Source organism: Erigeron canadensis, chromosome 1, assembly GCF_010389155.1.
Source record: "Erigeron canadensis isolate Cc75 chromosome 1, C_canadensis_v1, whole genome shotgun sequence".
NCBI classification, from domain to species: domain Eukaryota; kingdom Viridiplantae; phylum Streptophyta; class Magnoliopsida; order Asterales; family Asteraceae; genus Erigeron; species Erigeron canadensis.
In genome coordinates, this window is record NC_057761.1 from 27871715 (window position 1) to 27943803 (window position 72089).

At 32.9% G+C, this 72089-nt stretch overlaps 6 protein-coding genes across 6 annotated transcripts; 2 read left to right on the forward strand and 4 right to left on the reverse strand.

Moving 5' to 3' along the window:
- The first annotated feature begins 6374 nt into the window (after positions 1 to 6374).
- LOC122586017 (quinone oxidoreductase-like protein 2 homolog) lies at positions 6375 to 9712 on the forward strand. The gene is made up of 6 exons (XM_043758134.1): positions 6375 to 6721; positions 6822 to 6928; positions 7645 to 7738; positions 7820 to 8078; positions 8448 to 8591; positions 9433 to 9712. The coding sequence occupies exons 1-5, from the start codon at positions 6375 to 6377 to the stop codon at positions 8589 to 8591; spliced, it is 951 nt and encodes a 316-aa protein (XP_043614069.1). The 3' UTR covers positions 9433 to 9712.
- Positions 9713 to 15242: 5530 nt separating this feature from the next.
- Positions 15243 to 17790, forward strand: LOC122610171 (quinone oxidoreductase-like protein 2 homolog). The gene is made up of 6 exons (XM_043783167.1): positions 15243 to 15704; positions 15791 to 15899; positions 16305 to 16396; positions 16654 to 16912; positions 17143 to 17286; positions 17400 to 17790. The coding sequence occupies exons 1-6, from the start codon at positions 15340 to 15342 to the stop codon at positions 17496 to 17498; spliced, it is 1068 nt and encodes a 355-aa protein (XP_043639102.1). The 5' UTR covers positions 15243 to 15339; the 3' UTR covers positions 17499 to 17790.
- A 7124-nt stretch (positions 17791 to 24914) lies between these two features.
- Positions 24915 to 27985, reverse strand: LOC122588921 (GDSL lipase-like). The gene is made up of 6 exons (XM_043761142.1): positions 27730 to 27985; positions 27481 to 27602; positions 26948 to 27178; positions 25451 to 25703; positions 25115 to 25345; positions 24915 to 24990 (listed from the first exon to the last, which is right to left on the reverse strand). Exons 1-6 carry the CDS (start codon positions 27983 to 27985, stop codon positions 24977 to 24979), a joined length of 1107 nt encoding a protein of 368 aa, XP_043617077.1. The 3' UTR covers positions 24915 to 24976.
- A 5475-nt stretch (positions 27986 to 33460) lies between these two features.
- Positions 33461 to 45208, reverse strand: LOC122588931. The gene is made up of 12 exons (XM_043761153.1): positions 44558 to 45208; positions 44297 to 44373; positions 44021 to 44189; positions 43493 to 43581; positions 42450 to 42614; positions 42277 to 42354; positions 41756 to 41859; positions 41264 to 41366; positions 37372 to 38157; positions 36553 to 36814; positions 35101 to 35224; positions 33461 to 33972 (listed from the first exon to the last, which is right to left on the reverse strand). The coding sequence occupies exons 1-12, from the start codon at positions 45117 to 45119 to the stop codon at positions 33879 to 33881; spliced, it is 2613 nt and encodes an 870-aa protein (XP_043617088.1). The 5' UTR covers positions 45120 to 45208; the 3' UTR covers positions 33461 to 33878.
- A 6750-nt stretch (positions 45209 to 51958) lies between these two features.
- LOC122603448 (ABC transporter I family member 6, chloroplastic) lies at positions 51959 to 57771 on the reverse strand. Its single transcript, XM_043776159.1, has 7 exons — positions 57434 to 57771; positions 56289 to 56339; positions 55779 to 56000; positions 55374 to 55496; positions 55073 to 55249; positions 53133 to 53233; positions 51959 to 52246 (listed from the first exon to the last, which is right to left on the reverse strand). The coding sequence occupies exons 1-6, from the start codon at positions 57722 to 57724 to the stop codon at positions 53147 to 53149; spliced, it is 951 nt and encodes a 316-aa protein (XP_043632094.1). The 5' UTR covers positions 57725 to 57771; the 3' UTR covers positions 51959 to 52246; positions 53133 to 53146.
- Positions 57772 to 61954: 4183 nt separating this feature from the next.
- On the reverse strand, positions 61955 to 66367 carry LOC122604873 (serine/threonine-protein kinase AtPK2/AtPK19-like). The gene is made up of 7 exons (XM_043777738.1): positions 66273 to 66367; positions 64528 to 65358; positions 63923 to 64005; positions 63678 to 63798; positions 63397 to 63570; positions 63161 to 63268; positions 61955 to 62398 (listed from the first exon to the last, which is right to left on the reverse strand). Exons 2-7 carry the CDS (start codon positions 65143 to 65145, stop codon positions 62102 to 62104), a joined length of 1401 nt encoding a protein of 466 aa, XP_043633673.1. The 5' UTR covers positions 65146 to 65358; positions 66273 to 66367; the 3' UTR covers positions 61955 to 62101.
- Positions 66368 to 72089: the final 5722 nt, after the last annotated feature.

A 72089-nucleotide genomic window follows, 5' to 3' on the forward strand; every position in this document is an offset into this window, starting at 1 on the left:
GCTGAGCTTGTTGGAGAAAAGGCAACTCAAGAACAAAGCAGAAAAAGGCTGGGAATATGTATTGCAGAATCTGATCAAGTTCAAGGAAAATGTTGAAGAAAGATTGAACTTCGATCCAGAAGACAAGCAGCTAATTTCATCTGTTGCCAAGAGAAGGAAAACTGGCGAAGGGCCATCTGTTTAAGTTTTCCTTCTATCTATCTTCTTGTAATTTTATTTACTTTCTTGTAATTGTTGTAAAATTATTGTATATACAAGTTGCCGGATTTGTAACCCACAAGATAGATAGCTGATAAGATCTACAAACAATTAAAATTGAACCTAAGGCATTTGATGATCTATAAAAATGCCTTGGAAAATTAATAGATGTTATCAAATTCAAGTATTTCAAACTTATACTTGTACAGAAACAAGTTTGAAAATACTTGGCAATATTTCAGGACAATTAGGGGGAATTTGTTAGGTCCAGTTTCGCTGAAAACTGGAGCTCTCCAATTGCATCTGGATAACAGAAGAATTGTCTGAAATATTTGAAGTCCAGTTGCAATGTACAGTTTATGCAACTAATGACTTCCTCCAGTTGAGATCTGAAGAACAACATCTGAAGACATTCCAGTTGAAGTCTAAGACAACAAGTGGAAGAAAGAGAATGGCAATGGCAGCGAAGCCCAGTTGACATTCTAATCAGATTGATCAACTGGAGATCCTTCAGTGTAAATGCCCTTACAAAGTTTCACATCGATTACGAGGAGGAACTTTTACACTACATCATTTTACCCGGACAATAATCTTGTCTGTGGATAAAAGTGCAAAGATGTAGATTGGTTGAATAAAGTAACCTTTTGTCTTACTTTATTTAGCACACACACAAAGAATTATTTACTAATACTTTTGTGTGCTGTTATTTGTACATTGAAGTTGAGATCCCAATGCTCAACCTTCGACTATAAATAGAGGTCCTTGCACAAGCATTTTAATTTGCAAACACTCATACTTGCAATATCTTTGGTGAACTTGTGCAATATTCTCTCAATCGCTAAAAGGAACACTTCACAACTTTAAGTGTTTCGATTGTAGAAGAGAATTTCCAAGTCTAGATCAATTGTATTTCATAGGTTGTTAGGATATTTACATTCATGTATTATCTTGGTTCCGCAACAACCTTGTATTTTATTTAACAATCAATAAATAAAATACACTTGAAAATTACATATTGTCTCACCAATTTATATTACTTGTACTTTACTTATTGCATTGTATTTACTTATTTACTCTTATCACCTTAAGAAGTATAACTCCAGTTAACCTAGTACACTGTTCACTGCAACTGGTCACGTCTAGATACAGTGAACGTGTTGCAAAGTAAACTCACCATCGACATAGAGGTGTCTTCAATACTCATCTATTATATAGTTGGGACTTACAATCAAATAGTACAATTACAGATACACTAACACTCTAGAAAACAACATTAAACTAATCTAGAGTCTACCTAGAGCTTTAACTGCAAAGATTGTAAAGAGGTTGAAAAAATTTGTGCCAATTACAGTGACCTGAGACACGAGAAAAAACCTAATCAACAAAGGCTGAGCCACCAGTTTTCACTTTGTGGTTGTATCATAAAATCTAATGTGGTTAGTGACTCATAACATGTGTGCTTACATTCAACTTAGTATATAGTAAATGTAACTATGTAAGTATTATATATGTAAGTGGGAAGCAGTGGTATTCGGCAAACCCATTGACCGAGTCGCCGGGTAGTAACACCACCGCCCGTGTTACGCCGAAGGAGAGAAGATGTGGATTTCGGCAAACTTTACCAAAGAGTCCGGGGATGAAATAGGAGTTGTGGGGGCCACTAATGAATAAAAACATGGGTGTTCCTTCTTTTCCTTTTCTTTTTTTTTTCTATTTTTAATATGCATGGCAATGAAAGTTATATATATTAATTTATATATACCATTTTTCTAATATTTTGAAGTAATCACAAAATGTTTTTCTGTTATATTACTATTTTAGACTTTAAATATATTTATTTTAAATACTTATAGTATCTACTTAAAATACTTATACTAGTGTCTCTATCTTTTCTTCTTTAAAAGATTTTTTTTTCTTTATCGTTTAAATTTTAGTCTTTATAATTTGATACTATACAAATTTTGAAACTATATTTTTATTTATGTTAATTACAATTCAGCAGCCCCTGTATTTTTATTTATTTTATTGTTGATTGTATTTATATTTATCTAGATGTTTCAATTTATATAATTTTTGATTTTATAAATTAAAAAAATGACATAAAAATATGAGGTGGAAATAGTGTTTATAAGTTTGGTGAGGTTTGGTGAAAGTGATGTTAATATTTTGGTGAAGTTTGGTAAAATTTGAAGAAAAAATGAAGTGGAGGATTTTTATTGGAGTGATAAGGTGAAAAATTAATAAAAGTTTGGTTATAGAATGACCACTCTCACCCCTTATAGATTTGATTTAATTAATCTAGCTAGATATGATATTTATTATAGGATTTGAAATTTTTTGAAGTATAACCCATGCATTTCATGGGCTAATAAAATTTATAATGATTGACTAATTAATCATTAATAAATCAATGAAAATCCGACACATGTAATATTGTGTATACTAAAAAATGTCATTAAACGAAGTATAAAAAATTATAAGTTAAAAAAAATACATATAGTTATAACAAAAAGGATTTAATTCACATGATACAATACAAACATTGATGATAATAATTTAAAATCTTGAATTGTAAAGCCTTACGTACCATTATACTTCAAAATATCAAAAAAACTTTAAAACTGATTTCACGGTTGCTCAAATATAGCTTTAAAAAAATGTATGAGAAAAACAACTTTATATGTTAGTTAAAAATGATGATTTAAAAATGATGATCAGCTTTTATTAAAATATATATATATTCTAAGAGTGCTAATCTATTATTTAAGACCCGTCTGTTTAAATGCCTTATAACAATGTACGCCAGTATAAGTTATAATATGTACACATATATTTAGGCGAGAATCGTAATAAAATTTGAAAGTAAAACAAAAGTTTCAAACTTAATTACACATTTTAATATCTTAATTTCCAGCCTAAACATAAAGCTTGAAAATATTATTAAAATGTAGATGGAAAATATTTATTAAAATGGAAAAGTTATTAATAAAGATGTCAATGTGTGAATATTGATAATATAAAAACTATCGATATTATTGTGTGAAATTTATTGCTAAAGATGTTAGTATGTGAATATTGATAAAATGAAATGTATTGTTGAATGTAGATGGTAAACAAAAAGGCTTGTAAAACATCAAAAATTATTTTATATTAGCTAATCTCTATATATACCTTACATCGATGATTAATTGTATCACCAATTTGTTGCAGATAGACCCTATAACAACACATCATTAAGATATATGACGTCAAATATTACGCACAAAACTCCATTCAATTGTAACTAAATAGCTAGCTTAAAACTTGATTTGTTCTAAGAACTTCTTAGGATTGAAATTTGCTATCAGTCAACATCTTTATTCATTTTTTACGTATTAGATATGACACATAACTTGTTTCATCAAGTTTATAAGTAATTGGACTGAAATAACCCCTCGAATATATCCAAACAAAGAGTCGGTAGATTCAATACCATCCATGACCGTCGGCAATTTGTGTCATGTTTCCATCAAATGTGACAGATGGTTTTTGAATGAACCCCGAGCTCTAAGAAATCTATTAGCATCTACCTCGGCACTTGTTCACAAAGTGAACTTACAAAATAAATTATTTACTGTAAAAGTCAAAGAAAGATAACCGACATCCTCGATTCGTCTTTGGTATATAGAGGTTAAGGTTAAACAAAAACATATCAAGTTAATCAACAGTTAAAATGCACGAAAGATTTCTAGAAATTAAACTTGTAATTTGCTATCAACTTACATACCAAAAACACGAAACCAACTAAAAATAATGACACGTTTTATTTGAAAGCATTTCTAAATTTTTTTTTTATTAGATTCAGGTAAACCTATTTCCTCATATTTTGTATTTTTAAAAAAAAAAAAAAGAAATCCGCATGTTCTAGTTATATCTCTACCAAATTTTTATCTTTGGATTCATAATTAAGTTAAATAATATATAAATGAAAAATAAATGTGGAGATGAAAGTGTTAAATTTCTATGTAAATTATATGATAAATTGTACTACAAAGGAATCATGTATTGTGAATTATGAATAACCAAAAGTTTTGGCGCATTAACTGATTACTAAAAACTCTCAAAAATATTTGAATGACAATAACATTAAAAAATTTAAATTCTCATGTCTAGCTATATTAATTATTGGATGAACAATTGCAAGATATATATTTTAAGACAACAATAGTATTTCTATTGTGACTTTTCAAATAATAAACAAAATTCCTTGTGGTTCAACTGGCAAAGAAGTTCATATGTTAACATGGAGGTCATGGGTGGGGTTCTATCCATACCTCCAACATTTATATAAAAATTTTAATAAAGCATCATTGTAAATCTTGATTGCTTACGTGGACTTTGACTAAGCGAAGTAGACGTCCACGTGGATGCTCATGTGTCACTTGGATCATTCTGGTGATGCCACATCAAAAAATGCTAACATGGCAGGTTCGGAGAGTGCCACGTGAGCACTTTTTGATAGCCTTTTATATATATACTAGCTAATTAACCCGGGTTTAACCCGAGTATTTTAATAAAAGTTTTATAAATAATGTTTATTAAAAAATAATTAAAGGTTTTTTTTTGTTTCATGGAAATTTAATATGAAGAATAATGAATCAATGAACACTATAAATTAAATATTAAATTTACGATAATCTAATTATATGACTTATTGATATATATTAGTTGTATATAGTTATATTTTTTTTCCCTTTAAACTTAGGAAACAATATAATATATTCAATTTATCTATTTAATGAGATATATCTTTAATTTCTTAAATTAATTATAATATATAATGTTTAAGGTTAAATAAATTATAGAAAGAATAATTTTTTAAAATCACTTGTAGGAAAGGACATGAGCTTGCCACATAAGAAAAAAAGTTCTAGAAACAATTCTCTTTTATTAATATAAGATATATATATATATATATAGATTTAAAAAGGATATATTTGACTAATTATATAAAGTATAAGTATTAATATTGTCATTTAAGAAAGATAAAATAATTAAGTTTGATCTAATGGTTTTAAATCAAAGTTGAAACTCATCTAAGGATTCTCATTTGTTTAGTAATTAATTTAGTACTATATTTTATATATATATATATATATATATATATATTGGTAGATTTAGAGATAATAAAATATCACCTAAAAGAACTCCGACCATTTTGCAAAAATAAAAGGTCGAATCTAGCTCCTCGCCAACATGAGGGCTGACATATAAGATAAAATAATGACGAACTCTAGAATGTGACTATTATTATACTTGAATGGTCTTAATTATACTAGTAGGCTAGTAGATACATGGGAAAGTCCTTACAATTTATTAGGGTGGCTGATATCCTAACCAGATTTTTGGTAATTCAACCAGACTATTTGTAGCGATTATCGTTGTAAATAGTTGTGTTTTGTCCATATCCAACTATTTGTATTGATTACTGACAGGGCCCGTTATTATTTTGCTAGATTTACCATTACAGACAGAGAACCGCACTATTTACAGTGACTATCGTTGCAAATATTAGATGTGGTCGAGATATCAAAAAATAATGGTTGAGATACGGTAGACGTTTATTAGTTTATTACTAGAAGAATTGATAAATTGATGTGATTAATTATACTGGATTAAAAAATAAACACATCATATCCTAGAGTACATCTTGTCACTTTGTGGCTACAAGTACCACAACTTTGGTTGATAAAATAATTATATTGCGGGGAAGTGAATAGGGGTTGTCCCATGCTTAGATAACGAACACCTCACATTTTGTTTTTTCTTAATTATAAAAGGATAAAGATTCTTTAAAGTTATATCAACTTTATTGGTAAAGTTGTAAGAATCTTAGCAATTAAATTAAAATCAAAGGTCAAGATTTAAATTTGATTTTTAAATCTTAACCATTGATTTCAATCTAATGGTTAAGAATTGTCTAACTTCACATATGAAGTTGCCACAACTTTGAAGGATCTTTATCCATTATAAAATTCTTAGTCCTGTGATTTATTTAAAATACAAAAATATATTAAAATAAGTTTAAATAGGAACAATCTCATATTCACTTTTTCCCATATATATTTATAACAAGAAAGTTGTGTTTTGTAGTGCCCAATTGTATTGACATTTTTGTATACTCACCTTTTCTTAAAATGGAAGCTTTGGTATGCAAGAAGCTTGGAGATCCAACAATCCCACCAAATTCATCAGAAAATGGTCCTTTTAGTTATATAACAACATACCCAATTCCAAAACTTGATACTCCAACTTCAGTCAGAGTTAGAATCAAATGCACATGCTTAAACTTTGCCACAGGACTTCATGTTCAAGGCAAATATCAAGAAAAATACCCCGTGCCTTTCATCCCTGGCTCGGACTACTCAGGTGTTGTTGAATCGGTCGGTCCAAATGTTACAAAGTTTAAAGTGGGAGATCGTGTTTCTTCATTTGCGTATGTTGGTTCTTTCGCGCAGTTTATTGTTGCTGAAGAGCGTGAATTGTGAGTCTACCTTTTCAGTTCGGTTATGTTTTATAGTTATGACTACCGTTTTAAGTTAAAAATTTTTAAGTTTTTACATTTAATGACAATAATGATGAAGGTATGGAGTTCCAAATGGGTGTGATCTAGCAGCCGCAGCTTGCATTCCAGCTGCCTATGGAACATCATATGAGGCATTAATTCAGAGAGCCAACCTTAAATCGGGTCAGGTATTAGTATCATTGACATATTTAAAATATCGGGTTGATCATTTACATTAAAACATGAAATTTCGAAATTTATATATATACTAAAAACCAACTGATTTTTTACAAGTTTCTATGCACATGATACAACTACACATGCATGCAACTTTGAACTCTTTACCTTTTAACCCCCTAAAGATTTTACCTTTTACATTTAAGCCCATCACCTTTTACTACTTTACATTTTAACTCCCTAAAGTTTTCTCTTTACTTTTTAATCCCTAAAGTTTTTTCCTTTTACAGTTTAGCCCATCAACTTTTACGTCTTTACCATTTAACCCCCTAAAGTTTTTATCTTTTACATTTTAGCCTATCAATAAAATGCTTTATTGTTACAATGTCAAATAAATATTTGTTGGTGACTTTATCAAATTTGTACCAAAACATTGTCATCTGAAAAGATAATCTACTTGAGTCTCGCCGCAAGGTGTGTAATATAATCTGCGGCAACGTATTTAAGCTTAATGAATCATTGTCCACGACGTTACTATAAAAGCTCCGCGGCAACGCGCGGGTGTTTATTTCTAGTGCGTTTCTAAATGGTAGTTTGGTTGTCTCAAAAAGTTGCTAAGTTTCATTTTTAGTAAATGTATGATCCAGTTCTTTGTATATGGTCTTAAGTGATAGTTAAGGGATAATCGTGATGTTGATCTTGGAACCATATAAGTGTGTTGATCAAAGTGTTGTTAGTACTTGGTGCAGTTGGAGGTGTTGGTCTTGCAGCTGTTCAAATTGGAAAGATTTGTGCCGCTACTGTCATTGCCGTGGCTAGGTGTGTGCTTTGTGTATGTTTATTGTATACTTCCTCTAATTTTTTTTCACTATATGCCTATTGACTTTATTAAAATCATAGAGGAACTAAGAAAGTTGAGTTTTTAAAGAAAGAGGGTGTTGATCATATTGTTGACTCGAGTAAAGAAGGTGTTATTGAAAGCGTGAAGAAGTTCTTGAAAATAAGAAAACTCAAAGGGGTTGATGTTTTTTATGATCCCGTTGGAGGCAAGATTGCAAAAGAAAGCTTGAAGTTGTTGAATTGGGGGGCACAAATTTTGGTTATAGGATTCGCAAGTGGTGAGGTCCCTGTTATCCCTGTTAATATCGCCCTTGTTAAGGTAAAGCTTATGTCCTTTTTAAAACACATGCTCTTGGGTTTCCCCATGGGGAATGTGTCGGGTTTGGGGAAAGTTGTAGACCCAATGTCCCAATTCAGGAACCTCATAAGGTACCCCATGGGTAACAAGTCAAGTTTAGGGCATGTTATAGTTTTCACGTTTCGTTATGGGGATACTACTCCCCGACCCAAGGCCTGCCCCATTGCCATTCCTAGCACTTACCCACTATATTGGTCATTTTCTCATTTGTTATTCGCTTATGGTAAATGGGACATGCCGCCGCCTATTTATTTCTTCTCAAATGGTTCCACAAAGATAAAGATGATGAACAATTTAAATGTTAGTTTGAATCCCCTTTTTTTCTTGTAGAACTGGACAATTCATGGACTCTATTGGGGCAGATATGATGCAAATAAACCAGGTGTACTGAAAGACAGTTCAAAGGAGTTGCTATCTTGGTTCGCAAGAGGCTTAATTACCATTAACATCTGTCATTCATACAAACTACAATAGGTTTGCAAATCTGATTTTTGTGGCTAAAGTAATGACTAATGAGCCATGATTTTGTCCTTCCAAAAATAAAGATTACATGGGGGTGACTTGTCCTGGGCTTGACCCTAGAAAAGACGGGTCTTAGACCACCCACATTTGTGATCTAATATTTGGTTCGCCTCATATTATATTAAAAAAATAAAAAAACTCTTATGTGAGAGATTACAGGACCACTTTGATTATAATAATTGACACCAATGAAAAAGCTCCACCTATATGGTTTGGTGGAACAAACTCAGTTTGAATTGGGAGACCGATTGTGGAAGATTGCAGAACCACTTTGATTATTAATATTATAATGCACGATCCCTTCATCATAGATCACCGATACGGATAGTCTTAGACCCCTTTTGATGCCAATATTGGCATTTTGTCCTAGAGGTTTCCCTACAAGCCCAATCTCAGGACCAGTCAAACCCAAAACATGTGAAACCCCCAAAAGATCATAATCCATGAAAGCCCTTTTCCTTGGACTAGTCCCTAGCCTAGTTTTGTTTTTCTTTAAAATGGCCCGTCTTTAAGCCCAAGTGGCTACTCTTACTTTTCATCTCATATAGTTATAATAGTTTTTAATTAATTTACCATAATATTAGTTGAGTATGTTATAGTAGATTTATGAAAATGTGTGATATATTTCTTGACTCCCTCTCATTTATAGTTTAAAACAATTCTAAAATATCAGGTTTTCATTCTAAATCAAAGTTTGGACTTTATAGGATATAATTGAATAAAAATCTTAGATTTTACACAATATAATGAAGACCATGCATCGTGATCCTCACATTGTAAATTTTATTGGCAGGCAAACCGTGCATTTTCAGATATCATAGACCGAAAAGTAATTGGGAAAGTGATTATTACTTTTGATGACTCCACAACTATAACTTCTTCTAAGCTTTAGGCGAGTAGTTCATTTACTCAAGTATGTAGAAGATGTTGGCAAATCCCTTACATGACCCGGGACAAATGTATAACATACGTTTATACTTATAGAAATAAGCTTACCTTTTTAAGAGGTCTGTTAATGTTTATAATACGATGATGTTATAAGGAATGTTCAAATTTATAGAATTGAAGTATGATATGGCGTTTGGTTTAGCTATTTATGCATTAGTTGAGGGTAGCAATGAAATGTCCCTTGTTAATGAATCATGATCATACTAATACTTTGGTGTTTGGTGTTTGGTGTTTGGTGTATATTCACACTATAGATGCTACATGAATACCATCTTTTTTCACGTTCATTTGAGTAGCAGTCATAAATGCACCATTTTCATATTAAGGCCTTTGCCCACAAATATTTTCTCATCCCTTTTTTGGGCATTTTTTAGAAGACATGGAAACTTGGATAGTTTGTGGTGTTTTCAGGCTTCGTGTTCTCTTAAGAAAACATTTAAAAAGACGAAGCGGGGAAAAAGTGGGCTAGGACTATCAATGATCGGTTTGGCGGGTCAAAAATCTTTAACTTTAACCCGACCCAATATAAGTTTCATGTCAGAAACAACCCTGACCAAAGACCTGTCAGCCCAAACTCAACCCATTAACCTGGAAAAATCAGTTGACGGGTCAAGGTTTCAGGTTGGTGGATTGACAGTTGGCGGGTTGATTTCAGGTCAAATGTGTTAAAATATAATTTGTAGTGTCAATTTGTATGTACGAGAGATAGTGTCCGCCCGTTGCGGCGGTGAGATGGTGGAGATGATAGGTCAAGTCATAGAGTGTGATAGCCAAATGCCTTAGCCGTACGGGCTCCGCCATTGGATTTAAAAGTTCGTCGAAAGTATATCGAATGGCTTCTCTAATGAAAGAGCATGAAATTTTAAGAACACCCATACAATTTTTATACTTTAGTGACATACGGTTTTTGAGATAAAAGATTTTGAATGAATTAATGGAATAAAATTATTTATGGATGAGAGAAAAAAAAATTAGTGGTTGAGATTTGAGGAGAGAGAAAAACATGACTGGTTGAGATTTAAGGTTATTATAGGTATATAAGATAGAAATGTTTAAATTAGTGAATAAATAATAAGGGTATTTTGGGTAATTCAAATCTTATTTTATTTTTTTATTATTTTTTTTAAAAAAGAAAGTTCAAAATGTTTTATAAGATAGTATTAGATTTTATATAAATATTGATGAGTCGAGGGTTTGGATGTTAACTAGGATCATCTATAATAATATAACGAAAAGTGAAGGTTGGGGGTACACTTGGCACCCCTAATCCCTCTCCTTGAATCTAATTCTCCCTCCTTATTAATTATCTAATTTTTTAATATTTATTTAATATTTAGGCCGACCTTTTATATCCCAAAAATTATTATTATATAATTATTATCTATATCTATATCTATATATATACAACATAGAAAAAATACTCACATATTCTACACCAAAAAAAACCCACGTACGACAACCATAAAAAAAAACTACATCGACTACAAAAGGGTTTTTCTTTTTATATACTTTACTCATAATCATAAATAATCATTATTATTATTATTATTATTATTATTATTATTATTATTATTATTTATTTTTTTAATGGCAAATAATCATTATTATTTAACATTAATTCTTATATTATTGTTATTATTTTATTTTTTAATTTAGTTTGTTGTTTATTATAGATTCGTTATGGCTTTTTCTTGAACAACAAAAAATTAAGACAACATTAGTTCATCTTGAAGATCTTAAGCCAACACATGTTAACCATCATCTACGACTTCGTGTTGTGAATGTATGAACTGTTTCGGAGTGGAACAACTCAAAGAGAATCAAAACGTTCAGGATGGTCTTTGTTGATGAATTGATATGTTTTTCAAATTATATAACTTACACTTTTAGAATATAAGAAACTGCAAATTTTTTATATAACTAAAGTTGAAAAAAAGGGGTAAACTGGACTCAACATTTATATGGAGTCAATTTTCGTATGTTTTTTCTTTAGCTTTCGTATTTTAAAATATAGGAAACTGTAAATTTTTTATTTAACTAAACTTGAAAAAAAAAAAGTAAACTAGACTCAATATTTATAAACATATTTAATATACTACGAATTATAAACATATTTAATATAGTGTGACGATTTTAACTTCACATAAGTCATTTACTTCATATAGTCCATACTACGAATTCTTTATTTTTAGAATACATGTTTTCAATTAGTTTATTTTCGTTCTAATTATAAACATGTTTTTCGATATTTTAACTTTTTGCCTTATTTTTATCGTTTTATGTTTTATTTTTGTTATTTTAATTTTATTCAGTATCTATTTAATATACTTGAATTTCAATTTTTTAGCTTTGATTGATAAATTTTGAAAATACCTATCCATCGGACGGGTTTGAGCACTAGTAGGTATATAAACTCCGAACTCTTTGCATTTTGTAACCTTTTGCATCGTTTCTTAATTCCAATCAACTTGACAACTATTATTCTCTCTCAACTTACACATATTGAAAACCGCCATTAACATACACAAAAATACATACTTAAGTTGAAATCTCTCAATTTTTGATTGTTTCAGCATGGTTCAAAGGTTGTTGGGTTAACAGGTCAGATTAATTGGGGGGTTGACTTGTTAAAAAATTATATAAACATAAATTTTTCTTGGGTTGCAGATATTAACTCAAATAATCAACTCGAAGCTAACCACAAAAAAATTAGGTTCGTAATGATACGATAGTGAAAGAAAGTGTAGAGCTGGATAACCTTAATCCAACTTCTAGATTACGGAAAGATCAAAAGATCATCGCAAAAGTGTTGGTTACCTCATGCACGTGTATTAAAAAAAAAAAAGAAAAAAGAAGATAAACCTCATGTACATTAAAGTCAAATGTTTGATTCTTTTTGGTAAAAAATCATCAAATTTTCATAATTTACTTCGAAATGATTTTGATACCTAGATATTCATAAAAAAAAAAAAAAAAACAAACTCTTCTATTCATGATATTTATATTAGAAAGAAAGAAAGAAACTGCTCAGTGTCTGCCATCTTCTGTGGGTTTTGAGCCCCAATACATTGACGGTGTATGAGAGAGGTTAAGATGTAGACAAACTTTACATCTACCAAAGTAGAGACTGCTTTCATTAGCTACCTAAATGGTAGAACTCATGACCTATGTCTCAAGAAGCCAGAGTATTTACCACTGATCCAACCATGTTTCATGATATTTATATTGTCTACTAGAATATATTTCTCTTTAAAGTCAAACATAAAAACTTATTGTTAATATCCTATCAAAAACTCACTATAGTTTAGCCATTTAAAGTTTAATAGATCGATGTTAAACTTTAAACAAAAATAGACATCATTTTGAGCCCTTTAATGTTTCTAATTTGATACCAAACTCACTAACGCTTTTCAACTCACTAAAGTTTTCGAATTAAACTAAAAAACAACTGGTTCAGATATAACAAATTGTTACTTTACAAAAAAAAAAATATAACAAATTGTTTGTATTGGAAAGAAAAAATTTTTTGCCCAATTGCCAACCAAATTAATAAATAGTTTGTATTTCAAAAATTTAATTGAAATGATTTTAAGAAAAAAAAACCCTAAACTATAATACCTTATGTGCCCTTCAAAATTTGCTAACATTGAGTTTTGAGTATAAGATATACCCATGTTAAAAAGATTAAAAAAAAAAAATTTAAATGATAATCTTATTTTTAATGATATAACTTAGGGTCATGATATTTACATGGAAAATTTTTATTCATACACTTATAATTTTCTTTTAAGACAATAATACCCCTACCATTAATGATAAATTATATATGGATAATGATAAATTAATCTGTGTGCCTAAATATATGCCTAATAGTAAAATGATGACATGTGGAAAAATCAGGGGGCAAGATTATGAAAGAAAATTAGCGAAATCCACATGTCAAATTTTTAAGGTTTTAGGTTGATTTTTAGGCATATGAGTTAGGTTGATTAATCATTTTCCATTATTTATGATAATGATAAATCAACCTAATTTGTGTGCCTAAAGATAAGTCTAATAGTAAGATGATGACATGTGGAAAAATTAGGGGCAATATTTATTCACATGGAATAAACTAAAGAAATACACAATCGGTTTCCTTCCGATCACATTTATCATTTCTCTGTCATTTCCATACACATACACTTGTTTAGTCACATATATCTACGTTTATAGCTTATATATATCTGGTGTAATGCAGAAAGTGTTTTTAGGATTTTGATTAAAAGGGGTTTATTTTTTGTTGAAATTTTTGTGTGGTGAGACAGTGAATACTTTGAATTAGTCTTTCTTTAATAGAATGTTATGGTAATGAAAGTGGATCAAATAAGGGGGATGTTGGAAACTGGGATAGGTATGAAATCAGCCCAGAAAAAGAATTAAAATAGTGAAAAACTGAAAATAGATGTGGAGGAATTAGAGAAAAGAAATCAGTGGAAACAAATTATATGAGATTGGTTCGTAAATTAGGATGAGCAGATTGGATCGATTTTTAAGGTTAAAAGTAGAGGAGATTCTAAGAAGATGGAGATGTTAAAAATAAGATTAAGAATGTGGAAGTTGTTAGGTTGTGAAAAATTGAAGATTGGGATTTTGCTGGCAAAAGTTTTTGATACGGAGTATACTACCTATATTAAATTATTAATTATTAATATGATCATATACAAGGGGCATTATTGTCTTAAAAATTAGTTTTATGTGTATGCATAATAATGTTCAGTGTAAAAATCAGGCCCTATAATTTATAGGGATAATTTCATATATATCCCATTTTAAAAACATAATTACATATATGTCCAAAACATGCTTTAAAAAAATTATAATTATGCATTAAAAACTTACACCTAAGACATATATGTAATTATGTCTTTAAAATGAGATATATATGAAATTTTTCCTAATTTATATCATTAGTTTATCATTTAAAATATCTTCCGTACACTTTTAGATCAATAACATTACATCAATTACTACCACTAATCACCGCTTTCACCACCATATCACTGTCGCATTGCATAGGTATTTTTTCATCCTTAAAAATATTTCCATCATCACCTTTACATCAGTTACATTTACGTTAACCTATATCACTCACACCGTCACCACCACCATTTGTCGCAACGCCTTCACCACCCATCGCTGACACCACCCAATACATATTTTTAAACTCCTATAATAAGTACATTATTCATTTTAAATTAAAAACTTTTACATCAATAACATCTAATACTCACCCACCAGCACAACCAACATCGTCGCCACCACCTGTTACCGCCGCTACCACAACCTCTTCGATGCCGTCACCGCCGCACCGTGTCCACCTTTATATTGCACATGTACATTGGTAGTAAACTAAAAATTGGAGATATATAATAATTAAACCTATAAATATGAAATACGAGTAATAATTAAATCAAACTTTAACCTTGATTTGTCAAGTGAGTGGATCTAAATAAGACACATACCAAGTTGTTAAGTGGGTCCCATTAAAAAAAAGTACGGTGTATTTGGGGTGATAAAAAAACACATGTGGGACTCAAAGGTATTGTTTTTAATATGTATGTTGCTGAATCCAATGAATGTTGCTACAAGTCTAAAACAATGAATAAATTGTTTCTTATTTTTCTAATATATAAGTTGAACCCAATGATGAACTATAAATAACCATAATAGACCAAAATATGTTTATGTGTGCAAATTTGAATATAAAGAAATGGAAGCTTTAATATGCAAAAAACCTGGTGATCCAACAATCAAACCAGACTCATTATCATCACAAAACAACACTTCTACTACTGCCCTCACCATCTCAACAACTTACCCAATTCCAAAACTTGATTCTCCAAATTCAGTCTTGGTTAGAATTATAGCCACCAGTTTAAACTATGCCACATATCTTCAAGTCCTTGGTCAATACCAAGAAAAATTCCCTTACCCTTTTGTTCTTGGCTCCGATTATTCGGGCATAGTTGAATCCGTTGGCCCGAATGTTACAAAGTTTAAAGTGGGTGATCGTGTTTGTTCTTTCGCGGGTGTTGGTTCTTTTGCTCAGTTTATTGTTGCTCATGAGCATGATTTGTGAGTCGGGTTTTTTGGTTTTGGCTATATTTTATTTTTGTGATTGTGATTTTGTATGTGTGATTAAAAATTGATGAAATTTGTAGGCAGGGTGTTCCCGATGGATGTGATATAGTGGCGGCGGCTGCGATACCGTTAGCGTATGGGACGTCTTATCAGGCATTGGTTTATAGAGCCAATCTCAAACCTGGTCAGGTGTTACTTTCACCCTAATTATAGTTTGCAAAATTTGATGGTGTGACAGTTAGGCAATTATAGTTTCTTAGGTGGACATGGGTATATACTTGATTGTATGATTTGACATGAAACCTAAACTCAAATGTCCAAGTTCATGTTATTTTAGTTGTTTTGCTTAAAATAAGATAATTAATTAACACCTAATACCGTCTTCCATGGGTTATGGGTCCCAAAACCGTTTACGACGGTGTATGCTTTACCCCTACCTAAGGTAGAGAGGTTGCTTCCAGATTCTACCTAACGTAGAAAAAGAAGATCGGACCCTTGACACTTGTTTCCAGAGGCGGGGTGTTAACCACTTGAACCAAACCTTGCTTGTTTGCTTATAAAAAAAAAGATATGTGATAATACAGTGAACTGCAGGTGTTGCTAGTACTTGGTGCAGCTGGAGGTGTTGGTCTTGCAGCTGTTCAAATCGGAAAGATTTGTGGGGCCATAGTTATTGCTGTTTCTAGGTGTGTTATGTGTGCTTCATATGAGATATATAGGTGACAAGATGGGCGGGTTGGGTATAAGGGTGAAATGGGTTGGGTTGGGTCAGGTCGAGTTGATCCTAAGCTCTTTCTTTATAAAACTTTCTATAAATTACTAGTGTGTCAAGTTTGATTATTATTGAAATTAAATTTATATCACAATTGTTGTCTCTAATTGAAAAATTATACAACTCTAATTTTTGACCAATTGTGTATGGATCATATATTTGAAATCTCAGAGAAACAGAAAAGGTAGAGTTTCTAAAGTCATCTGGTGCTGATTATGTTGTTGACTTGAGCAAAGGAGGTCTTATTGAAAGTGTTAATGCTATCCTGAAAAAAAGAAAACTCAACGGGGTTGATGTTTTGTATGATCCTGTTGGAGGCAAGCTTATGAAAGATAGCATGAAGCTGTTGAAATGGGGAGCACAAATTCTGGTTATAGGGTTCGCAAGTGGTGAGGTCCCAGTCATTCCTGCTAATATCGCTCTTGTTAAGGTAAACCTATTCTCCCAGTTCTTATTTATAAATCTCGGCCAGGTTTATATTTATATTTCACATGATACCTTGATGTTCTATATACTAGTTGCATAGGGTCAACTCCCGTTTTACACTTTAGATTTGGTCATTTTGTGTGTAGTGTTAAGTGGATGTAAGATCGAATGTAAATGCTAGAAGTTCATAAGACAGTGAAAATGAATTGGTTCATTGTTGTATCTTTATTGCAGAACTGGACGATTCATGGATTCTACTTGGGGAACTCTGAAGCAATTAAACCAGGTGTAACGGAAGATTCTCTAAAGGAGCTGTTGTCTTGGTTGGCAAGAGGCTTACTTAAGATAAACATATATCGTACATATAAACTTCAAGAGGTATGAAGATTTTTCCTTTTGTGAAAAGAGAAAGAGTGAAATTTATATGGACAGCAGCTGAAAATGAACATTATCATGATGTTCATATTGTAAATGTTGTTGCCATGCTGCAGGTCCATCTTGCATTTTCGGATATCAGAGACCGGAAAGTCATTGGGAAGGTGATGATTACTTTTGATGATACTAAAAGCCTAGTTTCTTCTAGACTCTAAGACAGTCTGAATAAATTGGTGGTATGTGAAGAACATGATGTCAACAAGGGTAAAACTCGTACGAATTCTGTGAAAAATAGCCATGACCAAACAATTTTCAACAGTACTCGATACCAATATCATCTTTGTTCGAGCTCAAAGGAGGTCTCCTGGTTATATATTTATGGTGTTACAGTGCAAATTTGATTTTATGAAGACTGGGTAAGTTAATTATACTTATTTGGCTTTGTTGTTAATCAATCACTTGGATATGCATCTGGTTTCATTATAGAAGGCCAAGTTTGAAACAAAATTATCAGTAGTTGTATGTTGGTTAAAGAAAATACTGAGTCCCTTTAATAATGCTTTTAGCAAAATTGTGTCAAAATGGCAAGGAGACAAAATTGGGTGTCAAATGGGTAATAAAGAAACTAAGGTGTCCAAGGTGTTCCGAGTGTTTCTTTTTCACTTCTTTTATATAGTACCATATTGTATAAATGGCATTGAGAAGTCATCTGGCGGTAATAAACCATTGGCAGATGTAGTCCATTCTGAGTCAACTATATGAGTGTCGTGAACAGAATTGTAATGCTTATGGAAGATTAGTTGAAGCGCCAGGATCGGTGTTACTAATAAGAGCCTTTTGTTTGCTGCTACTTAGCTTAGGATAACAAACGTTTAGCTCAGTATATATTACTGCTACTTGGTTTTAGGTAACCAATGTTTAGCTCAGTAAATATTACTGCTACTCAGTACAACCATTGAGCTACTAACACTGAGGGAACTCAAAGTCCCATACCCTTTGATTTTGGTTCTAGATCAGTAAATCACTAAATCCTTATTTTCATGGAATATGTCCCAGCAGGGTGTGCGTGTGTGCGTTATAGCTACGATCGACACGTGTCTATCCCCTGCAAGTCAAAGTAAAAAATTGTACATGTTGACATTTGCATTTCTTTAGCAAGTCAAAATAAGTGAACATTTGTATCTACATGAAAATGGATAACTTGCCATAACAAATGGAGAATCCCTCCGAAGAAAAATGTTTTAACCAAAAAACAAATTAAAGGTAAAAGGTGGGAATTCTGTCCCCGGAACCACATTACCATCGAATAATTATATAATGAACCTGCTGTTACTATCTTAACAACATTGTAAGACAGATCAAGCTCAAGTCAGTAGAAAAGCTAAGCTACAGTTCAATCTCGATTTCATAAAATAAAGACAGCTGTATTGATTTAGCAAAACTTTTTAAAGCCTTCATCTTTGCTCACTCGAAATGATCGATATTGTTCCTATATCCAGCTATATTCAAGCCAAAAGTTTGCAAAGACCAAGCAACTTATTGCTCAACAGTATCATTTAGGAATTAACTCCTTTAAGTAAAAGGAAAGTAGATATGACTCACTTCATTAGGCTTCTGTATATCTTTCATTAATGTTGGTTCTAGTATTATCAAACAAGATATATAGATAAACAAATTAAGACTTGATGAAACTAGAAAATGCATTGTTCAGATTAGCATCTCTAGTAATTGACCTAAATTTAAAGTACATTTTGAAATATTACATCCTCTCCTAGCTTGATTCAACAAAAGCGACACACTTTTTTCATCTATCGCCTGAAATCATAGTTTAATAGGATCCGTTTCGGGAACGTGGAATGTAATAAGAGAAATGAAGGAGCATGTCATGTTTCAGGTGCTGTGAATCCCATTCTGATCTTTATGATGGGTTTCTGTTTATTCTTTTTCTTTTTTACATAACCCGCCCTTAATATTGGATGGCCTTCGGCCCATTGCAGTAAGATGTAACACTACTGTAACAGTAACAAACTAACCAAGCCTACACATAACTAAATGAAATTACGAAGTAAATAGTAAAACATGATAAGTTCCTAAGTTTAAAACATCAGCGCTTTGCATTTTGCTAGGCAATGCATCAACAAGACTACAATACGACCGAGTTCATTACTCGAGGGTATTGCATGTTTACAAGGAATAGTTATTATTAGCCCGCCATCTTTTATCTTCACAGTAATAGATTGCGAGACCGGAAGTAATGTACTCCGTTGTCTTTTTAATGATAAAAGACAATGCTAGAATTTTCATAATGGACTTTCCTTATTTTGAACCATTTTTTATTTACAAGAATTATGAGAACTTTTATATTATTTATTGGATTACATGTTTTTTTTTGTTCATTCACATGTGAGATGATATATAAAAATATGTTGTTGAATAAACTTTTTTAAAAAATCTTCAAAGTAGCATTTTCTGAACTTGTAAATGAATATGTTCACGTTTTCGTTCACATGTGAACAAACGGCTAAATATAAGGTTTTGAAAAATTTTTTCTACAACATATATTTTTATAACGTTTCCCATATGAATGAACGAAAAAAACATATTATTCAATACATAACTTAATAGTTTTCAAGGTTATTAAAAAATGGTTATCAAATTAAGGTCTCATATAAGGTGTATATATAACGGTTAAGGAAGACAATGTGTTCTCGAAAACCCATTTATATAGATAAAGGATTTTGCAAGAACCATAAGTATTAAATATTTATGATGTCCAACACAAGGACATATCTACAATGAGGGCAGCGGGGTAAGCTGTTCCCACTCTAATTTTAATACAATGTAATTTTTTAAAATTTAAATGGTATATGTGTAATTCCTTTCTCAAAATAAGAAAAAATGAATAGGAAATGCATACAAATATTATCTTCATTGTCATAAGCTTATTCTGTGAAAGTCATTGGTTATCAAAACATTTCCATTGGTAGAATAAAAAACTGTTTTAATTTTTAATAATCATGATAGTTATGTAGAAAAGATATATATACAAGCTAATTATTTCATAAAAGATTATATTTTTTGGGTTTCCTACATTATGATTGTATAAGTTTTCATTTAATAAGATCTTGCCCGACAAGTGTGGTGTTTATTTATTAAAAATAATTAGTATCTTTTGAATATGAGTGTTGCACCCGATGTGGGGAACTAAATTATTTTGAGGGTCCATTTTCTAACCCGAGTTAGGGTCCAATTTTTTTACATTCTCGGATACGACTCTTATAAGTATGACAAAAGACTTTTAAGATTGCCCCATCGCAAAAGAATTTCTGGCTCCGTCTCTCTACAATAGTTATAATTTTTGAATAAAAGTGAAAAGAGATACATGTCGCTCAATTAAAATGTCATATATGTCGATCAAAGATGTCACATTCTTTTAGAAATGTTACTATATTCATTGTAACCATAACTATTCCCATTTTCAATTTAATAAAAATCTAGACCGGTATCACAATTCCGCCAATTGAAATTATATTTCTAAGTTGGCAACCCAATATAATAATGAATTATTATAAAAATAAATAAGGAAGTCACTAACCATATTAACACTAATCCTTTTTCTCTATCTCTTTTTTAATAAAAGTCGGTATTCAACATCAAGGGACACATCACCGTATAATGGTGAAGTCATGCACGTACTTTAAACTACGAAATGTAGATCATGAGCCGTTACAGTTGATTCAAAGGAAAAACCTTAGGACATGTCACTCTAGAGAGTCGAACCCATAACCTGAGGTAAAACCAAGGATAACTTCAGCCAGTTGATCTAGCCTTCATTGTCACACCAATTCTTTTAGGATTACTTGCCAAAAGATATAAAAAAAAAATATGTGTTAAATGCTTACGGCTTGGGCCCTTATCCTAGAAAATCACCCCAAAGGTAACGCCGATCATTATGGTCATCAAGAATCGAACAACAATGATATTATGGATGTCTCCATTAAGACCAATGTTGTTTCATAAGCAAGCTAGATATTGTGTCCAAAATGATTTAAGTGTTTTCTTCTTTTGTATCCTTCGGTTCATGAGGTCGGGCAAAGAAGATTACCTAGTAATATGTAAACCAAAATCGTTGTTGTTCCAAATTTTCATACACCCTCAAGGATTAGAATTGTAGAACAGTACTCTTTATATACATTGATTACATTTATGCCTATCACAAATCACAATCCCCGATAGGTGTTGTAAGAATAAAAAATGTTTTCCATCTTTGTAACAGGATAGTCTGGTGAAGCGCTTGTTCCACCAAGAAACATAGACACAACAACATACATAGTTCCCATCAGATTCATTACATATTCTTGTTAGTCTCTGTCAAAAACTGTAATCATTTAACATGTATTTTTCATCTTTTGACAAGTAATTTTGAAAGATCTAGATATGACAAAGAACAACAACAACAAGATGTAATAAATTTAATGGGAGCTATGTATGTTGTTGTGTCTTGTTTCTTGGTGGAACAAGCACTTGAGGTATGCAGACTATAGTGTTACAAAGATGAAAGAATTTTATTTTTTTTTATCCTGAAAACACCAATCGGGATGGTGATGGACATAATCGTATTCAATGCATATAAAGAGAATAGTTTCACAACTCTAATCATTGAGGGTGTATTCGACTATGCATCAACAAAAACTTGATTTACATAGTACTTGTAGATCTTCTTTTGCCCAACTTCATGAATTCAAGAATGCAAAAGAACAAAATGCTTTTTTTTTGTTTGTTTATTTATTCTTTGGTTCAAATGTTTCACTTATTTTGGATGTAAGTGAGACTCGAAATATGGTAAAATATAGTAAGGTCAAAAACTTTACAAACAGTGAAATATCTTGCTATTGAATAACTTGAATGAAGTTGGAATCATTTGACATGCATTTTGTGGAGGAAACCATATATAAAAATGAAGCGCCACACATTTTGTGCCTCAAACCAACTTGGGATCATTTAACATGCATTTTGTGCTGGAAACTACATTTACAAATAAAATGTCACACATATGGGATCATTTAACATGCATTTTGTGGAAGAAACTACATTTACAAATAAAATGTCACACATATTGTGTCTCAGACCAACTTCAGATCATTTGAAATGAATTTTGTAGAGGAAGCTATGTATACAAATAAAACTTCATACATTTTGTGTCTAAACTATAACAACCGTCACTTAAGCATACCAATATTTTTAAATTTATTTTACATGAGTGTTCATAGATGGGCTTAAAAAAAGTGTATAGACAATATTCGTAAGAGAATGAAGCTAGTGTGCAAAGGTTACTAGTAGTATTTATAGTTTCTACATACTACCAGTAATCAATCACACTTGGATATGCATCTGGCTTCAGTTATAGAAGGCCGAGTTTGAAACAAATTTATTGGACTTATAAAATCAATCACTTGGAATACTGGTTGTATCTTTTTTGTTTATGTTAATATTGAAATTCTCTCGAAAACTTTAAACATCCTCTTACTACCCGACATATGTTTTATAACATACCAATAATCAGAACTGACTACCACGTAATCAATTTTTGTAAAGCAAGTGAATTTTGACTCTAAAACCTTGAGCTAGCAAACGGGTATTTTGAGTTTTTGACGCACAATAAGAGAAATAAATTATTGTTAATTTGCTCAAATCTTAATTAATTGATAGTTATATCTTTATTTGGGAAATGCTAATGGCTGTATTTAACGTGCATAAAAAAACTTGTACATTCCATATTAAAAGTCCGCCTCCTGATTTTCATGGTAAATGTACAAACAATTTATGCACCTTAAACACAGCCCTAAGGGCTATATTTAACAAACCCCTCTTTATTTTTGTCTTTATCTTTTGACAACTGACATAACAACTTATTTATCACAGCTTAATTAAACTTTGATGATCTCATAAATAAATTAGATTACTTTATTATTATTATTATTATTAATTATTAATTATAAATAATGAGCTAGAATATTATCTTTAATTAAATTTTGACTAATAATTCGAGTCTCTGAAAATTAACCGAATCTAATGTAAAGTATATGATCCAACTATATTTCATTTTTATTTAATGATAACATCGCATTATTTTCTTTCTTTATTACTATTTCTTACAAAAATAAATTTGATTTCCAAAATATATGATACATTATTTAAATAAAAAAGAAATGTTAATACTGTATCAACGTTGCTAATCCATTTATGCTAAATAAAACGGTATCACCATAACCATTATAAACCAAACATCGTAAATCACCATACTTGAACAGTGTTTTATCACGTATATATTTTAAAAATTGATTATTAATGAACACATTTACTCATTTAGATTGTAACTGTATCAGTTTTGTTTTTTGTTTGGGCTGAAAGTGAAAGCCCACAATTAAATATTTATAGAAATAAGCCAAGTCCAAAAGATTCATAGCCCGAGTTACAATGGGCCAATTACAGACTTACAGTGAGTGAAGGCGTAAAAGTGTGTACATGATCATTTGATTAAACTTTGAAAGTGTGTATACATGATCATTTGATTAGGTGCTACATTTCACTTTCTAAAGACAATTTACGTGTCAAGTTCATCTAATCCCTCAGATATAATGACGACCTAGCTACATAATGCTTTTTTCTTCTTGTTGATGTTCAAGCTTATTAGGAGCACAAAGTGAAGTTTTGAGTTAGCGATTAGAAACTTTATGTATTTATTTTTTTGACAATACTAATATTTTAAAATAGTGGGTTCAGGCTCCATGTTGCGGGGCTTCAATTGTTTTGTTGATGTAGTTTCGTATTTTAGAGTACTGTAATTATGAACATGTCGGTGATAAATATTATAAATAAATAATTATTTAAGAGCAATACCACACCGTGTTGAAAAAGTTACAACATCAAATACATATATATACTATATCCACGAAACCAAAAACAAAAAAAAATTTTTTTAACATATTAGTTGAAAGGGCGATACCACAAACCCTTTATCGAACACATACATTTAGTTTTTCTGCAAGAAAACCAAAAACCAAAAAGAAAAAACCAAAATGTTGAATAAAAGTTTCTAATATATTAAATGTGAACACAAAAGCAACAAATTGTGTGGAAAAAAAAAACGAAAGGAAAAAACTCAAATGAAATCTGCAAAGGTTTATCCAGATAATGATATGGGGTGTAAGATAAACCTGTAAAACAATGCTAAAGAAGAACAATGGATTAAACTGACACTTTTAATATATCACTTTTAAAAACACATTTATAGAATTATATTACTAATAATATTTGGAGCATGACCCATTTTTTTTTCAACTACTAACAAGAACAGTGGATTGAACTGGCACATCCGATTTGGTTCTGAACTTCTGATTAGGCAATGACCTATCTCTAATTTACTCCCCACTAATTTGTCCTTTTCAATTTGTATGCTAGCTTAACATACACCTTCTCGTTTATAGTTGATTAGTTTGCAATTCAATATACACATGATATATAGCTCCATGGGACCATGGCTTGCAAACTTTCATATCTTATATACTGTACCTCCTTTTATATAAATCCTTAGTCAAATTATATTACAAATGGGAGAAACATATATATAACCTATAAGTCTATAACATAACAACACAATAATTATTATGTCAAACAAAATCCACCTTGACTCTCATAGTTGTTCCCCTGTAACACAATTAAAAACTCAACATTAATGTTATTGATCAACGGAGTCAAAATATCTTTAAGCCTAAAAACAAAGGTCTAAAAATATATTAGTGACTATTAAAATAAATAGATCGATGCTTACCTTGAAACAATGTCTTCAAATTATACGGAGTCGTGACATTGGAATCTCCATTCCAAAACAGCTTTGCATATTGGCGGTTCGCTACTTCAGTGGGATGAAGAGCATCGAAGAAAACATAGTCGTTAATGTTATCACACAATTCAAACTCCTTTATCCCTCTTTTTCCACCACAACTATTTATTCCTCTAAAAGGACCACTACCACAACATGCACTATCGCTTACTTTGAAACCTTCACATCAAAATTCAAACCATATATGAATGTACATAATAATTAACTATCTAAATTATCAAGTCAAACAAGACTTAACACGTACGAGTCACGATTATAAAGTACCGTATTTAGATGGGTTCTTCATCCTATTGCTAACCGCAGTTGAAATATCAAAATTTGCATACTTGAATCCATCTAACTTCTTCTCCAGCTTTTTGAGTTTCTTGGAAAGAATTTGATTGTGTAGACTTGTTAAAATTCCAAGTTGTTGGTTGCAATTAGTATTGCCCACTTGAAATGCCCGAATGCCTGGACAACATGCTAATGGCATTGTGGTAAGTATTCCGAATTTTCTTCCTCCTCTTTTATGAATTCCCTATATATATTTTTTAGTGATGAAGGACATATAAGAATCCAATTTGTATGCAAATGAAAAACAACATATGTGCTAGTTTGTACCATGTATCTATCATATTTCTAGGTTTTAATGTAGCAAAGTTTATAGGGTTTGGATCCATTCAAGTTACAGCTACTCGAGCGGGTAAAGTTGAACCAATAAAAAAGCTTCCGAAATATATATGATACTAAAATGTATACAAAAAAGTAACATGACGGGCTTGCTATTTTTCGCTTAAAACAAAATTCAACTTGAGATAAAATTCAGATGAGTAATAATACACATGCCTAATAATATGTTCAATCCATTCATTTGTTGACATATGTATTATTTTGTTTCTTAATCCTCACTAATAATTTTGTCATCTAAGTCTTCCTTGTTAGAAGCCTACTATTTAGGCACATTAAACAATTCCAATTTAGATTTGTTAACTTGAGACAACTCAAAGAAAAAAGGGTTAATATCAATATGCTACTTTTCATGTACTATATAATTTCATATATTAGTGGTCTTCTTTTGAGTCGATGAAGAAACCATGGTTTATATGTTGACTTACTATTGAACCTTTGTGGAAGTTAAAAGTCTAAAAGGAGAGGCGGTGGTTATCTACATATATAACTTTTTATATATATATAATCATTAGGCAGCAAGGTTGAGTCAAGTGGTAAACGCCCTTGCCTCTGTAGACAGGGGTCATGGTTTCTATCCTCATCCTTTGCAAGGCCGGAGGTCCTTTTCTATCTTTAGATAGAACTTGGAAGCAGCCTCTCTACACCGTCGTGATAGGGATAAGGCTGTCTACATCTTAACCTCTTCCATACACCGTCGAGGTATTGGGACCCAACACCCGTGGAAGACGGCATTGGGTATTACTTATTTACTTATATATATATAATCATTATCATTATCAGCGGTCAATGAATCAAAACTCATTCACATTGAATTTACATTGACGGTTACATTTAAATGATTCACTTATTAATAAACGTTTACCTGTTGGTTGACTGAATATAGATGATGATCAAGCTTAATTATTTCATTTAATTAGTTTAAGTTAGAAGAACAATTGAATCAATATGGTCCGGTTTTTGATATATTGTTTTTGTGTAATATGTGACTTCTATATATAACCTAGCTAGTATATATACTTGATAAATGAACATTAATTTTGCATTGCCTCACTAGTGAATTTGCATTGGTTGTAAGGAAGCAACAGTTTTTACCTTGATCACACGAGTCATGTTTCCGACCACCATTTTGACGTACTGTTCATTTGTATAATTATGATAAATGCTGTTGTTGTTACTGACGAGGCTCAAATAGTCATTGTTCCCGCTACTTAATAAATAAACAGCATCTGCAAGCATATGCTCGGTTTTCTCATCGCCTAAACGCTTTCTAAGTTGTTTTCGTAGATCACCAAAACAGCGTAGCTGTGATTTTAGATCCATTACCTGCATCCATAAGTATATTCTCACATGAACCTTACCCTATATACATAGGGTGTGAATTGAATATAAGGTTATTCAATGCCTAATTAGTCAGGTATGGAACCTCTCACGTCATAATATTTTTAATCCAATAGAAACATAAGGCCCAAATCATATATTAATTTTGAAAAAAATATTAAAAAATTTATGTGTGTGAGAGGTTTCACACCTAAACTAGCTAATCTTAAATTCACTTTTCCTTGTATGAGGCAATTGATCCATCAGAGTTGTACGATCGAAGAAAAGAATGGAGATGATGAACATACTAATCCAGGTACGGTTTCAACTAATGCACCAGATCCTCCCGAGGCAAAGTTTGCTCCATATGAATATTCTCTATTTTGGGGATTGAAATACGCTGGAATGAGTGGTAGGCTGGCAAATTCAGCTGTTACGTATGAAACAAAGCAGGTTGCGTATTAAGGAATATATACCATATAAGAAAGGAAAAGAAAACAAAAAAACGTGATTTAATTCATGATTATTTGATGGAGATGATGAGTTAATAATCTGACCGATGAAATCAGGAATGACACGGCCATTGGAAAATCGGCCACTTGGAGGATGGAAGTAGGATATGCCATAGGGAGTAAAGTTCGCTTGGAGGCTGATCGTAGTGTTGATGTAGTTGTTGTTTCCAGGGTCGAAAAGGGAATCGCCGAAAATGAAGAGAGACGTTGATTGTTTGTTGAAATGAGAAGAACTATGGCAGCAACTTGTAAACATTAACAAACAAGAAGCAAACACAATAATTAGTTTTGCAACATCCATAACTAATATGTGTTATTAGTTATTGTAGCTTAATTTCTATAATCAGCATCAACACATGTGTCTTATATATAGTCGAGGGAAGTTATTTTATTTATTTATTTTTAAATCTTAAGAGAGTGACTCTTTTAAGTAAAAAAGTATTTTTGGCTTTTTCATATTATTGTGGAAAAGTGTGTCGTGAGGAGATTTAATTAGTATCAATGTTTAATTTCAAGTTAAATAATGGGGGAAAACATATGATATGGATAATTAATTAACAACGGGATCTTCCATGACATGTTGGGGATCTTCCACGACATGTTGGGGGGCGACGCATTAAGCGGTGCTAGCATATATATTTGTGTCTTGTTGTTGGGTCGTATTCTAGACAGTGTCAATTCAACCGGTACTTTGGGAAATTTCAGCCGAGAAGTATTATATATAAACAGGTAATCATATCATATAATTAATATATGTCCTAATTAAATCTTTATTAGTTACCATCTTACCTAATACTATTACTAATTTTTTTTATAAAGCACCTTCAGTGGAGACCCTAAGAATTCAAGTGCCTAGTCCGAGTCAGGAAAAAATGCCCCAACTCCTAGGAAAATTACATAAGAAAAATTTGTTAATATAATTTAGACGTTATAAGTTATAACAATAACAGTTTGATAGTATTAGAAATACATATAACCAATGATTCGAGAAGCTCATCTAACATTGTTCAAAGCAAATTGATTGATTAGCTTTTCGTAGTCTATACTCTTTAAGATTCATTATTAATAGCTATCATTGTCAATCCACTAAGTCTTTCTTAGGGCATTGTTGATCGTAAATAAGATTTCAATAACTTCAACTTCAAAAAACTTCTTTCAACAGATGCAACCGTGACTGGAAAACTCAATAATATTTTATATGCAATGATTGCATTACCTTGTTTCAAATATATTTATATCTAGAGTTAATTGCAGGATTCGTCCTTTTGGTTTACCCATTTTCGTGATTTACATCCATGTTAAGTTTTTTAAACAAATCCGTCCAAACTTGTCATATTCTTTGCAAGTTACGTCCCTGTGGCTAACGACGTTATTATTTGGCCGTTAAGTCGACGCACGTGAGCTGTACGTGAGGAAGTTTTGTAATCTGCCACCCACAAACAACTTTGTAATTGCACGATTCGTCCCTATAGTTTGTCCATTTTAGTGGTTTACATCCCTAGTCAAGAATTTTCGAGGAATAGATCCAAAGTACGCAAATTTGTTGCATGTTCCATCCCTGTGGTTGATGTCGTCAAATTTTTTCCGCTAAATGGGATCACGTGCCATAAAAAGTTTGATGGGTTTTTCGAAAATTTGCAAACCGTCATTGATTTTTTGATGGTGGAATTAAACAACGTTTGGGGTACAGCTAAGCAAACTAGTTGATGGGTTGGTTAAAAATGCAAAATCCGCATTGATGAGCTTCACCATTGGAACCAACCACCATCAAGCTCTCACCATTACCACCACCACAAACCAAGTTGTTCTGAAACCCAATCGCGGACCGCCACTGATTGGTACGTCTCTATTACCCGAACAACTACTTTATATGTTGTTTATATATATATACACACACACACACACACTTATGGGATTCAACGAATTTACATATACATTTTAACATATATACCCAGTATATATATATATTTATGGAATTATGGGCCTTCTGGCTTTATACGTGGATGTATATTAATATGCAGTTTCTTTTTGTTCGAGCCTTAACAATCTAAATATCACAAGAATTAATTTCAAAAATAATTAGATGAGAAGGAAATTGAATAAAGAGGAATTTGAAATAAGAAAGAGAAAAAAAATTAACAGAAAAATAATCTGTGAAAGATAGGTGAAAATAACATGGAAAGAAAAGCTGAATTAATTTTGGTGGAGTCGTAAGAAGTAAAAAAGAGAAAAAAAATTAGGTGTAGGATTGGGGAGAATGTACGAAAATACCTTCACATGTGTGGCACGTGATTCCATTTAACAGAAAAATCGACTACATCAACCACAGGGATGGAACATGCAACAAATTTGCGTACTTTGGATCTATTCCATAAAAATTCTTGAGTAGGGATGTAAATCACTAAAATGGACAAACCATGGGGACGACTCGTGCAATTACAAACCTGTTTGTGGGTGGCAGATTACAAAAACTGTCCTCACGTGCAGCTCACGTACGTCGACTTAACGGCCAAATAATAATGTCGTTAGCCACAGGGACGTAACTTGCAAATAATATGACAAGTTTAGACGGATTTGTTTAAAAAACTTAACAGGGATGTAAACCACGAAAATGGGTAAATCACCGAAACGAATCCTGCAATTAACTCTTATATCTATATAATATAATATATTATACTTTTACCTACATATCTAATATGCATAGAAAATTTTAACATTTTTGTGCCCCCTCAAAATAATGTCCCGGTTGAAGGTCTTGCTCTCTCCCCTCCCACCTCCCACCCCCCAAATTACAAGTATGTCTTGGACCCGTTTTCTTCTTTACAACTTTCCTACCCATCCATACCAACTTAACACATGTATATATTTATTACTAGCAACACTTTTGAATCTTTTGGTGAAAAAGAACACAAAAGTCAAGGATAAAACTCGTAAAGTCAATGATTTAATTACGCCTTAAATTCTTTGAAGTCTCATGGTTTTGTATACATTATCATATTAATAAAAGAAATTAACGTTAAAACATATACGCAACTAAAGATTGGTATTGTATGTATCTAGCTTTGCCAATCATTGCTTTTGTGTGTATCCAACTTTGTTCGTTTTTGATATCGTTTGTGTAATTTTAGACATAGAAAACTGTACATCAATCATGAAAAATTCAAGACCTTAAGTACAATAGAGATATTTAAGGTTTGATATGCACAATAACCAAACAGACACTGACGGAACTACATGGAAGAAGGGGTAGCCGGGGCTACGGGTTCATTAAATTTTTGTAGTACAAATTTTCTGAAAATCAATGTATTTTTTATTGGTGCTATGGGTAAAATTAATATGGGTTACCGGTCTGTGTAATTAATTTTAAACTTTTGAAACATTTTCTTATCAATCTCTATATTAAATAAAACAAGATTGTGATTACATCATCATTTTACCAAAATATCTTACATGGCAACTTCAAAATCATTTTTAAAAATTATATCTTTCTCAAGTAAATAAATTTATGACATCATCATAACAATAAATTACATTACTTAATTTACTATATTTTTATTAATCCTTATCATATTATTTAATAAGTAGTTTTATACATATTTTTAAATTATATATATATATTTATCAATGTAACAAAATTGATTAAATTAATTCATATTTCATCGTTTCATGTATATATTATGATTTTGCTATTTTTTTTTCCTTATCTTCATTGTTATGTCTATATACACGATTGAACTCTAAATATATCTCTTCAATCTATCCGGGTTTGATCAGCTAGTATAACTTATAAAGATGTATTTGTGTTAATAAATGTGAAATGAATATGATCAAAAGTGAAAAAACTCATTAAACCCATTAAAAATAGAAAGAATGCTTTAAAAAAAGCTAAATATCGCAATATGTTATCGTTACTTTACACTGATATGAGGCGAGTGAAAAAATTTGTGCTACGGGTCAAATTTGATCCCGGTTCCGCCACTGCAAACAGATCATAACACTTTTACTTTGATGCACTAATCCGGCCCTTCAAAATTTGAATCACGTAAACTATAATACAGTATATATATGGAAAAAGAATACCAAAAAGAAATGATAATTGAAACCCTTAACGTACATAAAAAAAAAATATATATATTTTTTAAAAAGAACAATAGTATCACGTAAAGGTTCAGTTCAAAAGTCAACAAAATTACCTAAATCTCCTGCTACCAGGAGTACACAAAAGTTCTTATATCCCATATTTTTCAAAGTAAACTATACTATTCTGTCACTATAAAAAGGTCTTTTTAGTATACTATTCATATATTTTTCAATTAATATTTCCATCTCATCAGCCTCTACTACACAAAAAAAGGTTTTTTCTTTTATGCTCAAAGCAATATCATATCCTCCAAAGGTTTAGACCAAATTGAAATTTTGCTTTAAAGTCTTGATACCAACAAATTTACACATACAACATCTACAGATTTATCAAATAAAAAGATTTAAGAAACAACTAATGGTATGATATTACATTATATGAAAATTAATCTTTAAATATTATTAAGTCCAAAACATAAACTAATAAAGTAATTAACCAATGAACACCTCCGCTGTTTAGGTATAAGGTTTTACTATGAGTTCCCTCGTGGGCTGAGTTTTTCATGGTGATCCTACTTTGCATTTTGTTAATTAGTACTTTTAAACTGACACATATACATATAAGTTTAATAACTAGACATAAGTATACCTTCTTATTACAGTGGATTAATCATTCTAGAATGTGAAGAATAGACGTGGGAACAAGAGACTTTCGTTGGTTGACTGGGTGAAGTATCTATTGTATGCTTTTGATTTTGATGTAGGTTGATTCGTTCCATTTTGGTCAAGATTGTTGCACCAAATATTTTTGACTTTTGGTTATCAGTTGGTTCCATGACACTCCTTGAAGCACCTGTTTCTGTTTGGATTGGATAAATTTCTACCAACTTTATTTAGGTTTGCTATGGGGTACTTTAATAATCTAATTCAATTAATAGCGAAGATTCTAAATCTACAAGGCTATCACAGTTAAGAAAATTATTCTATCTATAAGGAAACCGATACAAAATCAAACCCAATCAAATTTTCTATATACTTCTATGCTAGACTTTAGATTCAGGTACGTGGTTACATGAACAATAATGTAAGGTCAATACTTAAATATATCTGAATTAAAGACGTTAATGCTACGTAGCACTTCTCATTCCTGTCAATAGGTTGGGGGCTCATCAATTCCTTTATTGCTTTAAATTTTAATTTAATTTACACGACATATATACACATATCTACATACATACGCTCAAAGATTCAATTAAAGGTAAAGTCTAGCTAAACCGGCTCAGTATTATTACCCCGACTCTGTTCATCGATCCCTTTCCCGACTCTGTTAAGGAGGTTGTATATTTATATCATACAGGTGTACTGTGTACATATACTATCGCCTTTGTGACTTTTGGTCAGGGCGCTGATTAAAATAGTGGATATGCGTATGGCTTAGAAGGTCAGTTTGTAAAGGCTATGTATTTGGCAATTGGCATTTTAAAAAGATAAGTCTTTTTTCTAAGGCTTTTATTTATTCAAAGTGAACTAACCATACAACCAAGACCGAAACAGGATAATGGTCAAAAAACCAGAATATAAACAAAACTCATTTGATGAAAGAACAAAGAAAAAGCAATTGGGGCTCTTTTCTAGCAAGATTATAATTAAACTTGCTACTGAAATTACCGAAATCATTACAAAATAGCTGGCCAGATTACTAATATCACCAAAAAAAATTAAGAAATAAATAATAGAAGCTATGCTTAAGTAGCACTAGTTTATAATGTACATAAATGTGACTGTTACCAGACCAACATCTCCACAAATTAGATATGCAGCAAAATGAATATTGTCTTGTATGTAACACAAAGTACACAATATTCACAATTCACAAATAACAACTTGCTGCAATCCTGTTAACCACCCCTACGACACTATAGCGAACATGTTTCACCCAGTGCTTTCTGCTACAATTGTTATAATTATTGTTTTATTCTCTTACGAGATATGAAGATTTAAGGCCAATAGATCAAGACAGATAACTATCTGGAAGCTCAAAGTCCTTATTTAGAGAAAGGTAAGTGATGATATACACATGGTAAAGGAATTCACATTTGAAAGGGAGAAGGCTCTTATCTAAGCTTCCGTTCAGTTTTCAGGAATCGTACGTACTCATGTTGTACCATCTCTCCTCCATTAACTGGATCAAATATGCACCTGTAGAAACTGAGCATTTCACAAAATATCAAATGCCAGAACAGACTAGGTGACAACATGGACAAATCGGGTAACATGTAATTTTTTTCATATGGGTCAAGTTGGGTTGACACAGAATTTTGTAAGCATTATACCATTACAGTCATTAACTAAGTTTGTATGTAAAAAGATATGGCATTTTGATGCATGAACAATACACATTGAATGACTTCCATCCCAAATCATCCAGTTCCCTATTAAGAGAAAGTTCAAGATTCTACTCAATTGTTCATTAGAGATAAGGTCATTTGCTTGAATACCTATTAATATGAGTAATGATATATATGCTTAAAACATGATACATGCCTACAAATACAATGGATGACACATGGAGTCCACTCCTTCTTTCTCTTAATCTTCACCTTTGCTAAGCCATGTGTCAGGACCAGATTTTTAGGCATGTTTGAAGGCTTACTAAATTATTCATATTTACCAATTTAATTTATAATTTGTGCGTCGAAATAGCCACCTCTAAGACAGATGTTGTTATGGATCATCTGGGATGGGTCAACAATGGTCAACATTATAAATGGGTCAACATAGATAGCATGTCATCCGCATGTCCAATGTTCATTGGTCAATAGTGATAAGTCAATTTAGATAATCGAATATTTGTCCTGATCCTGTAAATCATTTTGACCAAACTAGACTTGATTAAAGTTATTCCTCAATTAAGATATAAATATATAAGCTGTTCTTGTGTGTGTGTGTGTGTGTGTGTCTATATATATACACACACACAAAAACACACATACACACACATATATAGCTATTTCAACCACTTGGCCATAGATTAAGCAGCCACCTGCCCCTTGTGATCCCATGGCCCACATGACCACAATAGGTTTAAAGGCACAATAGACCAGGGTTCATTCCTCTGTAAGAACATATACATGTTGGATTACATGGGAAAGTGATTTAAAGGCATGAATCTCTTGCAGGGTGGGAGACATGGGTACCAATGTGGTACACAGGGTTAAGGTTTCCCTGCCATCCCAACACATTTATACCATATAGCTATCTCATATCTTATGAGGGTTTTGTCATTATCAGATGTATACAGAATTTAATGTAAAATTTTTTCAACAAGTAACATACCTTCCATCCATGCCGACAATAATCAATGAGTTCTGTGATCCAAATGCAGACATGTACTGGGTGCATTCAGGCAAGTGAAACTGAGCGAATGACCATTCGGAGCTAAAATATTTTGGGAGCACCCCTAAACAGATCACAAGAACATGAGAATAGTGGAATACTGAAAAGTAAAAACGGATAAATTTGAACCAACATTTGAAGAGATAGAAACCGAGAAGCTAAATGTTCAAGTTTCATCGAAGTGTAATGCTTTAAACCAATAAATTTAAAATGGTGGAATTCAAGAGTTGAAGAATCAATACTTCTTAATTCTCTTTATCTTCTGTTCCAAAATAACTACATCAGGTAGGTCGGATACGCATTACTCAAACATTTTTTGGGGTACATGTTTAAAAAGGTTGGATTATACAAAAACACCGTTTGTCCATTTTCCTACTAACAATTAATGTGGAAATTATAATAAGTAACCTTTGATAAGTTACAGTTCAATGCCACTCTGGTTGATACTCTCTTCTTCCAAAAAAATTGCCACGCTTTCACATTACTTGTTCATGCTTTAATGGCATGCTTGCTAACAATTATACTAATGGTATTACTCGATCCCACATAATTCCTCTACTTTGCTTTTATAACTTTTGATATCGTTGTCAGCAATTTTCTTTAAACTATCTATCGATTCAATCAGAGTATTTCCCAATGAAGGGCAATTTGGACATCTCATGTATCCAGCCTTGCTTACATAAAGACTATCTAGTTAATGCCTGTCTAATTTGTTTCAAAAGGTGATCACTTGCTACTTGGGTCTTGGGTGCTTGATGACCTCTCATGCATCCTATAATAATTCATTTACCTTACAGGATGTACCAGGAAATTACAGCAGTTTATTGTAACAGATAACCTCCATTTATAAAAAAAAAAAAAGAATTTCCCACGAACATCATTACAAACGAATTGGTACGAGTCCATAAAAATCCTTCAATTTAACTTTCTTATAGGATATTGTAGATGTAGAGTCTCATAGCTTATTTGACGAAGACGGCGTTTAACATACTACGTGGTGTGAACCTTACCAAAACTCAGAAGTGTATACATTTAGAAAAAAGATCTATTCTACATTTCTACTTCTTCATTTTATCATACCTGAAAACAAGGCCTCAGGTAAAACAAAGGCTATACAAAAACAAATGTCGCTCTTCCTAGCTAAAATGGAAAAGTCTGCCATTGTGTAACTAGAGCCAAAGCTACGTCCTAATAAATAGTCACACACTTCTCATAAACTATTAACTATGTTCAATGTCAATCAGGGCAATTCTTTGGGGTGGGAGTGTGGTTTTCAAAGAACTTTTCAACTTAAGGCATCTTTCAAACACAATATATGTATGCAAATACCTTTGAGAGCTATTCTAAACGTGGAAAATAAAAGCACATGCCATTTAAGAGATCTTTGTTTACCTTTCATGAAAGATAGCGAAGAACCAGGATTGGCTCCCGCAGCACTAGGAGAAATGAGGCCATCAAGGGAAGATGAAGAATTCTGATGTGATAGTGATGGAGTATGGCTAGCTGTAGATTGAGTGGATGAATCCTCACTGCCCACCCGTACTCTGAGACTAAATATATGCACAGTCCCTTTGTCACTTGACACAGCCAACCATTGGACATTTGATGAAAGAGAAATACCGTATATATCAGCTCTATCCACTCCCCTGCGTACCTATCACAACAATTTAATTTTTTTTTGAACATCAATTTTATACTCTAATGGCCTTCCAGCGAATTACCAAAAGACACTAAAGTTACATGAAATAAATGTGCAGATTCGCCATAAGTTACCTACCACAACATATAATTAGTGAGATAGATGAGTTTGATGGAAAACGAGTGGGCTTGGTGAAGGGTCAAAATGCACAATTTTTTTTAGTTCGGTTTGGTTGACCCACAAAGTAAAATGTAAAATTTCACTAGCAAAAGTAACTTTTTTGAAAAAACAATTTGGATTTTAATAATACTGATACAAAGGTAAAACTGTAAAATTACACTAGCAAAAGTAACTTTTTTGAAAAACAGTTTTGGAGGTTATATGCATCGAAAGTACACCTTGAGAAACTTGGACCCATTTGATCTATTCTCTCCCTGCCTAACAGTTATCATTTGACCAATTTGATATAATGCATAACCCACAGCTATCACATCTACTATTAATAATAAATAAGCATGACACATAATGGACCACAGACTACATGAACACTCATATGACAGAACATAGAATACCTCTTGTAATCGAGTTCCATCCATGGTGTTGAAAATTCTAATCAGTGTCCCCTTTGTGCTGGCAGTGGCAAGAAGAAGCCCATCCATTGTCATGGTTAAGCATGATATACGAGAATCATGAGCATTGATCAACTTTGTCATATTTAGTCCAAAATGTTCAACCCTAACTTGTCCTCGCCTTAGACCAGGGCAAGCCAACACAGATGTATTTACCTGGTGCGATAAGCAACAAAGTCCTCTAGGATTTGCTATGGTCTCTATCTGATGTAGAAGCTTCAGATCCATAAAATTATAAACATATATCTTATGTTCAAGAACAACAACAATGCGATCGCGTCTTAATTTTACCGCTCTAACATCTGACCTAAATGAAAATTCACCAATGCACCGACTCTGATGATCATCCCAAATTATTACTTTATTAGGAGGATACTGTGTATTACCTTTACCACCAACAAGTGCAAGAATATTGCTTCGAAAAAGCATCTCAATTATCCCAAATCCCCCACTTTTGAGATCACGTCTAAAGGTTTCTTTAAAAGGGTCACAGTTATATATACGAAAACCATGGTTTGTACCAGCGGCAAAACAGCCATAATCCTGATTCCACGACACTGATAGTAAATCTATATCATTCTCATCAATCTCCAAATTTGAATTACTGGATGGGTCATACATAGCATCCATTAAAGAGTCAAACGCTGCAAACTCTGATTGTTGAAATCCTCCTTGCAATGATGAAAAATCCAAACTCATAGAGAAAGATCCAATGGTCACCAAAGCAACCTAAATCCGTAAAAAGTTCAATAAACATATCTGATTTTCATTACAAAGATGAATACCAAAATTAAACATCAATTACTTTAGTTTCTACCCTATACAAAACAATTTGTTATTCTTTTTTTTTTTCACATTGCATACACATCCCACTTGCTAGAAATTACAAACGTCACTAAAAAAACAATAGAGAGCCGTATCAATTAAAAGCTACTAGCTTTCAAATATAACATCAAACTGCTACAAGCTGCGTCAAGCCTCAAGTGTTTACCTTTTAAATGACTGACTATATTTCACAAACGTGATCGGTCATGTTATGGACGAGCACAAAAATTGCACTTACAGTACTGACGACCTTAGACTTACTTTTGAAAACATAGTAACATAAGTATACGCAACAAAAGCTACAGGATTGCAACAAAAAAGACACTCAAAGCGAAGCTTAACATGTGTAAAAGCTACAAGTTATGTCGAATAAAAGTAATTCTCCTATGTCCTCTCTACCTTTTAAACGACATACGTTTTCACGAATGTGAGTGTAAACGGTAAGAATAACTTTTGGGACTTAATGAGATATGCATACAAATAACAACAACTTAATGTATCTATTATTTTGTAAGGCAAAATCACTGCTAACTAAAGTTACAAATGGAATAACTCGATACACTAACTAATTCACACGGAACCTTTAATCTAATTAGCTAATACATTGCATATCTACTCCCAAATATAAAATATATTAAAAAGGATTTAAATTTATATTTTATTTTGATGAATAAAAAACTTACGAAAACATTGGAGATTCTTACTAGTCAATTATTGAAGATGAATTCCTGATCTGGTGATCGGTCGATCCTATAAACAATGAAAAATAAAAATCACATGAATGATAACAAAGATGAGATCAGAGAGTAAAAAGACCAAGATAATGAAATCGAAGAAGAGTAGTGTGTGTATTTTAATTGATTGATTTGATTAATGTAAAAGTTAGAGTTCCGTTGGGTTTGTGCCTGGGATGCGTAATATTCGTGATTGGCGAGAAACCAAAACAAAGCTACGCTACGCACCAATCTTCAATTTAATTTAATTTGATCTTTAGGGATAGCTATAACACGTTTACATAGCTTGTACGAATATCAATTCCTTTATAAGAGGTTCAATTTAAATTTTTAGGAATAGTAATAAAACGTTTATAAAAGGTTCAATTTTGGCCATAATGGTAGTTTAGAATTGTTTGTTGCTATAATTTAAAAGTTAAGAATAAGTAAATTGTTTAATCGTTTTATAATTATCTAAAAAAATCTTTCTAAAATAATAATAACATGTTAATGAACTCCACTAAAAAAATTTCAATCTTATCTATCCTAGGTGGGATGCGTTTGTTAAAGCTTATCCTTATCCAGTGGAACAAGATGAAAAGAAATTTAAAAGACTAAAAGAGGCTGCAAGAAAGGATGTTGAGCAGGCGTTTGGTGTTCTCAAAGGAAAATGGAAGATTTTGGACCATCCCCTCCACCTATGGACAAAGGATAAGATCGGAAAAGTTGTCGCTGCGTGTACTATACTACACAACATGATCATCAAAGACAACGAGCAGGCAATATCACCGGTTCATATTATGGATCCACCGGTGCCAAGAGTTTATAACTCGGAAGCAAACCGGGAGTTACAGGACAAGGACGTGCATCATCGGCTCCGATATGATCTCACGGCGCATGTATTGGCTTTAGACTTATCATACTTTGACGATCCAGCGATGCAACCACCGTCAGTAGCGAGTTTGATTTAGTTGTCTTCATTAGAAATGTAGAATTTAAATTTACGTACTTTTTAATTTATGTTTATGTAATGTTTAGTTTAATTTTAATGAAATATTTAAGTTTTTATTAAAAAAAGAAGAAGTTTGATTAATTTAAATGAAAAAGAAAAAAATAAAATTTGAAAGGGTTGAGAAGGTCATGAATGCCATTAAAAATGGTTGGGAGGGTTGGTTAGAATGGTTGGAAAAAAAAAATTGAGTTAGAGGTATTTAATTGGTGAAATTTGGGAGAGATAGTATTTTCAACCACACCACTTCTCTCCCCCCGGTTTATGTAGGTTCGTAAATCTTATGTCCATATAAGGCGACAACATTGGTCTCATTCTAGTGCAATGTCGTTACATTGTCCAATTTCTCTTTCTTTTGCTATGGTCTATGGATATACGAATAACGATTATCAATGTTTCATTAAACATTTATTATTGATATGATTAAGATGAAAAATATTTCTAAACTCAAAAGTACATGTTATAAGAATAAGAAAGCTGTCTTCATTTGGGAAGACCGTGGGATTGGACTTGAGCATGTTTACTTCAGAAACATATTGAACACAGAAAAAACATGTAATGTCAGTATCTCACATGTTTAGACTTAAACTGTGAAACACCAATCTACTTATTACGCTTGTGTCACATACTCACATTGAAACTAACAGTGACAAGGATCTATCTATACTTACATTACGTTTAACCAATGTAGCATTTAGCATAATATGTAAACGTGTATCTAAATCGTTTGTTCTAGATTCAATTTGTTTTGTAAAAATTTTACTTACCAAAACTTTCACTAAGCACCAAACATTAGAGTAATATTTAAGGTTTCAGAATCATATGTTAAAAGAAAAACATATAAGAAATCATCATATCCAGCAAGGCCAAAACACGCCAACATTCAAGGGGGCAGTTTGTTTTTACAGGTCGTTTATAAAATAATTGTGGCATAGTTTACATCCTGCATCAATCGTAGCTCGGACAGTGTGTTACAACTAGTGTGTGTTATTCCCAGATTCAAGCATCAACAAGATGAAAGAAGACGGTATATCATGTACATTTTGTATAATACTCTGCAACATTTAGTTGTAAGGCTCATTAAAAACTCAAAGAACTACAGCTCAAGGGGAAAAGAATGCACAGGACTCTTTTTTTTTCTTTTTCCTTTTTATACTTTAATCCTGGTTATAAGTTGGGTTTTCGAGGAACAAGGCAAGAAATTATTGCCTGGACGGAGATCAGCAAAAAAGAGTGTCAGGATAACACCCATTTCGTTGAGATATTTTTGTCTCCAGAAAGAGCTTCAAAATAACTGGAAGAACAGGCTCGTGGATCCATCTGCAAATGAACGTAAATCTGCTGGTTTCACCACAGCTCTGCATAAAGGGCATGTTCTTTCTCTTTCGAACCTGAAAAAAGATGGTTTCAATTGGTTAAAATTCTAATCGGGTCCTCCTAGATACCGCCATCATTAGTTGGCAGGTCCAACACTCCAATTAAAATTACTTGTTTACATATTACCATCGATTAAGTTGACACTTGACACTATAAACCAGAGGTGGACACATCACATATGGACAAGTCATACATGTTGGATAAAGGATCAAAAGAGGTATGTTGTATAGGTCAAAACAGATAGGGTGACTAAAATGTTATTTAGTCAATTCGTTAAATAAGTTTATGAGTGAGAGGTCACAGGAACCTTTGTGTTGTCTTTATTAAAGGTTGTTTCAGATATTCGATGAAAACGGGTTTCTTAAATTATTAACATAAAATAAAAAAGAATGTGAAATATTACCATTCTGAAACACAATCTTCACAGAAGATGTGTTTACAGCGTAATAACACTGGAGCTTGCATTTTTTCTTGGCAAATAGCACACAAGTCTCCAGCTTCAAGAACCTACAAGTAAAAAACAAGACGAATAATAAGTTTAAGACGAGACCACAAAAACTAATACTCTCTGTCTACAATGATAATATTGGAGATTAACTGAAAGTTTGCTCAGATGAAATGTGTCATTCATCTTTAGTACAGAGGGCTATTTTGACTCGGTTATATGTGATAGAGTCATTTGGTTATGTCTTATTAATATCTATTAGACATCGCAAAAAGGAAATCATTATGCCTGTTTTACAGAGCATATCTACGGGCTTTTTGTTTAAAGCAATTCGACATAACATATGACATTCCTTATATTTTGTTACACCGAATGTAATTCGTGTTTAATATGAAAAACTGATATGAAGCCCAAAATATGGAAATATAAGTATCTATAAGAGCTTTTTAATATATAAACCAACAAATTCGTCATCATACCTGTTCTGGTGTTGCATAGGATCCGTAATGGACATCCTTTCGTGATAACGCCTTCATTGCGGTCCAGAAAGATCCAACCTATGAGCAAAGAGAGCATGCATTTATAAAGCCCAATGATATAAAACTTATGCAATACACAAATGCATTGCTTTTGGTGCCGTCACAACTTTTACCTTCTCAACAATGGATGTAAGCTTGAAAGTTAAATATAACCCTGTTGTCAAAGACGAAAAGAGACTCCCATATTCTTTATTTAGAAAGAACCGGTACCAGACTGGAGCAGGTAAGAATGCACGGTACAACAGCAGCCCATACTCGACCAGAGTCAGCATTTGACCCTATAATATAAATGTTCCAGTCAGAATGTATTGAAAATATGTCTGAAACTTGAATATCACGAAATATTAGAGGCAATCTAGGGAGGTTGGGTATGGCCATGACTAGTCAAAAAGGGTTTGTGTCAAAACATGTACTCATGTAGTAACTTTTTTGCATCAGTCGGAGGGGTTGGGTTGATCATGAGGACTTTGCTGCACAAGACTTTTTTAGGGGCTATGGCTACATTGTTAGAATATCCATAACAAAATGCTGCACATTAAACATAATGTCCACCTAAATACATATGCATGCCCTAACAAATTAAATAGAGAATAAGGGCTATGTTTAGCAAAACCTTATTTTATATAATAATATAATTAGTGTGTTTTAATGATTATAAAAGTTATATTATTTCAACAGTAATATAATGTTCTTGGTATATTGATTAGTATGTGTACGAGTTAAATATACATTTCACTTGACTTTCAACACATTTAATCAATTTCCCCTAAGCTTTGCCCATTTGACTAGTTGGAGACAAAACATAAATTGGCAATGGTTCAAAATTGGCACCTTCACAGAATAAGGGTCAGTACTTTATAGAGAATCGTTGCCCAAGACAAGCAATCTATCAAAGATTCACCAATTTGACAAGCAGTTATGGCGGTAACCAACATGCCATATACATGTCTCAAAATAAACTAAAATATTATGGTGGCCAGGTGGATGCCCAGTTGCTTACACTTGCAAATCTAGTAACACATCATGTTTTAAAATGGAAACTTTTGTGGTTGTCAGATACACTGAAGTTAGAACTTAGAACACAAAGATATATTGGCTAATTAATTGATAAGTTATTGCATTTGCACATTTATCATATTGGTATATGCTACATTACCTGCCTACGGAAATTATGGCCCTTGCCATTCCTATAATACATAAGCAACACCAACTTAAAAGCCATTGCTGCCTGCCGCACCATTGTATCTGCACACATAAAAGAACTTGTAAAAACATGATATACTCATATAACAATTAATATGTATAAAGCATGCCAGCATGGAAGACATTGTTGTTTCATGTCAAATCTAGTTTCTTTATGGCAGGTTTTCAATAAAGATGGTTTGATTTCAACTAGAAGCTGCAATTTAAAATGATTTACCCATGAATGGATTGATTTGGGTGATAAGTTATTACTCATGTGTCAAAAGAAGAAGAAAAAAAAAAACCTGAAAGGTAAATGAGTAAATAGGATTGAACAAGTCCTGTTTCAAATAGTTTAAGAAAGTTCTCCGCTTTCACCATATACCCAAGCTTAAGGTTTTATAATTCCCTATTTGCCCCTACTGACTTATCACCCCTTCTACTTTCCAATAAAAATCCAAGTATAATGATTTGAAATTAAACACGCAAACTAAATTCATACCGTTCACAAGGATGGTGAAAATAGCATGCCAGAATGGCGGTATTACTTTTGGCGGAACCATGAATAACGGGTAGCAAAGATCATCATTTTGGTACCACCAGTATACTCCAATCACATGAAGCACAAAAACAATATAATAACCACCAAGAACAGACAGTCTTCTCTCCCCCTGCATAATCAGTCGACCACTAAGCTCAAGAAAAGACAATCAACAGAGAATGCATTGATTCACATATATAAATATACCAACTTTACATAGTAGAAGTGGCCTTATACCTTTAAAGCTGTCTGCTTTCGGAGAATATCATTAGACTTGTACATGAAGGCAGTTACATAGATCGTGACAAAGAAACCTAATATGAAATTACTTGGTTAGACAATAGCCCAGAACATTCATTAAACTAAAAGTCTAAAATCATCTTTCAAGATCAAACCATAAGGCATAACATAACACTATTGAATTATACGTTATTCAAGATCAAACACAAATGGCATTAACACGAATATACGTGAAAACAATAATTGAATTATATATACCTTGCAAATGCTGGCGAATGAAGACAATTAACAAGAGTAACGAAAACGGAAGAATCTGCTCAACCCATCTAGAAACCTGCTGCATATCGTACCGTTGTTGATAAGACGAATCACTATGACTCCCACTTTCCCCATTCCCACCATCTACATCACTCGAGTCCGCCACCTCTGGCCCACCAACCGGCCCACCGCCATCTTCTCCAGAATCCGGAGAACCAGTTATCCTAATAGACACCTCACCATTTTGATCACCACTAGTCGTGACACTATTCGAATCACGAACCTCGTGATCATGAATCAAACTAGCCTCTGATTCATTAAAATCGTTAATATTCGACCTCGGTGGTGGTGGTGGTCTTAGGACACCGGAATATTCCAAAATAGTAGTAACAGGTGCTTGTAAGAATCTAATAACATCAAACGACGTCGTTCTACTACTTATCATTCTACTGCTAGGGCTTAATGATGATGAAATTGCAATATTATTGATATTAACATTATTATTATCAAATGGATCAGAATCTGTACTACCAGTATTTGTATCGACAACACTTGTTTCCATTTGATTTAATTAATTGATAACCAAAAAAAAAACACAAGAATTAAATGAAATTAAGACAAAAACCCTGAAATTAAGAATGAATTATTATGATTGGGACAAAAGAAAAAACAAAGTCAAAGGAAGCGATATAAACGTTTGTATGTATGTATATGTATGTCTGAATCACGGAAAATTTGGGGTAGGGGTTTTCTGGTCTGAATGATTCAATTACTAGTATTTATATATATATATATATATATTTTTTTAGTTTATGAAATGGGAAATCAGAAATGTAATACTGAGAATGATAATGATAATTGAAAATGAAGAAACGTGTAATGGGTGCAAAGTGGGGGGAAATTATTACTATAATTATGATTATTATATTATATTTATTGGGTTTAATTAATTAATTAAGAATTACTAAAATGGAAGGAAATTTGGGTGTGGGATCTAGAAGGAGAAAGTGGAATATAGGGGAGAGAAGTGAAAGAGCAGAGATGACCGTGTCTGAAGCTCTGAAAGCTAAATGACCAAACCATGACATGTTTCGTTTGAATTCAACTTCAGTTGGTAAATGATGTTGGGGTGTGACCACTAACATTAAAAATGCTTTACAAATTTGGTTGCGTGGAAAATATTAATTTAACCTAACTCATATATTTAAAAATCAATTTAAAATTTTAAGAATTTGACATATGAATTTCACTACCACTTATTTTCTACATGTCATTATATAACATCCCAAGATTTTTTTAGAATAAATAAATTAACCTTTTTTATAGTTTTGACATTAAAATAATTTTCTATATTGAATACTTGTGTCCCAAACAGAATCGCTAGTAATCGCCGGTATTTTATTTTTGGATACGAGGTTAATTTAGTTGGAACTTACCGGATAGCGGGTAAAATTACCCTCAAAATATGAGTTGGGGCGTGGCACAAAAAGGAAGTGTCAGCCAACCTCACTTTTGTGAGTCATCCTTCCATTCTCTCGTTTTTTTTTTCTTCTCTTAAATCTACTCTAAATCAAACTCAATTCAATTCAATTCTAGAATCATTCAACAATAACAATAAAAATAAATCTTTCATTATTCTCCTAAATTGAAAGATTGAAATTGAAAATGTGGTGGTGTGTGTGGGTCGATTTCAAGAGGGAAAAAGGGAGGAGACTAGGAGTGTGATTTCATTTATCTTCAAGTGTGTGTATCTTAATTAATCAAATCCTCCCAAAATAATAATAATAATCACTACAATTAGTTAACTAGTGAATTAGAGAATTGAGTGTGGGTGTCAAACCACACCAAGAAAGAAAGGAGAAAGGATCTTGATTTTAGTTGTTCAATTTCGTCATAGTAGATTACTTCTATAAGGTAAAAATTCATTTAACCTAGTTTTGATTTTAGTTTCAAGAATTAGGGTTCATGCAACTTTTAATTTAGGGGTTTTTGGGTTGGATGATATTTTGGCTATTAAATTCCCCAAATTCTATTTGTATTTTGATATGAGATTATAGTGATACATGAATGGGCTGAATTGAGTTGTTAGTGACCCTTATGGTTAAAATGAGAATTTGATAATTTTAAACAATGAGATGAAATGACCATATGATGGTGGTAAAAGAGATTTTTACTAAAATGATGATTATGAAAGATAGAAAGTGTTGTCATATGAGATTTTGAAATGAGTCAACTCAAAGAGAATGAGTTGGGTATAGTTAGGAATGTTAGTGAATCGATAGTTTGGCTAAGTGAGTTAGCCAAGATTGTGAATAAAGCCTTATATGCGTATTGTGTTGATTTGTTAGGTTGAACGCTTTGCATTTCTTGTGGCAATCTTGATTGTTGTTAGTCGCGAAGGAGGTGAGTAAATTTGCATACTCTTATATGTGCATTGGGTCGATTACCATATGATGGTGGATTCCGTGTGTGGTAATCGATTTGGTGTTAGGGCCTAATTTTGAGGTCGGGGCCTAAAAACCCCATAGTTATATTGAGATGAGGCCTAAGAACCTCTTGTGTATTAAGATGAGGCTTAAGAACCTCTTTGATTATTGTTTAGCGTATATGGATCCATGTATGTGTTTGTTAGCGCAAAAGTGACTATGCAAGTGATGGTATGACGGTACCATTGGCTTCATGCAATAGTCTTTTGTGTTTTTGTCCTCCTTCGTATATATATTTGTATGCAAGTTTATTCAGTAAGCATTCGCTTAGTATTTAGTTGTTTATCCTTTTATAGGTGGTTCCGAAAGAAGGAACTAGTGATTAGTTGATTGAAGTTTGGACTTGAAGTTGCTAGTAGGTTGAAGGTACTATGACCATTTGCGAAAGATGGTATTTTGATAGAAACCTAGTCGTCCCACCTCATTCATGGCTCTTGATAGTTTTGTTTTGTTTGATACATTTCAGTGACTTTGGTCGTGCAGGAGTCATTTGGTTTGCAAAAGCATGTATGGTTATTTTGATCAAATGTCAACTTCGGTAATCGACCCATTTGATGGTGATTGTAAATATGAATTGTGTTTGGATATCAAACTATGTTGTAAATGTGTTTTATATAAGTTGAACTCTGAATTGTAGTCTAATAAGGTTTGGATTTGAGTTGGATGAGTTGCAAGTTGTTTTTAAGTGTCAACATGTGGTTTTTGAGAAATCTGGGCTCCCACTGCGGCTCAGTGGAGCTTGTGCACTCCCATTGCGGCTCAGTGGAATATCTCTGGAAAATTTTGTTTTTTGTCTCGGCCGTGATTGCGGCGCAGTGGGGGATGAAACCTACCACTGCGACTCAATGGAAAAAAAATTAATAAATAAAATTTCTTATTTCCTTTAAATCGAGTCGGGTCATTTCACATTATCCTATAATTAGATAAATTATTAGGTATATAAATTAGATTGATTTATCATTATTCTAGTGCCGCAATGGATATACACAACTAATAAACACACCCCCGATACGGAGAGTGGTTGAACGAGGTAATATTATTTATGCTGGTAAGTTTATTTAAGCTGTCTACATGAAAACCGAGACCGATTATTAATCTTATATAGGAAAAGGTTAGGTAAAGTATGCAGTCTCTATCTTGAGTAAAGTAGGAGTGATTATGTAAAATTCAAGGGGGGTTTATGTAAAATTCAGGGGTTATTTATGTTTATTAAATTCAAAGGTTTAATCTGTAACATTTTTTAATGTAGCGTACCTAAACTTAGATAAAGTTTACAGTACGGATCATTTTCACATCTTATATATGCTCTAAATGTTTTTTACTAAATACAAAGAAAAGACTACCTACGTGTAACATGAGAGTCTAGATTTTCCTTTTTACAAGCCAGATATTAGATTTATATAAAATCAAAGCATGTATGATGCATGAGAATTGAGATTACCAATCTTAGCGTAAGGCGCTAAATGACTAAACCACAACGTGTATTCGAATTGCTAATGATTGGGAGATAAGCTCAATTATTAAAATTAGTTTTAATTAAGCACATAAACAAGAATAAACTGCTAGATTAATGCAAACTACTCGTATTATATATGAAAATAAAAATAAAAATTTTAGACTAATAATTGGAATCCATTATTGTGATTGTGATTCATTCGCTTTCTTTAAAAACCATAACTTGACTTTAACCGGTTTGGGTAACACATGCAATGTTTTTGTTTGTAAACAGCAATCAACTTTATTTATAAAATATATGATTTTATGTTAAAGTTTCAAATATGTGTATCATTTTTAAAAGAGAAGTTTGTTTAAATAATGTAATTTTTTGCTTGTTGATAAAATTCACAGCTAAAGAGAACCAAACAAAGAAGAAAAAAAAAAAAGAAGCATATTTCACTTCTTGCAAGGAAAGTATCAAACCAATAATCAAATTTGTATAGAATAAGGTAAATTTAGTTCATTATTGACTAAAAAGGAAAGAGTATGATATGGTATTATGGTAACATTCTTTCACATCTAAACTTGCTAGTCGATGTTTGATTATATAGTTTGTGCCAAACATAGCCAACATTACTCTAGGTCGTGTACAGATTGCTTCCAAAAAGAAAAAAAAAAACGAAACAAAAGAGAGACCCAAAGTGAGGAGCTTAGTTTCAAACCCTCGACCTTTCCCAGACAAAGCATACCGCAAACCACCTCAGCTAAACGATTTTAAATTTACAAATTTTAAACTAAATAAATATTCTATTGCTTCAAATGTTGTACATTATGTTTTGCAAGTTGTATCTTATTATTCACATTCATTTCTAATAATGAAGGGTATATAATATAATATAATATAATATAATATAATATAATATAATATAATATAACTACTTCCAAAATACTCGTATATGAATAGGTAAAAATTTTATACATTTTGTTACAGTATAAATACATCCAATACCTTTTTTAAAGGCAAATCTACTATACTTTTATGCTACTCGAATAAACATTAAGAAGCATTAATGACATGGATTGGTTCTGACTTCCGAGTCAACAGGGTTGCTTGGAAAGCTTCAGGGAAAAGATATAGGAGTAACCTACACTCGACCAGTCCCTTTCATCCGATAGAGAGTTTGAATTCAGTGATTTAGGAGCATATATGCACTAACTCTTGAAGAGACAAGAACATTTATCAAATTGGGTAACCCTACATTGGCTCTGGGACATGTTTAACAAAAGCCTACATGAGATTATGGATAACACTCTTTTGTTAATTAGCATAAATACATTCTTTTTAATCTGAGATATCGCAATTACTCTGTCTATATTGCATTACCACATTTGACATATCACGCTCATCATTCAAGCTAATACAATGTTGACATTGTTCATACAGCGGTTACGCCCAATGATAAGGTATGAGACGGAAATATTCTAAGACCACGCAATGGCTTAAAAGCTAACTAAACCAAAAGAATAAAAGGAGAAAGTGAGGCCAAAAACATGATTATTGTTACAGTGATTCAGTATTATATTTTTTGGGCTAGTTGACCCTTCATTTGTGTTCCTCATTTGACCTATTCAATGGCGTTGGCATAATACTCCTTCAGAAATACTCGTATTAATTATATATATACATTTTGTGCATTAGGCTGCTAGATAGATATTGCTTAAAATGTAATTTAATATTTTCTTGTTGACTTCAAATTTCCAACCCTATATGCCCAATATAGAGTTACAGATCACGTCAAACATTTGATTCGTAGACTAAAAAACTCTGTTTATATCAATGGAACTTAACCAAGAATATTCTTTCAAAATTGGTGAACCGGAGAAAATATCCCTTGGTTCTATGTTGGTTTAGGGCATCAGTTTTAGGTGTTCAAACCATTTTTCACGCCATAAATATCGACAGTGAATATCATATCTCTACATGTTCACACATGGTTGGTAACATAAAAGAAAATCAGGGTGCAAAAAGGGAAAATTTGCTTCACTTTGTTAGAAGTGAGAGCTAGAAAACTCAAAATTGAACATTTAAATGCAAATTCTAAGTCAAGATTAAAGGTCCATGAAAATATTCTACTGAGTTTTTAGTACATTTTCTTTTTTAACGGCAAATTTAGGCTCAGCGGCATGCCTTTTCATATATCCAACTCAATTCTGGATGAAACCCATGATGAGAAAAACTTTGTCTTCATTCCTGGAAGCATTTTGCTCATACTAGGATTTGTATCTAAAACCTCTCAGTCTTAGCTCTCATGCTCCACCATATACCAATCCATCTATTGATAACTTTCGGTAGAAAATCACGGTAAATATAGGTATGTATTAAAAAAAAAAAAAACACAAGACATTGTATTTGGGATTTGTGGCCAGGTACCGCTGTCTGTTTTTATTCTTTTCAGCGACCCCGATTTATGCTGGTTATTACAAGCTACATACAATCCTTTGTCGCCAACAGATTCGATGATACTGAAAGTGATAACCTCAGGAAGACTTACAAGGCAAATGCGAAATCTGATGTACAAAACGATCTGAATGGTACAATTCACTATGATTGATTATGCTGAAACACACATTCTTTGTCTGTTTTCTTCAGTGTGTAAAAATATACAAGACCAATTAAGAAAACCTCAAAAATAGGCTTAACCCTAAAAGGACACAACCCGTCACAAATAGGCTTAACGCCCATGATTATGGAGCTTAATTAAGCTGTCAGGATATAAAAGTATAACAAAAATATATATAAGGATGAACAAGAACAGCAATAGGGTAAGGGTTTTTTATTAATTTGATAGGAGAGTCTAATTGGCTAGTCGTACACATATATACAGCAGGAAAATAAGAGCTTAAAATTTGTCGAAAAAGAAAGATAAATGATGCTATGAGTCTATGACAAGACCATACACTCATAGGACTCGGGCCATTGAGGGTGACAATCTCGGCCTATATGTATGGATTTATTGTCAGCAAGGATCACATTTCATTTGTAGCAGGTCAAATGGATAGAATAGCTAAAATAATGAAACGGCTCAAATGGTGAAATTGGTCCAATATGTTTAAAAAGTGAATCGTGAAAATAATGGAAAGGGAGGTCATATGGGCCAGGCTTGTATAAAAAGTGAAAGGTCGCCTTAGCGTGTATTTAGATACTTTAATACTTGTTTTACAATACCCAAGCCCTATATATATATATATCACTTCAGCAAGTTGGTTTCCGTAATCGCATTTGATATGCTAACTATGTACATAATTGAAGATTTGGACAAAATATCGTTGGCTGGTCCATTTCGACATGTTAACTGACCCACCCGTTCACTATTTTTCTGCCTCAATGACCATTGTTCTTGCTTGGAAAAATATGCATCATTACAAATATGCCACCAGTTATGGAAAAGTGAACTGGGTATTGAGTTTGTAACAAAAAGACCACAAAAATTGAGTTTTATTGGGGATAGGAAACTGAATCACACTAATATACAACAGATGTTAACGGTACTAATTGTGTTTATGTAGTATACAAAAGAAGAGAGCAACCCAGATACCTACCCGTGCCTCAAGTGTCTCTCAAATAACTGATGCAATGGTTGACACAGTTTGGAACATTCTCTCTTTGATCTTTGAGTGATCATCTCAGGTGACTTGTAATTCCAGCAGTCTCGAAAAATGTCTAGAAGGGATAATGATGTGCCAAAACTTCAATAATATTGAAAACCTACAGCAATAAATAAACTATCAACAATTATACTCCCCCTTTTTTTTAATCAGATGCCTCACTGTACCTCTAAATGTCAAACTATCTGCTTTGTAATGTTGAAACAAGCACAATATTTTTCAGAAACCGGCAATCACATTAAAGGGGGCATTAGTACAAAATAAGCTAATATATGATGGATGGTGAGGATTTATGATTATTATCATATAGAAATATAGAATCGAGTGAGCACCTTTAATAGGGTCAGTCTATATCTAGGAAATATAGGTGACAATCTCAACACTTTTACTTGTGATCAGGTTGATTCTGATTATGTTTGATCTCCAACAGGTTAAATAAATACAGTAATAATAATATTATAAGAATTGAAATGGCTCAAACGGGTTATAATTAGCAAATCAACTAATAACTAACAAAGCCTTGTAAATTATTTTCATTCGAAAAGATACACTTACTTGATAATATAATTGTTGTATTCATATTTGACTTACTATATAATATAATTACAATAATCCTAAGATGTTTGGGATACAAGTGAGTCGGATCAACACAACCCCATCAAACAAAATAGCCTCTTTGACCGGTGACCAAACCCATTCAATCATATTTTGACACCTCTGCTAGGGAGTAAGCACATTTCATTACCAGAAGTTACTAGTTAGGAAAAACTTAATACCTGGTTCATTATCATATTTTGTTACAATTTTAATGTTTAATTCCAAAAGCTTCACATTATTTCTGCAGTCTATCATAAAACTATAGAGGAAGAAAAAAGGATTAAAATTTGTTGTATCAGGAATTCTTTAATTCATTGTTAAAGGATGACAACTAATAAAAAAACGAGCTTATAACCATTGTGTGCACAAAATATCTTAAGGATCAATACCTTCTAGCTTCAAATTATGCGGTCGACATTGCTTTGTAACCTTCTTTCTCAAGAATGCTAGCAATTGAAATGTCACCAGTCCTAGAAATCCTCCCCTCATCCTACAAGAACAATGATATAACAGAACAACAGCATTAGCACTTTAACATATGGTTTTCAAGTAACAAAAGAATAACTTGAAGCTGGGAAAATAACTCCTATTGATCTATGATTTAGTCGAAGTGTTAAATGTCAATATTAAAAAACTGAATGTGTACAATGTAAACTGCGGAGATGGATAACAAATCCATAAATGATTTGCAAATTGGTGCCAAAAGAGGTTAAGGCGTTAAAATTTCCGCCATTCCAAACATAAAAGGTGCTCAAACATACAATGTACCAACTTTGACTAATTTACTACAAAAGTGGGGGATTCATATATCATGGATTTACCTAGGAAACCAAACACTTTGACTGGAAAGGAACATTGGACAATTGGAAAGGTCCCCATAGTGTATATTTAATTCATCAAACCTTCTAACCTGTTTTTTTTTATACGACAAAACCTTCTAACCAGTTAACTCAATCTTATCAATTGAAATAATACAGCTATTACAATCGTAATCAAGAAACTACTAGTTTACGTTTACAAGAAGTTAAGCATTTGAACATGAACTATTTATGACTCATTACCTAACTTGCCCATCAAGGCTGGAGGTCCTTTTCTACCTATGGTAGAACCTGGAAGCAGCCTCTCTACCTTTGGTAGGGGTAAGGCTGTCTATATATCAACCTCCCCCATACACCGTCGAAGACGGTATTGGGACCCAAAACCCGTGGAAGACGGCATTGGGAGTTACTTTACTTTTACCAAACTTGCCCAGCCCTCAAACTGCCACCTCTATCATTCATATATCAAGTATATATCTATGACTACATAAGCCAACAAGATATAAGATATCCCAGCTACAACACATTTATCAGATTGTACGATTCTTTTGTGTGTTACCTTCAAATAGACCCTATAAACTTTGAAAGGTCATGTTCTATGCAGTGATCGAGCATTCGAGCCAGTGAATGGAGCAAAAGGAAGGTCCCTCCCAACAACCAAGTCCCATGTATATATATCTTTGACGGGGAAGACTCATTCCTATACATTAGTATTATATATATCTTCTTAATACTACGACTGTTCCTATATGATACATGCACACATTGGAATCTCAACTACTACCAACCCTAAATTTTAGACATGCATATATAACACTCCGGTAAGAACAGTCTTAAAATACGAATGGTGAGAACACTTAAAATTATCAATTTGATGCATTAAAAGTCCATAAAATTAACATAGTGCATAACTAAATATCATTATTTAAGTGTTTAACAACACATTGATCCGTCAAAACAAAAAAGATCACCTTTTTTGTTGGATACATCATTTTGATGAATATACATCCAAGATGGATGCACAAAACAAAAAACATGATTTTTTCCAATTTTGACAGATCAATGTGTTGTTAAACACTTAAATAATGATAATTAGTTATACACTATGTTAGTTTTATGGACTTTTAATGCATCAAAATGTAGTTTTTAAGTGTTCTCACTGTGTTCTTATTTTAAGACTGTTCTTATTTGATTGTCTCCCTATATATATATATATATATATATGTGGAAAAGTGAATATGAGGTTGTTCCCCATCTAAGCTTAGATGGGGAACCCCTCACACACAATTACTTTAACATTATTTGTATTTTAAACAAATGATGGGTCCCCCATGATATTTATGGATTAAAAAAACCAATTGTGAGGGGTTCCTCATCTAAACTTAGATAGGGGACAACCCCATATTCACTTCCCCCATATATATATATATATATACATTATAGCTATATTATATTTCCAGGGAACAAGCTTCATTTATGTAACACACATAAAAATCAAAAGGAAAGGTTACCATGATGTGGATATATGTGGGTTTGATAAAATCCAAGAGCCTTCTGTAATGAGTGATCATCAAAACAGAGTTCGTAGGAGTCATTAGTGCATTAACTGCTTTTGAAACATCTCTTAGTGCATCAACATCTAATCCAGAATCTATTTCATCCAATATAGCTAACTCTGCCCCAAGCACCTTCAAAAATAAATATAATACAATGGTGATAAGACAATACAATTCATAAAGATACAAGCACATAAATAAGTAGCGACTAAGCAAACTAAGAAAGAGTATTAGTTGTAAAATGTGAAATACATACCGCAAGTTGTAAAATTTCATTTCGCTTCTTTTCACCACCACTAAAGCCTTCATTGACATTTCTATTCAAAAAGTCTGCCTTTATGTTCACCATCTCCATCTTCGGCATGATGTAACCATAAAACTGTGAAGGCATATCATTAGCATGAGCAAGACCTAATACAATATTTAGCAAAAAATGCAGGCACAAGGAAGAAGAAACATTATTATTTCACACGAAAATAGAAGTGAAAAAGTTGGCATTGTGTTTCTAGTGGGACACTAGAAGATCTATGAAGTCTACATTGAATGACATTCACAGAGTGAAGACGTTTCATACTTTCATTATTACTTAGATAATTTCTCATATATAGGCCACTTTCACATGGGTATAATAACCAGTTTTAGTGATGATCAAAGTATATACCTGAAGTGGATCAAGCTCTGGCAAACCAAGCTTCCGTCTCCTGGCATTGTACGCCATCTGTAGAAAGTCACTGTTACTCACTCCTGGGATTTCAACAGGAGACTGAAAGCTTAGAAAAAGCCCAGCAAGCGATCTGTCTTCTGCTTCCATCTCAAGCAAATTCTCTCCCTTGAAAACAACCGACCCTCCGGTAACTTCATAGTCTTTGTGACCTACAAGTACCTACAAAATCGTACACAGAAAAAGTAGCTTAAGAGCATGTAAGGGGTAAAAAGTGACTATAAACCAGTCACACATTAGAGATCTTGTTACATTCTAGCTGACCCTCAGTAATCACTTAACTAATACGGTAGAACCATCCAACATTTCTATACATGTGTTTGTGTGTGCACAACAAAAACGTCACCTCAAAGGTCACAAGATAACAACTTTAAACCAGGCATGTAACGTTACACGACAGAACGTATAAACAAAATAAACACAGGGTATGGCGAAAACAAGAATACTAACCTTGGCAAAAGTGCTCTTCCCGGAACCATTCTTTCCCATAATAGCATGAATCTACTCAAATCAAACAATTTAAAAAACATTAGCACTTATCAGGGGATCAATTTTATAGCAGCATCACCTACAGTATTATAAAAGCTAAAATAACGCCCGCCACAAATACTATTAGGTATATTTTTAACATGGAAAATGATTAATCAACCTAATTGGTGTACTTAAAGATATGCCTAAAACCTTAAGAATTTGACATGTGGATTCCATTAATTCTCTCTCCAAATCTTGCCCCTTGATTTTCCACATGTCATCATCTTACAATTAGGCACATCTTTAGGCACACCAAGGTTGATTTATCATTATCTATACTATATTATAAAGCAGATTCCTTCCAGATTTTCAACATTGAGTTGAAATTTTCAATATTGATTTTAAGTACATCCCCAAAATACCCCTCTCATCTATTCTATATTTATCTAAAATAACCATAATACCCTTTCTCTCTCCTCAAATCTCAACCAATCATCTTTTTTCTCTCCCCTCCATAAATCATTTATTCTTCCAATTCATTCAAAATCTTTTATCTCAAAAATCATACGTCGATAAATTATAAAAATTGTATGGGTGTTCATAAAATTTCATGCTCTTTCATTAGAGATGTCATTCGATATACTTTTAACGAATTTTTAAATCCGAGGGCGGAGGGCGGAGGCCGTAGGCATTTGACTATCACACTCTCTAACCTAGCTATCACCCCCACCATCTCACCGCCGCAACGCGCGGGTACTTACTCTCGTCCTTTTAACATATAACTTTTTTTCTTTACCAAAACTTTAAAAACATAATAATTCCGGCATCGGCAGAGTTACGGGTAGGACGGCTGGCGGGCGGATGGGTAAATATATATCAATTACATACAACTTTAGCTTGTTAAGTTCAATTTCATTTCAATACATACTAAATTACTAACAATCACTAAAATAAACATTAAAAAAATAAAATATATTACTCTACTCAATTATGTAGAAAACTTTTCAGTACAAAACCATAAAAGTCAAAATAGGCATACTTTTTGTTGACCAAATTCCATCACTAACAAAAACAATATATCAAATAGTAATAGATTTATATAAGTTTGTGATGGAATTACAGACCTCGCCTTCATAGATAGAAAGATTAACGCCGTTTAGAATCTTCTGTCCGGTTTCCGTTATGACGGCCGTTAAGTCTTTTACTTCTAAAACGAGCTTTGGGGATCCAGAAACAGGACCGGCGGGTGATTCGGTAGCGAGAGTTGCGGATAGTTTTAAGGAGGGGAATTGACGGCGGTTAAGGGGAAGGGTGGAAGGTGTAAATAAGTTGAAGTTGGAGGGTGATTGTTTGTGTTTGGATGAAAGAATTACAGGCGGGGAAAGAGGGGGAAAGGACCGATGTAGCAGAGCCATTGTTTGGTTTTTTTTTTTTCTTTTTTTTGGAGCTGGGGGAATGAAGAACAGTGGTGGTGGGTGTTTGATAAAGCATTATTGTATCACGTGCATCACACGATACACGATTTGATATATTTCTATTTTTACTAAATCTCTCTCCTAATGAATAAAAGTTCTCTAACTAAAAATTCTTTAAAAATTTGCCACGTGTCAGCCTCCTCCACTTCTTCTAAAAAAATCCCGCTTCACATGAAAGACAATTCATACTAACGAATTCCAGTTCCCTAATTACTCTTCCACTTTTTAACAAATCTTTATCTTATACTCTGATGAAGATCTTTGCTCTGAACCAAATATGCCAACTTTACAATTCTTTTTCTATCTATTCAAATCTTTTTTTTCTCTCTTTTCAATTCATTAATGCTCTGTGAAATTAGTCTCCAGTCAATGATAAAAGGGGTATTCGTTCTCCATACACTTCTTTTCCATGTTCTTAGATTTCTATTTTAATTTTGTGTTACACTTCTCGCCGGAAGGATTTTGGCCGGAAAAAACAAATATCAACAATGACTCAGAACCAGGTATTAACACTTTCAATTGAGGGTTTTAGAATGATTTTCGATTTTTAAAGATGCTTCAGTTTAGGGTTTTCGCCGGATAAGCCTCTATCAACACCTACTTAAAAATCAGGTATCTCCAACTTTCAGTTTAGGGTTTTAATCTGTATTTTTTCCTTCAAGGTGTCTCATAAATCTGATTTATATAGATTGAAAACAAAGATTTGAGATAAAGATATTTGTTTTGGTTGTTATTGATTTGATTCATTGTTATTGATTTATATGAAACGCGGTTTTAAAGATATATAGAAATCAAAATATAAAACATGGTTTTATATTTTATTTGTAGAGTAAGTTGTATCATGTGTTTCTTCCTTAGATAATGTTACTGCTCATTCTTTACGGTTCAAAAATGTCATTTGTTTGGTAAGGGTCGGGTTGGGTAACACCCAACCTAATTCATATGGAAACGCTCTAGAGCCGTTATTTGAAGCTTTTTTAACAACTATAAATTCAGATTAATTTCTATAGTAAGCCGTTGTATGGGTATCTTTTGTTATGAATGTATGTGGTAGTGTAGGGTGTTAGAGTTCTGAAACAATAAAGACGAGATAAGCAAAAAGTTTCCCATGAATAATTAACTCACTATCTAAGTAAGAAATAATTCAAGTCACTATTACATATTGTTTGTGGGAGTGTGCTATTGTTTCGGTTCATCTTAATTACAGGTTTTTATTTTTAAGACCTAATTCAAGTCACTATATATGGCACCGCCAAAAAACTCAAGGTTGATAGAAAAGAAAAAGCAACCAACAGTTACCGTTGATTATAGAATGATATAGTCGATTTCAAAATCATATCAAACCAACACTTATGAATCACCTTTTTCAATAGTGTGAAGATTGGTGAAACTCAGAGGAATGTGAACTCTTAATTCAAGGAATATGTTCTCGCCATGTTCTAAGTTCCACTTAAATTTTTATAATCGGTAAAAGCTGACAACATATTCTTGCTTTAGACTTACATCGATTGTCTTTCATATAAAGAAGACATATAAGTCAATAATGAACACTATATCAAGAGGTTTGCTTTTCGTTTTCTTTACGATGAAATATTTATCAGTAGTTGAGTAGTTGAGTTTGGAAGTGACAAATTAACCGGGTGGGTTGAATAAGAGTTCATAACAGTTTTGTCTCAAAATGGAGGAGTCTAAAGTGTTGGTCAAAATGGGCAGCAAACAATCCGTTTTTTTAGCTTTACTAATAAACAAGGTGCTAAATATGTTTGGTGAACTACGCTATTACAAAAATAATCCGAACTTTTAATGTAAAGTAATTTAAAGTAGAGGTATCTTTACAAATACACTCATCGTTTAATTTTAACATTCATATGACCAATTTAAGAAGAAGTTGGATATTATTCTACCGGGTAGTTATTATCATTGTTTTAGGAATGGCATTTATCTATCATGTTACTACTCATTTACCTTTTTAAGGTTTCCGATATCAAGTGTGCTTGGGACTGCATATTTTAAGTACGTATAGATAATAGTGTTATTTGGAAGCCAAAATGCAGTTTGAATTGTTTGGGTACTAGAAGCATCTTTATCAAAACAGAGGTAGCTAAATGGGTGCAGGTGAGTTGGGTGTTGGTCAAAATAGGTTCACATCAATATGGGGACTTTTTAGTAGACATCGAATATCATGTACATCTACAGGTATAGTTGACAAAACTTGTCGTTCGAGGCTTTACATTAATCCTTATCGTTGTTGCTATTTTGGTTAAAGTTCTAAACAGGAGTGTATTTCAAAAATGACAATCATGTTTATAAGTCATATTTTGACATCTAGAACATATATCAGAAAGAACACAAGGGAATAAATGAAGTCTTCCATGAGGTTGTTGCACTTTTGACTATCTAAGTGATCTTCTTGACGAGTTCACAAAGTGTTTGCCGTCTTCTGTTGCTACTGCACATCGTGCTTCTTTAGGGAGACATTATTATAACCGTTATGATGAACGAAACTCAACTATCACTCCAATCAAGTAAGCCTAAATCTGCAAGCAAGGTTGAAGACTCTGAGTTTAGATGTGGGCTTTGAAGTCAAGTATATATGGAGTTTTTTTTTTTATTATTATTATTGGGGAAGCTAATTAAGGCACTTTTACAAGATAGTACCCATGTTAAATGATGTGTTTATGACTACTAATATATTTTTAACTTGAGTGAATACTTTCTACTATGATAGATTAGCTCGGATATGAAGATACGAGACATAAAGGTTGTAATTGGTTTAAGTGTAATCAAATATAAAAATTTTTACTAATATTTTCTTAATCATGCCCGGGTAGTCACCCGGGTTGATTAACTAGTTATACGAGTATATGTTGGGTTTTGAAGATTTGTTAGGGACTTACGAGGTTGGCGACTTGGATCGTGTTTTAAAAACCGGTACGTACCGGCCGGTATTACCTGGAATACCGGATACCGGGTTGTACCTCAGTACAATTATCTCGGTATTTTGTTAGATATTTTCATTATTCAATACCGGCTGGTATTTTTGGTATTATCGGAATGATAATACCGGTATTTTGATTTTTTTTTAAAATTACTTTTTTATACTTTAACGTTATGTTTTGTTATTTGTAAACTTTAAAACTAATATTTTGTAATGAAATACCATTTAGGTAGAAACGGGAAGCAATGGTAAATACCTTAGCCTCTAGAAACAGGGGTCATGGGTTCGATCTTTATCCCATGCAAAGGTTGGAGGGCCTTTTCTACCATTTAGGTAAAAACTGGAAGCAACCTCTCTATTTAGGTAGGGGCAAAGTCTGCCTACATCTTAACCTCCCCCATACACCGTCGAGGTATTGGGGCTCAAAACCCGCGGAAGGCGGCACTTCCGCGGAACTGAGCAGTTTCTTTCTTTCTTTCCTATTTTGTTATGAAATACCTACTTGGTAATATTTTTGAGTAGATCGTACTTATATTTTGACTATTTTCGTTAAATTGTAATAAGTTTTGTAGGATTTATATAAAAATAAAAATACAAAAATTAAATTACCGTGCCGGTACGTACCGGTACCGGGTACCCGACCGGTACAATCAAAATACTGGTATTTAAAACATTGCTGGGGATGAGAGTTAGCCCAACTAATATAAAAGCAAAAAACCCCCAAAAAAAATACTGGATAGATAAGTAACAAGATATTTTAGCTTATAAATTTTTAAAAAGAAAGATTCAAGAATAGTAATGTTTATACTTTTTAAAGTTTTAAGAACACAAACTAACATTGATCTGTATACAATTTTTTTAAAATATACGTTTGATGATGTACGGCTTAACTCTTAAGTAAATGGTCATCATCACTATCAAAGATATGTGAATGAAAATGCAAATAAAATCATATTATTAACTTGTTACCACTTAGTTTTTATCGTATGGTTGCAACTTTTTGGTTTGAGGTTTTGATTATATTGTTTCAGATCATGCTTGGTTTTCCGTCATATTCATGCTCGATAATTTCTCTTAATTGGTTATATGTTTGTTGGGTGTAAATGATGAGGTTTCTCCTATAAATGAAATTTTACCCTGGTAATTTATATGGTCCATAGTTTTAGGAACATGTTAATTATGATCTATTGGTTTACTAAGCATGCTTAAGACATTCAGAACAAAATTATCCAGACATAGAATCCAAGTAATTTATTAACTTGTTAAAATCAAATGTTAAATGACATTTGCTTTATTACACAATACACATAAAAACATGTTCCTAAAAATATAGTGTAAAAGAGTACAAACTTCCAAGTTCCAATATTGATTAGGCAGAATCATTCATCCCTCTGAAGAAAAGCAGCTGCAGGCCTCACATAAGTGAACCCCTTAAAGGGATTCTCTTGACATTTGGGGCTGGCAGCCGGGGAATCCAGAACCGGGGGCATGTTGGTCCAACACTCTTCAAAATTTGCAATGCATTGCTTACCAGCAACTTGTGGAACAAAACTTGGCCTAATTTCTCGACACTCCAATTTCTTCCAGTTAATTGATTTGAACCAACTGTGGTTTTTTATCTCATTGCTTCCGTCTAATCCACATCCAAGACGCCTGCTTGAGTCCTTCTGCAGCAACTAAAGAAGGAAAAAGAAAGTGAAATTAGCAAAATCAGTCTTTTAGATGCATTAGGTAAACAATCCGATCAAGCAGTCAATTTACAAAAATTTTTTCTTATAAAGATTTTTGCCACCATGTACAAATATTCTAAACTTTATATAGAATTGGCAAAATAATTTCATATATAGAAGAAAATAACTCTTTGACATTATGTATGCCATGCATCACTAGAGTGGTACGGGTACAATTTTTGAAGCAGATAATTTTCAATAATCATTTGAGTACGTGGCTAATAACTACAGGTAGCACGAAGGGAAGATGGAAATAGACCGACGAGGGCTCGGGTCAATATGGATATGTTTTAGTATGAGATGGGGCGGGGCGGGGTGACCCTAAAGCATAGGTTTTTTTAAACAACATTAGTCTCTAATGATGTATATCTTTGGCTAAAACTATTTTGGAGATCGTATAGAAGACTCAGCCTATGTAAACAAGTCAAGCATCTGACCTGTTTTCTTTTGAAGCCAAACTTTAAATTTAACCACTTCAAGATTATTAATGATCCAAACTCAGACCCACCAAGAAAGTACATTTCCAAACAATCAAACATGGGATTAGCCTAAACTACTTTGCAACTGTAAGCATTAACCCTAAAATAGGAGTAACATCAAACGGACAACATAGAGCATTACCGTAAGCTACGTTGCCTAATCTCAGGTTTAACTTGTTTAGAGAAGAGTGATCCACATTTAGGTATTAGAGATAGAGAAGTATATTACCCCTTTCAAAAGAGAGTGCGCTTCACTTGACAAGAAGGTTGGAAGCTTGATCTTATCTTTAACTATCTTTTGCTGGATTTTCTGTTGGTTTCCGCCTCTAAATGGAGGCTACAGAGAGACAGAGAAAGAAAAATCAACAATACGAATGAATGAGTTACTTGCTACAATATAAACAGTACGGTAAAGCTGGCAGGTAATATGTAATTCAAGAAACAGAATGAAAAGGGTAGACCAACCTTTCCTGTAAGCATTTCATACATTAAAATTCCTACACTCCACCAATCAGCTGCCTTATCATGGCCCCGGCCTTGTACGATTTCTGGTGACATGTACTCTAATGTTCCACACATGGAATTTGATCTTGTGCTCTCATCAAACTGTTTTGCTACGCCAAAGTCGGTCAACATAACCTATAATAAACATATAGCCGAAAAGAAGATGCGAATAAGACTATATATTTCTCTGTCTTCCAAAAGAAATTAACAAGACAGTAAAGGAAAGCAGAAAAGAATCATACATGCCCTTCTGCATCCAGAAGAATATTCTCAGGTTTTAAGTCCCTGTGCATAATGCCATTGGCGTGGAGATGTGAAACAGCAGACACAATTTCAGCAGTGTAGAAACGTGCCAAATCCTCCCTGCAGATAGGGAAAAAAAATGATTGCTTCTATTATGAATATCATTATTATTATTATATTAAGTATAAAGAGAGATGATACCACAACCCTTTGGGTTGGGGCGTTAGAGGCAAGTAACACATACCTAAACAAGCCTTGTCGATAGAGTTGAAAAAAAAGGTGGCCTCCATTTACAAAATCAAGGACAAGAAACAATCTGTATTTGGTCTGCATACATAAAAACAGAAAAAAAAACATTAGGATATGAGATACGAGATAGTGACCTAATTTTTTTTAATATATCGGGAAACAAATCAATTTTGGTGGTTCATCTTAGATAAAACAATCATTCGGTGTAAAATACCAACTAAATGTGATATCAAAGCCTTAGGAAACAGTTTGTTGGTTTATGTAGATGTGACAAAATGGTTGGTCACGCAGGTTAGCTTGATCCACAACACTTTTTGTCCAAACTTTATATATTGACAGAAACGGATTGTGTCATATATAATTATGGAATTTAAATTATTTCAATAATAATTCAAAATTTATTAATAAAAATAATTTAAAACGCCATATTCTAATCACTTTGGGCAACTATACCCATAATGTGTTGAAATAGTAACCTCTACTTTACTTGCGTTTTTCCTTTGTAACTTTACTAAACTTGTTCATAAAGTGGGCCCTGATCCTTCATGATAAGAATAGATTCATATAGGCAACATGCTTTGCAAATGTCCAAATTATTACCTGGAATGAGTATTTAAGCTGCACAATGAAAGGATGATCAACTTTTGTTAAAATATCTCTTTCTGCTTTCATATACTCAGCATGATCTTTCTCAAAGATCTTATCTTTGCGCATGACCTTCATAGCAAAGATTTCGGACGAACCATGCTTTCTCACTTGATAAACTTTTGCAAATGCCCCTTGACCAACTACTTTTAAGACTTCAAAGTCATCAAGTCCCACACTATCGCTTTTCATTGAATTGCCGTCATCATCAATGACAAAAGAAGATTTCTCAAGTTCTTCAAAAGCTTTCGTACTGACCCCCTCAACAAGATCATATTCAGTCTCGTGTAAAGTTAACTTGCTAAGCCTCAAAGACTGACTGGTAAAAGATGTAGGACCCACCAATGAATGGGAACGGCTGCAAATCACTTCTGGCTCATCATACACTAACTCATTTGTATTGGGTGCGGAAGTTACTTGAGGTACTGAACCAAAGACGTCGGAGAAGTCCAACTCAAAGTCAACATGATCCACAGGAAGCGCATCAGGCATGCCCATTGGAAGAAGCACTTGGCTCTGAAATGTCTTCCTTGTGGTGTTTCCAGTCATCGGCAAACATTGAGAAGCAACCATTTCCCCAAGATGGAGATAAAAACCTTGATAATTCTAAATTGATAAAGGGTGGGTAACAAAGAACGGGAGACTGAAGTTGAAGACTGAACCCCCAAGGAATCTTGCAAATAGGCAAACGAGAATCCAGAAAGGGAAGTTGTTCTTGTTTCCCGCTTCACAGGAAACACTAGATGTAGCAACACTTCTTAAAATCATGAAGACCATGCAGTCAATCTGTAGTTCATGTAAAGAAGTTAATCAACAACTTTTTAAAAAAAATATACTGTATTTATCAAAGCACATAGATTTAGGACTGTATAAGTAATGTCATCATTATTCAGCTTAATAGCAAGACCACTACCATACAACACATCCATAGAAACATCCGATGACGTCTACCCAAATAGTGTCCATAATTTTAACCAACGTAAATCTAGTGATATGTGACGGTTTAAGATCCTTTTCTAGTGATCAATAAATTGCTAACTACGAGACTTAATGCAGGTAGCTTCTGTTAAGAAAACACGAAGCCAAGGAAGGAGTGATCATTTCATATAGAAAATCCATCTAAAGGGCGTTAAATACTTCATAAAAAAGATCCAAATAAGGAGAAACCATAAGGCTTTCAAAGACTTCTTGTTACTTCAAAAGATGAAAATCGATCATTTTTCTAGTCCCACAACTACAAACAAGTTCATACCGATAAATTGAGCAATTTATCTTGAGCTTTATTCACATCAAAATTCAAAACCAACACACTCCGCACACGTTTATGCTCATTTTCAAACATTGCGTAAAACCGGAAAAAATAATTCTTTACGAATCAAAGGCGATCCCAACCACCTATCAAAATCACCAATTCTACACTAAAATTTCAAATCCCTTGAAAATATAATTAAAAAAACACAGACATCAAAATTTCACAACACATATACAGATCCCATAAAAAAATCAAAAACATTCTTACAACAAATAAAAATACAAATAAAATTGAAAATAAACAAACATTAACATCTCATTAAAACCCTAATTTAACCAAAAAAAACAAATTAATAGCATTTAATTATATAACTACAATTAAACAGTAATTAAGCAATTATAATAATTTAATTAAACAAACAGAAATATAATATAGATTTCGATCTTACCTATATCGCCGATGGAGTTCGCTGTCACACAAATAAAAGATGTTGAAAAGATAAATAAAATAAATAAAATAAAATTGATTTATCGGTTTGCCGCTTATAACTGACTTAAAAAATTATTAACAATTTTATTAAAATGGAAAATATGGAAATATAAGACGTGGCATGATTTGATTCGAGAAATAAGAATAACGTCCAACTTGTGTGGTTACGTTACATTCACGTTTTCTTTTTTTTTTTTTTTTTCTCTATGGGCCCATCTGAGTAGGTTTGTTTTTGCCTTTTTGGCTTTGTGAAGGAGGAAGTGGTTTGAGTGAGTTACAAAACTAGTCCTTTAAGTTTTGATTATCTTCAACAAAGTATTTTGTTAGTATTTTATGATTTCTATCCTAAAAAACGACTATAATATGAATCTTCAACACGCATGTGATGAAATACGAAAGTTTGAGGTAGTCAAATTGTCAGGAATTTTGGCGCAAAAGGTTATGTGATTGAGATCTTTTAAATTGTAGATAATTTTACTATCAAAGTTGAAAATTTTGAATTTTGGATTAAAAATAATGGTCAATACTAAAAAATCATTTTAAAATTTTGATCCTTGATTCTCTAAATAAACTTGATGTCAACTTTAAATGATCCATATCCGAAGAGATGCTGTGGGATAGTCAATACAATGAATTTTCACGATTATGATATCACGTAGGTTTATTCCCATTTATAACGTTCTATGGGATATTATGTAGGTGTTGTGGGATATTATGTGACATATCGCGTGTTTAAATTCTATTATATTGGTTTGAACTATATGATTTACACATTTAGTGCAAGTGGTTAATTTGATAAAAATATGATAGTAAACACTTTGCATTGTAAGTATTGTGGATGTTCATGATATCTAAGACTTTTAGTATAACTTCTTCGAAAAGACATTTATAAACTTTATTGCTCGTGTATACTTTTGATCTAGGCGTTGTTATCACAACTTGAACGTGATTCATTGTTGAGAAGAAAAAGTCAATTGAGATAAAGCTCAGAGCACTAACAAAGTTCAATACAACTACGAAGCTACATGGAGGTGATCCCGTAAAATTTATAAAACTTTATATTTCGTAGTATTATTTTTATTTTTTATTATTTAGAATGACCTTTTATGGAGCTTTTCACCAAACCTAACCAAATAAGCTTTTTATTATGTAGAAGACATTTCTTACAAGTTAGCAGCTCGAAGCTCTATATTAAAAACATGACCAACGAAATTAGATTGGAAGAAAACCAGCATAAGCAATTGCTAAACAATCGTTTAGCTTTTTGGCGATTCAACAATTGGCATACAAAAAAGCAAGAAAAAAAAAAGTCTAACAATGCCAAATTAAATGCCTCATGTAATACTGGGTATGAACATATAGACTAGAGCTTCCAATTTAATTATTATTCAAATACAAAACTACTGGCCTACTGCTAACTCCTTGCTTCCTTGGTTCCTTGCAATCAAAATATACTATCACAATTGATGTCTCACGTTGCGCGCTATCCGCCAAACAAGACTGTCAATATACGGAGCAACTTTGATTGACCAGTCAACTGGTTTGGCAGCCTTAAACAGTTTAGATGCGGCTGCATTTGGATCGAACAAAGCTAGACGAAGTTTATGTGTGAAAAGGAACTTACCGTTTAAAGTGAATCCAATCGGATCAATATTGCCACTATACCCGGATAACACATGTAGTTTCATCCACGAACCAGCCACCTTATACTTATCCATCACCCACACTTCACAATCACCATCTTCGATGCAGGAAATCACACAAAGCTTTCGGGACCAAACTCCCAAAGTATTTCTTCGATTGCTTTGTATAGCGCCTGGAAGCAATATCTCACTAAAAGTTTCAAGATTCAAATCAAATGCTATTATGGTTTCAAGCATGCACTCCGTATCAATAGAACAAAGCCAATGAAGATGGCCATCATACCCATCCACATACACTTCACCGTTGAGATGGTGAATATATTTAATATGGGATGGAAACCTTTCCGTGATAAATTCCCATGAATTTCTTCGCATACTATACACCTCTACGGGAAGAAACTCTTGAATCATACCATTAAGAAGATAGCAATGAGTGAATGCTATCTTAACAACTTTATAATCATCAGTTTTGGGATCATGTCCGAAGCCAAAACAGTAATCATAATAGTCGTAGTCTATATCATATTTGCGGTTGTCTATATCAGGGAGAGTCATTAAGGCTGAGAGAGAAGGGTTCCAGATGTGAAAAACAGGAGGATCAATTTCATCAGTACTAATTAAGCATATCAAGCCATGAACTGAACCAATTATAACACTATCGTATCCACGTGGTGTATTAACAGGGAGTTTGATTAGATTAGTGAGGTCTTCACAAGGAGATCCAGAGGGGAGGGCGGTAAAAGCTTCATTGTGAAAGACCACTAGAATTTCGTTGTCGTTGGTATTGATTGAACGGTCGAGATGAGATTGGATAAAGGAGGGATGGGACAAGAGGGCATTCCAGCTTTTAGAGAGGAACCTCATTCGAGCGAGTTGTTTTGCTCGTAATCGAATGAATATGTTGCTTAATAAAACATCCTCAGGGATATTATTATTAGCTGTGGATAATAAAGGCTTTTTTCCTACATGCTTAATAATTGTTGAACAAGTACTCATACTTAGTTCTTGGCCCTAATTAATCAGAAACCAGAACCATTATAATTAAAAAAAAATTATCATTAAGAGTAAGAATAGTTAAAACTAAAAATATGAACAAATCATATTCTATGTAGAAATAGATCGAAAATAATTGATATAACCATAAACCTGGCAATTATTTGTAAGTGAAGGTTTGGGAGCAGAGGAATGAACCTGGCAATTATTTGTATGTGGGTTGGTTTATAGTAGATTGGTTCTGGTAATGCGACATGATAGCTGCTATAGTATACCCTCGTTTTAAATTTACGTGTGCCTTTGGCCCATTTAAGCCCAACTCTCATAAGTCTGCCAAATTTAGAAAATTATAATAAGCACGAATATAAAAAATTTTGTTGTTATAATTTAGCGATGTAATTGAGCCCGGCCTGTGACATTGGCAGATCCAATAGTATTCGTCTGAAGACAGACGACCCAAGCCATATCAGCCCAAAATTTTGATTTATATGTATAACAATATGTTAAAATAATGGCTCAATGTTGATAAATGAGCCAAACCCAAAACAAATAAATGACCCCATCAGACCAAAACATAAAAAGAAAAAAAAAAAAAAACTTAGACCAGTTGTTTTGTTGGTGTGTTAACGCTTTTTGAGCTAATTTTTTTCAATAATACTCTGGATCCGTTCACTGCTGGTACTAGTGAGTCGTACGCTCGCTGAACTGTTCATGCACTGGTCGACGGGAAGTTGGTTCATTAAGTTAAATGAATGAAAATGATCGTGGCTCAGGTGCAAATGTCTAAGAGGAGAAGAGGGTTACAAGGAGATGTTGGTTGTCTAGTATTGAAGTTTCTACTCAGGTTTTCGATCAAAACTTTTATGGACTGTTTCTGTCCGTTGTTATTGACCCGTCATGTAATGTGTCTCCTAGATATACAATTAATTCTGCATTTTACGCACGGGTCTTGGGTTCATCACCTTAGAGTAACAACTCCAGTCCAAATCAAATGTTAAAAAAATAAATAAATTTTATTAAAGCAGCAACAGAAGGTATCTATCTACTTTCTTTACTTATTCACATACAAACTCACACACACATATGGATAAAAGTGGTAGCCACACAGGGCGGTTGTGCCATTGAGTCTTTGATGATTTGGCAAAGCGCGATATAAACACTGTAGGGTATACTCTTATAACAAAATCCTTAAACCAACATACGTTTTACACCATGAAGCCTAAAATGTATACCGCCTGGACAAAAATTCAGACAATTAAAACTGGTTCGCTTATGATTGATACGTTCATCAACTTGAGTGCTGGATTATCTTGCAGAATTTAAGAAAAGTATCATGAGAGAACATCCGAAAGAACAAGAATTCTTTGTAACAATAGAAAAATTCTTTGTTAGTTATTCGTGTACCGCAGTCTGTTACTGAATAGGCAGAATATAGGCACTATGGCTTCTACAAAGAGGTCACAGGCTTTCTTAGTTTGACTTGAGGTGTGACAATTTTTGAAAAAGATAATTTGGAGTCTGTCAGTTGCATAAACGACCTCTCATACTGTCTGATAGTTAATCCAAATAGGTCCAAATAAGACGGCAATTCTCATTAGCCAATTTGGTTCTCTTAATGTCCATTACTTCATTTTGTACCCAAAGAGTGGCAAGAAAGCCAGCTGACAATGTATAGGACACTAACTATGAGAAAACATAACATAATGGTATGTTTTGACCCACTTATAAACAGATACTATCATTTAATTAGATTGGAAGAAAACCAGCATGTTAAACGATCCCTAAGCTTTTAAAAGACTCAGTAATCAGCATACAGAGCAACGGAAAAAAAAAATGATTTAGAAAAAAAAGTGTCTAGAATGTCAAATGCCTCATCTAATGCTGGACATAAACAAATAACGTAGACTAAGCAAATTACGTGATGGCCCGGCTAATGTATTGCCGCTTTTAATTATAGCTTCCAATTTGATTATTCATATACAAATACTGCTAACTCCATCAAGAGATGTTATCAGTTATCACAATTGATAGCTTGCGTTGCGTGCTACCGGCCAAACGAGACTTTCAATATACTGAGCAACTATAGTTGATGAGTAAACTGGTCTGATAACGTTAAACAGTTTAGATACGGCTGCATTTGGATCGTACGGAGCTAAAGTATGATCATGTCGGAAAATGAACTTACCGTTTAAAGTGAATCCAATCGGAATAATATCACCACTAAACCCGGATAACACATGTAGTTTCATCCAAGAACCAGCCACCTTATACTTATCCATCACCCACACCTCACAATCACCATCTTTGACGTGGGAAATCACACAAAGTTTCCGAGACAAAACTCCCAAAGAATTTCTTTGATTACTTTGTATAGCATCTGGAAGCAATATCTCACTAGATGTTTCGAGATTCAGATCATATGCCATTATCGTTTGAAGTGTCTTATCCGTATCAATAGAACAAAGCCAATGAACATGGCCATCATATCCATCCACATACGCTTCGTTGGTGGGGTAGTAAATATATTTAATATGGGAAGAAATTCTCCAATCAGAGCACGCAGACTAACATAGATGAATGTTATCTTAACAACTTTGTAATCACCAGTTTTGGGATCAAATCCAAACCGAAAAGTGTAATTAACATATTTGGGGTAGTCTTCACTTGTAGTATACGGTGGGAGAGCTTTTAAGACTGAGAGAGATGGGTTCCAGATACGAAGGGCATGAGGTTGGATAACGTAACTAGCAAAGCATATCAAGCCATTGACCGAACCGATAACAGTATTTCTCCAGGTGGGTATTTGATTAGATAAGTGAGGTCTTCCCAAGGAGATCGAGAGGGGTGGACAGTACTAAATGGTTTGCTTTGTGAGAAAACTTTATGGTAAAAGACCACAAGAATTTCGTCGTCATTGGTGTTATTGATTGAATGGTCGAGATGAGATTGGATAAAGGAGGAATGGGACAAGAGGGCATTTCAGGTTTTAGAGAGGGTCCTCATTTGAGCGAGCTGTTTAGCACGTAAACGAATGAATATGTAGCTTAATAACACATCCTCAGGGATATTAGCTGCCGATAATGAAGGCTTTTCTTCTACACACTTAATAATTGTGGAAGATGTGGATGAACAAGTACCCA

What these genes read in the sequence shown, in the direction of transcription:
- LOC122588931 (XM_043761153.1), bottom strand. Translation starts at nt 45,119, where the DNA reads ATGGAAACAAGTGTTGTCGATACAAATACTGGTAGTACAGATTCTGAT. An exon ending in GCCATAATTTCCGTAGGCAG is followed by an intron (nt 42,615 to 43,492) that starts GTAATGTAGCAT and finishes TTTATATTATAG; the next exon opens with GGTCAAATGCTGACTCTGGT. An exon ending in ATTGTCGGCATGGATGGAAG is followed by an intron (nt 33,973 to 35,100) that starts GTATGTTACTTG and finishes TGAAATGCTCAG; the next exon opens with TTTCTACAGGTGCATATTTG.
- LOC122610171 (XM_043783167.1), top strand. Translation starts at nt 15,340, where the DNA reads ATGGAAGCTTTAATATGCAAAAAACCTGGTGATCCAACAATCAAACCA. An exon ending in CCAATCTCAAACCTGGTCAG is followed by an intron (nt 15,900 to 16,304) that starts GTGTTACTTTCA and finishes AGTGAACTGCAG; the next exon opens with GTGTTGCTAGTACTTGGTGC. An exon ending in ATAGTTATTGCTGTTTCTAG is followed by an intron (nt 16,397 to 16,653) that starts GTGTGTTATGTG and finishes TTGAAATCTCAG; the next exon opens with AGAAACAGAAAAGGTAGAGT.
- LOC122586017 (XM_043758134.1), top strand. Translation starts at nt 6,375, where the DNA reads ATGGAAGCTTTGGTATGCAAGAAGCTTGGAGATCCAACAATCCCACCA. An exon ending in AGCCAACCTTAAATCGGGTC is followed by an intron (nt 6,929 to 7,644) that starts AGGTATTAGTAT and finishes GTGTGTTGATCA; the next exon opens with AAGTGTTGTTAGTACTTGGT. An exon ending in TTAATATCGCCCTTGTTAAG is followed by an intron (nt 8,079 to 8,447) that starts GTAAAGCTTATG and finishes TTTTTCTTGTAG; the next exon opens with AACTGGACAATTCATGGACT.
- LOC122604873 (XM_043777738.1), bottom strand. Translation starts at nt 65,145, where the DNA reads ATGGTTGCTTCTCAATGTTTGCCGATGACTGGAAACACCACAAGGAAG. An exon ending in AGCTTAAATACTCATTCCAG is followed by an intron (nt 64,006 to 64,527) that starts GTAATAATTTGG and finishes TTATGTATGCAG; the next exon opens with ACCAAATACAGATTGTTTCT. An exon ending in CGCACTCTCTTTTGAAAGGG is followed by an intron (nt 62,399 to 63,160) that starts GTAATATACTTC and finishes TTCCTTCTTTAG; the next exon opens with TTGCTGCAGAAGGACTCAAG.
- LOC122603448 (XM_043776159.1), bottom strand. Translation starts at nt 57,724, where the DNA reads ATGGCTCTGCTACATCGGTCCTTTCCCCCTCTTTCCCCGCCTGTAATT. An exon ending in CAGAGCTTGATCCACTTCAG is followed by an intron (nt 55,497 to 55,778) that starts GTATATACTTTG and finishes ATGCCTTCACAG; the next exon opens with TTTTATGGTTACATCATGCC. An exon ending in ATGAAATTTTACAACTTGCG is followed by an intron (nt 55,250 to 55,373) that starts GTATGTATTTCA and finishes TTATTTTTGAAG; the next exon opens with GTGCTTGGGGCAGAGTTAGC.
- LOC122588921 (XM_043761142.1), bottom strand. Translation starts at nt 27,985, where the DNA reads ATGGATGTTGCAAAACTAATTATTGTGTTTGCTTCTTGTTTGTTAATG. An exon ending in TGTCATTCCTGATTTCATCG is followed by an intron (nt 27,603 to 27,729) that starts GTCAGATTATTA and finishes CATACGTAACAG; the next exon opens with CTGAATTTGCCAGCCTACCA. An exon ending in ACATGACTCGTGTGATCAAG is followed by an intron (nt 25,704 to 26,947) that starts GTAAAAACTGTT and finishes AAATATATATAG; the next exon opens with GGAATTCATAAAAGAGGAGG.